This window comes from Ochotona curzoniae, unplaced genomic scaffold (assembly GCF_017591425.1).
Source record: "Ochotona curzoniae isolate NIBS_2020 unplaced genomic scaffold, NIBS_Ocur_1.0 contig_3819, whole genome shotgun sequence".
Classification (NCBI taxonomy): Eukaryota; Metazoa; Chordata; class Mammalia; order Lagomorpha; family Ochotonidae; genus Ochotona; species Ochotona curzoniae.
Genome location: NW_024466004.1, coordinates 44,506,379 through 44,578,467, shown reverse-complemented (window position 1 = coordinate 44,578,467; position 72,089 = coordinate 44,506,379).

Genomic DNA, 72,089 nt, shown 5'->3' with positions numbered 1-72,089 from the left:
ATTAAGTCTGCTCTTTTATGTCTGCATAGTCTCACAAGGGTTTAAATAGGTAGTGAGAACAAAAGGTTAAAATGACTGCATATCCTCACTATATTAATACTGCAAGTACATCTGAGAATAAAGTGGATAAAAGAAGAACTATGTTTAAATCTATAGTTATGTTTTTGAATTACCATTTGAAAATCTTTATTATCCATAATCTAATATCAGCATATTTTTCATATGTATGAGTTTATTTTTTAAACTTTCCATCAATGTATTGATTTTTCACATAACGGAGATAAGTTGCACTAATATATACAGAATTGGGATACATGATGGCATCCAGTATAAATACACAAATGAGACCCAGAAAATTTAACCTTCTAACCTTAACTGCAAAATATGTAATGATTATAAACATGCCTGACACAAAATCACTATTGAATTATCTATTTTCTTGTAAAAGTATTCCAAAGATTACTTTCTGAACACACAGATAAAACAGGAGACTGCTGACTGATGGATTATGAAAAGCGTTCTTTCTGGGGTTGTGATATTATTAGAAATTTATCCTTGCCTGCAACAAGGTTGCCATCAACTAGGTAACAGATTCATATATGGAGAGTATAGAATTGACATAGTCTATATGACAAACAAATGGGTCAGTACAAAGCTGTAATAATTCTGTGTTTGCATAGAAGAATATCTTCAGTTATAGACCCTTTAATGCATATTTTAAAAATAAATGAAGATGTTAAGTTTGAAGTTAGTAAGATGAATTTCATTGAGCTTGAGGAAGCTTAGGGAGTAAATCATCAGATGGAAGATCTTCCTCCTTTTAAGACCTGTTTTATTTTATTTTATTGGAAATAAAACAATATAAAGAGGAGGAGAGACAGAGAGGAAGATCTTCTGTCCCATGATTCACTCTCCAAGCAACCGCAATGACTGGAGCTGAGCCAATCCTAAGCCAGGAGCCAGGAGCTCCTCCAGGTTTCCCACGCCGATGCAGGGTCCCAAGGCTTTGGGCTGTCCTCGACTGCTTTCCCAGGCCAGAAGCAGGGAGATGGATGAATATGGGATCCTGGCGAGTGCAAGGTGAGGACTTTAACCACTACGCTATTGTGCCAGGCCCAATATCTTCCTCTTTGTCTCTTCACCTCTCTGTATATCTTCCTTTCCAGTAAGAATAAGTACATCTTTAAAAAAGATGTATTTTTTAATTTAACACATATTTGTGCTATTTCATGTTCATAAATACAAATGCTCACATTTGGGTCTTTGATAATGTTAATGTTGACATTTTTATTTATCTCCTTCCATTTTGAGAGCTTTATAATCCGTATTTGCTTTGTGCTTTCACCATTACAATATACAAGAAAAGTAGGATGATTTCTGTGATCTTCAATTATTCAGAAAATTTGTTAAAGTTGAAAGATCTTTGAGGATCAGGAATTCTAATGTCAACATGATGTAGTTAACAAAAATGGACTATTCCAGAAGCCAAAATGCATCAAAGCAAATGGTGTACTTTATTTGAAAAAGAAAACTCTAGTATCATTTTGAGTGGCTACTGCTGTGGAGCTGTTGCTGCTTGGCATGCAGGAGCAGCCAGTATGGGAGAAGGTGCCTGCTCCTTCACTTCTGACGCAGCTACCCATCAAAATGCCTGGAAAAGCTCCCGAGGATGGTCTCGCAGCCGTGTGGGAGACCTGGATGAAGCTCCTGACTCCTGAACTGAGATTGAAATGGGTCCATTCCTGCCTGTTTGGGCCAGCTGGGAAGTTATCCAGTAACATTTTTCACTCTTGCTCTCCTTCTCATTCTGTAAATCTTCCTTTAAATAATTAAGGCATATTTTTGTTTACGATTTGTATTGGTTGTGTAGCTCAGCAAAATATACAAAATAAAATGAATGCAGTGCTCTCTTAATCTGTAGTCATATAATCAATAATATGAGAAACAGTGCCAGGGATAAAGAAACAAATTAAGCATCTGTTGTATGTTTCATAGGATTACCTCTGTTATTAAATACAGCCCCCCCAAATATATATATATATGTATATTTTACCTAATGAGAAAATTTGTCCTTGCACAATACTGATAAAAAGATAGAGAATTATAGATGCTGATTATGAAACATTGATAGATTAAGGAATACGTGTAGATCTGAATAAAACACAAATAACGTCCATTTTCAGGAAATGCTTCAGCAGATAACATATTGTCACACTTTGCTAAATTCATTTTGCCTAGCAGTATAGCACAGTAAAGCTAAACAGCACTGTGACAGTGCATCCAAATGTTGTTGAATCAGTTGAAGTCCCAGATGCTGCCTTTTTAATCCATCTTACTACTGATGCACCTGCGACAGCAGCAAATGATGACCCAGACACCTGGGTCAGTACTGACAATGGAGATCCAATGAAACTCCTGAATCCTGGTTTAGGCCGGTAATAATTATAGCTATTGCAGTCATTCTGGGAGTGAACTAAAGAATGAAAGATATGTTTATCTCTGTCTACTTTTCTTACTCGGTCAGTTTGCCTTTTATATAAGTAGATGTATAACTCGTTTTAAAATATTATCATTTTTGCCATAGTAAATCTTAAAAGGATGTCAGATGCATTAAGTTGTATTATTCATTTTATCCCAAACTAAGAGCACAATATCTGAAATACAAAAGTAACACAATAACACCAAGAATAGGAGCAGAACAAAGATTTTAAATGCAGCATGCATGAATAAAAATTGCAAAAATATGTTACAAACAATTGAATAATTTCAGATAGCAGAATAGAGGATTTGATTCTTGTTATTCAAGAGTTGATACAGATAGTATAATATTGTTAAATGTCATGCTTTCTTTTTCATGTATTTAAATTTTTCATTTGATGTAAAGTCTATATCATTAAAAAAACAATAAATATGTCTATAAAAGAGTATTCAAAATAATCATGAAACTATGAAAAGACTGGCAAACGTTTTTAGGTAGAAAGAAAGTTGAATATTTAAGTAATTATTTCAAACCTCACAAAAAATTACATTGCTACCTTCTTTGAAATCCCAGATTCCATACAAAAATATGTTGAGAGCAGGGCATCTGTGTCAGAGTCAAGGCAATTCTGCCCAACAAAATGTTGTTAACTAAATTACATATTAATTACAAGTTATTTGGGATCTTGTTAACTTCAGTAACATTTGTTGTAATTAACTGACTTAATTAGATTTTCCAGATAAGAGTATTTTAATGACCTTGGAATTAAAAATAATAAAATAAGCAAATGATCCCTAATTTTTATTTTATTTTTGACAATAAATTCCCAAGAATATGGCTTAACAAAACTGCACAAATATTCTACAAATGATTTGTAATGACCGAAGGGACAATAGAAATCAAGGAAGATTATGGCTGAGCTGAAAATTAAATAAAATCAGGCTATAACACCATATGTCAGTTGCAGTGAAGTATAAGTGCTTGATATTTTGAAATCTGCCAGTAAAAAGTCTCAAATCCAACAAATGACTGGGTCAAAAACCAGATTCAATAGAATGTACAGACTGGTTGGTAAGCTGCAAAAGGTATTTGACTACGTGGGGAGACAGTGTGAATCTAGAATGTGAAAGAAAATGTAAAATCCAATGAAATAGAATCAGTTTCCACTCTCCTTTAAATCAAAAGGAAGCCTGGCATGATAGAGTTTATTTTACTGCCGGCCAAAGAAATTGTCCCTTTAAGCTATGGGAATGAATTGTCTCTTTTTAACTACACTTTCTCCCTGCAGTACATAATCACTGTCTGTCACACTTTGATGTCACAATCATCCGCTGAAGCTCCACAGCTAAAGCGTAAATCTGCTTAACTCACAAAAAAGGAGGAAAATGGCACGTAGGCTCTTGCTTCTGCTGCTTCAATGGCAGCCCATTTGAATTACAGAAGTGCAGTATTATGTCACTTTGGTATTACGAGTGCCATTTCAAAAGCCACAAGCCTATTTTTTAAACAAAATATGTCTTAATCAGTTCAAATAGAAACAGCAACCATTAACCATTAAATGAGTATGTGTGTGTGTGTGTGTGTGTTCACACACGAGCAGCATGAAAAAGGCATTAAACTTTGAGAAATCCGAGTGTGTCTTCAACCTGCCACTTTCCAAAGCCAATTCACTGCTAAAGTTTGCATCTGCTTTCTGTTTTGAAGAAAATATTTTCTATTAAGTGTTCATTTCTAAAGTAGAGCTGGAGATTTGTCCTCCGTGTGTGATGGAAGAAATTAGTTGATTTTGTGAAATAAAACAAAATCTTTTTATTAGTAATTATCAATTTTATGCTAGCCAATATGAGTTTATATTATTCTAGGGTTTTTAACAATTTTTCACACAGAAATGCATTCCTTCATTCTTAGTATTAGTTTGCCTGATTATTGAAAAATGTATTTTCAGATGATGAATGTCATATTTCTTATAAAAACAGTTTCAGTATCAGTAAAGATAACTTTGTCCTCTGGTGTTCATGTACTCTGCCACTAAACAGTTGGATGAAATGTCAAAAGATTATGAATTTTAGCAATGAAAAGTTGAATCCTCCCACAAATAGCTCTGCATTTTCTTTAAGCTTCTTGTAGTTAAACTCAGGTTTCTTTTGAATGACCGCATATTCTCCAACAATATTAGGAAATCTTGCATAAGATAAGAATCCCACTTTATTAGTTGCATGTCAATAACACTGTGTTCCGTTGTAGTAGGAATCACATACTTATACTGAAGACACCCCACGTATATTGTTTCCATTTAATTTGTGTATAAAATACTTAACACTTGTCCTATTTGGAGTAGGGTATTTGGACCTTTATTTAAGTGCTTCCCTGCCGTGGCTCTCAACAGTAGTAAAGAACTCCTCAGAGAAGAAATGTCCTTTTGGACATTATTTTAAATCAACTTTCGTGATATGGCATTCAATATCACTTTTTACTTTATATTGTAAGATATTTAACATAACAGTAAGGAAATTGCTACTTCGGATACTCAGCTTTTTTTTTTTTCACAAAGTGGATAATCATGATATAGTCTTCAAATTTTTGTTAAGATGATAAAATGCTTTGGATATAATTTTGATTTGATACTGTCTTCTTTGCTTATTGTGATTCTGTCATCACCTGGTATCTGAAGCAGGAAGATATTTTGATCTTCCATTTTTGAGTTTCTTCTGCTACATGGTTTTAAGTTGGCATGTTTGCTCACTATCTTAAGGTTAAAAAAATGCATTTCTGTTCTTATTATGTATTGATATGGTATTCCCATCTTATCTTGACAACCACTCTTAAAATATACATCACGCAGTGTCCATCTTCTCCAGTACAGTCACACGCAACAACTATATTCCATCCTAACCATTCCCATTTTGAAATGACATCTGTGGTCTCAGAGGTATGGATTTTAACTTTCTAAATTACAAATTAAAGTGATTCATCTGGAAACAAGGCTATTGTAAGAAAATACTTTCATAAATTTGATTTCGGGAATCAACTCCCCGAACAACCCCTTCCACTTCTTTGCCTTAATTTACAGAAAATCCTGTTTTTCTTGCATGTGATATCATGGCCAGTTTTCAAATTCGATTGGTGAGTAAATAATTTGAAAGGGAGCTTTAAATCACACAGTTAAAGGGTGCAGTTCCCATCGTAATACAGCCTGCTCTTTTCTCACACCAAAGAGGAGGCTGTTCCCTTACAGGAAGCAACAGTGTGAATTACAGTTCACCCAGGGGGTGTACAGCTGTGTAGGAATAGAACCTCCATAAATCAGGATCTTTGAAAATTTCTTCCTTTCTTCCATCTCCACTGCTCAGGGGATTATGCACTCCAACAAAGAGTCCCAACATCTGTGTTCCTGACATCTCTTTGTCACCTTTTACCTCACTTCAGCTCACAGAGGCTGCATCTTCATAGATCCAGGTGATATGAACTCTGCAAATAAAATTGAAATTAGGCTATCAATAATGTAATCCTATGAAATATATTCTTTGCAATGCTCAGCTATTTATAAGACACTATTCCTAATATTAGATATACTGATTTTTCTTTTTTTTTTTTTTAAAGATTTATTTTTATTATTTTTTCATTGGAAAGGCGGATATACAGAGAGGAGAGACAGAGAGGAAGATCTTCCGTCCGATGATTCACTCCCCAAGTGAGCGCAACGGGCCGATACTATGCCGATCCGAAGCCAGGAGCCTCTTGCGGGTCTCCCACGCCGGTGCAGGGTCCCAAAGCTTTGGGCCGTCCTCGACTGCTTTCCCAGGCCACAGGCAGGGAGCTGGAAGGGAAGCGGGGCTGCCGGGATTAGAACCGGCGCCCATATGGGATCCCGGGCGTGAAAGGCGAGGACCTTTAACCACTTGCGCCACCGCGCCGGGCCCTAGATATACTGATTTTTCAATCAACTGAGACTTTGGATATGTAAACCTTGGTAAATTAAGAATTCAAAGTTCCATTGGCTACAGTGGAAGAAATACAGAGGGGTGAATACGAGACCAATGATAGATAAGTAATGGATGATAGACAAATAAATAGATAGCTTGATAAACACAGGCAGATACACAGGCTTAAAAGAGCAGTAGAGGGGCCCGGCGCGATGGCACAGGGTTTAAGGTCCTCGCCTTGAATGCTCGGGATCCCATATGGGCGCTGGTTCTAATCCCGGCAGCCCCGCTTCCCTTCCAGCTCCCTGCTTGTGGCCCGGGAAAGCAGTCGAGGACGGCCCAGAGCTTTGGGACCCTGCACCCGCGTGGGAGACCCGGAAGAGGCTCCTGGCTCTGGGTCAGTAGAGCATTGGCCATTGCACTCACTTGGGGAGTGAATCGTGGACGGAAGATCTTCCTCTCTGTCTCTCCTCTCTGTATATGTGCCTTTCCAATAAAAATTAAAAAATAAAATCTTTAAAAAAAAAAAGAGCAGTGGAGGAAACCATAAATGCTTTAATATAGTTAACTATTGATGATAAAAAATAAAGTTGCTGATTCAGTTTTCAGGTGGGAGGAGAAAATGGTATTAAATGTTGAATCAGGCAGTTTGGCATGCAGTTTCATGCGAGGTGACATTAGTATTTCTAAACGGTAGATCGTCATCTCCGGAAGCAGGTTGGACAATGTTTGGAAGTATTGATAAATAGAATACAGAGAAAATAGTAAGAAAATCAACACAGGAAGTCGGTGTTTAATTCTGAAAATTTCAGAAAGGGATTCTACAATAAAAATGGAGAGTAATCGAAGAAATCAGAAATGGACCATTTAATCATTGGTTAGCAATGAGTATTTTTTTTATTAATTATATTGCATTATGTGACACAGTTTTATAGGCACTGGGAGTCCCCCATCCCTCCTCAAACCCTCCCATCATGGTGGATTCCATCGTGCATTACCACGGTTCAAGCTCAGTTGAGATTCTTTCATTGCAAACATATACCAAACATAGAGTCCAGCATCTTACTGTTCAGATAAGTTCAACGGCTTCTTGGGGAGACCATCTCTGGTCTGAAGATAGAGCCAGCAAAGTATCACGCCAATCAATTAAAAGCCCCAAAATAATATCAGCAACAATTTATAATGTAATGGAATTAATTGACATAGTATTGAGTAATCAATATGTTAAAAAAAATGCAAGTTCTCAACCACACCCTGTGACTTCTTCATTGACATTTCAATTTTAGTTTATATACAACCGATACTAGTGACAATTGAGCAGGACAGAGAGCTGCCGGGGGTGCGTCTCGGGAAGGGGACAGTCATTCCTCTTGGGAGGGCGGAGATCCCCAGCCTGTGTGTGTTGTGTCCCGTGTCACTCCCCCTTGAGTTGCTATTGAATGCAGATTTGAATCCATGTTAGGTAGCATGGCAGCTTCTGGGCCATGGGCCTGGCTCAGTTCCTTGGCCCTCCGGGACTGTGCTGTCCATGTGAGCAATGATTATTGTAAGAAGAATGCATTTCTTATTGTTATTTATTATTATGGAAAGGAGAGATTTACAGAAAGAAGCAGAGAAAGACTTTACATTCTCTGGTTCACTTCCCATGTGGCCGCAATGGCTTGAATCAAGCGGGTGTGAAAACAAGAGTCAGGAGATTGTTTTGGATCTGAGTTGGGTCAGGGTCTCAAGGCTTTGGAGCATCCTATGCTTCTTTTCCAGGACACAAGCAGGGAGCTTGATGGGAAGCAGAGCAGCTGAGACAAGAACCAGCTTCCTCATGGGATCTCAGAACATGCAAGCAAGATGAGGAATTTAGCCAATGAACCATTGTGCCAGGCCTGAGGATGTTTTTGTTTGTTTGTTTTGCTTGGTTTTGTTTTTCGTTTTTGACCCATTGCCACTGAAGTGAAGAGATTTTGAAACCAGAAGAAAAAATTACATTATATGGTGATTTTATGATTTCTCTCCTGTACAATGAACTAAAACAAACCAAAACAGAAACACATTTTCTGTAAGAATAGTAATGTAAGAGAAGATAAAGAAAGTAGTTTGGGAAACAAGATTTAATAACACATAACGAATAATAAAATATCAGTAAAAATAATTTTAATAATTTACTTCACTCATTACTAGAATTATGTTGCTTCTCAGCAGTGATATTTTATGCCTTGGCTAATGACAATACCTTGCTTTTCGCCTTTTATCTTCAAAAAATTTTCCTAGCAGATCCCAATCTCAGAAGACACTTTCATGCACTATGTGACTATTTGTAGGTTTTGCTATATCTTTCTGCCTAATGAAACTGTATATTCTTTGAACCTCTAATCAAAAAATGCTTTTTTTGAGGTTTTTACTTTTCATTCATTCATTCGTCTTCAAGCTCATATCATTTCATTCTCCTACTGCTCTAACCCTCTCTCCTTGAATTTGTGGAGGTTGTATTTCAGCTCCTCTCTTCCTACCTGCCCATCAGATGAATGACTTGTGTGAAGTTCAACATAGAAGATAAGTCATTTATACTTTAGTTTCTGACGCTCATAAAATCCTGTGAAAGGACCTCAACATTTTACCATTAAATTTATTTGAAGAGATGAATTGGGTTGTCCATTTGGCAAAAAAATTGGGGGACCATACCAATTAATTTTTAAAAAATGAATGTATTCGGGCCCAGCACGGTGGCACAAGTGCTTACACTTCCCCTTGCACGCCCCAGGATCCCATATGCATGCCGGTTCTAATCCCGGCGGCCCTGCTTCTCATCCAGCTCCCTGCCTGTGGCCCGGGAAAGCAGTTGAGGATGGCCCAAAGCTTTGGGACCCTGCTCCCACGAGGGAGACCCAGAAGAGGCTCCTGGCTTCAGATCAGTATAGCATCGGCCGTTGTGCTCACTTGGAGAGTGAATCATCGCACAGAAGATCTTCCTCTCTGTCTCTCCTCTCTGTATTTCCGCCTTTCCAATAAAAATAAAATAAATCAAAAAAAAAAAAAAAAAGGAATGTATTCCAGGTCTTAACAGAAACACTATATGTCATCTGAAATCTCCCAACCCATCTAGATCTGAATATCTACATCAATGAACTTCTTTCTCACATCATTCCAACTGGACATCCAGGCTACTTAATGGCCTTATGCTTAACTTTGATTTTGCATAATTTTATTGTTGGCTTTATTCCAGTCTTAGCATATATTATCATGTTTGTGATGATGGCCTGAGTTTCAAATTGTTTGTGATGCACTCATATAACAGAGCTTTTACTGAATGTAATAATTAAATACGATCCTCCCACCATCAAAAATGTGTGTATAGACACAAATTTTCTTTTTTCCACACGTTTATAAAAATGGGCTTGATCAGAAGCATGTGTGGCTAAGCTATAGCTCTAATTATGCAGATACAAAATCACCTCAAATCTTCATTGAGAATGCTATGCTTCTTCATAACAGATTTTAAAGAATATTTTCTCTAAAATCTCTAAATTATTATTACATTTATTTTAGTTAAACTGTGAATGAAATTATCACCTATTTTAGAATGTTGTAATTATATAATAAAAATGAATTAAGCTTACAATAATTTAGCTTTCAATTAATATTTCTACATTGAAGTGAATTAATTTTGTTATTTATTTTTCCCTTCTATATAGATGGTACTCTACGTTCAAAATTCCAGGGAACAAGTGAAAATGATTAAAAAATCCATTCATCATTAAATGTCTAACTTAGTTTGTATTCCTCCCTTTGACATAACTTCTGCATTTTCAGATATGTTTCCAACGGGATTCAAGAATCTTTGACCTTTGTCTTAACTTTAGCCCACCTTATAATTATCTTTGCTACAAAATTAGAAAAGTGAATACTGTTATCTTAATTTTATAATATGCTCTATTTCTTCCTAATGTTAACTCTTAAGGCTTATTTTTAAAATAATTTTGTATTTTCTCTGCTTTCATAAGTATCTGTGGGAAATTGACTCTTTACATATAAACTGAATTGGTCCAGATCTCATCTCCCAATATAAGCTGTTAAGAAAACATTTACACTGAGAAATCATCAGACTATTTGGAACTCTGCAGTCATCCTAATTCTTCTGTTTTATTCATCTTGCTTTTCTTGCCATTGTTAGATCAATGTCATGTTTTTTCTCCTAAACGTGTGGTTCACAAGTATGCAGCCCCTAATATCACATTCCACGTATTCCTAATCCTGTTTCTTCCTTCACATCTCTAAAAAAACCATCCAAAACAAACAGTCTTTCTTCTTCATCTTTTAAAAAATATGTTTTCTCTTGTCCCTGGGGTAAGATGCTGTCTCTCACATGGTGGGTCTGAAATGTTTTGACAATAGATACTCTAAGATATAATCCTCAGAACACAAAGCTGTAGGGGCAGGGCACAGAATTTATTAGTAAAACACATCTCTGAAACTGCTTGTTCTTCTACCTTTTCATCCCTGACCTGAATGGCAGTGAGCAATGCCTGTGTTTAAGTGAACTAAGAGCTTTTATGATTAACAACAATGCTTCAGTGTCTTTCGGAATCCACATGTGTTTTTGTTAGTAACTCAAAATATTCTTCCTAATAACTAGGACACTGATGGTATTAATAAAGTGTCTACTGGAGGAATATCCAATAAAAATATATAGAAACTCACCACCCATGTCATCAAACTAAAATCTTCTGAGTTGATTCTAGCTTGGCATGAGGAAACTCTGAGGTCTCAATAGAGAAACCCTTGTGTTTTTCAAATGAGAGGCAATAAATAAACAGACTGTGACTTGGTGACTGAAAAAATGCTATACTGGAGGAGTTTAATTAAAAAACACACACACACACAACGAGGCAAAAGCAGGCTGAACAATCATTAGTTCATCTCAATAAGCATTGTGGTGCTTTCCTTAAAGACTCAGGACAGACTATAATTTCTTACAACCTTGCAGTTAGTTCTGGCCAGGGGGTTTGTCTTGGTCAGTGGAAGGAATTTAAGTGGCAAAAGGGTTTTCAAAAGCCATGAACTATTTGCCACTTTTCCTTGTGGAATGGTGATGAACACCATTTGTAAGTTCATTGCTGCCACAGCCTGGGTTTAGCAGGGCCTCCTCCCATGTGAGAATATACGATACACGAGTTGTCACTTTCAGTCCTAGGAATCGGAGAATGTTTCAGAACCATTATCCCAGCCTGTCCATATATTTGGTTTCCCATAATCTTTGCACAAAATACTATTTGTAAAAAAATCTCTCTCTATTTATGGAGATGATTCAAAAGTTATTTTCTGAATCTAAAAGACAAACATTAAAAAAATCACAAAATAATAATTGTATTAATAATTCCATGTTCAGCAACTGACAATGACAGAAGAAATTTTCATTTGGGAAAACCATTTCTTCCTGAAAAAGGTGAAATTTCTCTTCAAAAACTCATGTGGCTCTAGGACAACATTCAGGACGAGTATACAGCAAATACTAACAAAAATTCATGTATACTATAACATGAAAGCGGAAAAAAGGGAAAAGCAATCAATTCCTTGAAAATTATCCAAAAATTCTTCATAAAAAAATATAGTATAGTCAAGAGACCAAAAAAGCACATTCATTTCAAATAAGAATTTAACATATATTTCTTTTAAAATGTTCCTAATGAATTCTGGAAGATTTTGTGGAATAAAATATTTAGATATGAAATTGCAGTTCATGTTATCTATTCTTCTTCTTTATGTTTTTTTTTAAGATTTATTTATTTTTGTTAGAAAGGCAAATGTACAGAGAGGGAGAGATAGAGAGGAAGTTCTTCCATGCGATGATTCACTCCCCAAGTGACCACAATGGCCGGAGCTGCGCTGATCTGTAGCCAGGAGCTAGAACTTTCTTCTAGGTCTCCCACTCATGGGTGCAGGGTCCCAGTGCTCCTGGCCTTCCTGGACTGTTCCCCAAGGCTACAAGCAGGGAGCTGGATGGGAAGTGGAGCTGCTGGGATTTGAACTGGCACCTACATGGGATCCCGGCACTTTCAAGGCGAGGAACTTTATCACTATGCTATCTTGCCAGGCCCCAAAAATGTTTTTATAAAGGAAATAAACTAATGTTTCAGAGAACTGCAGAAATTGTGATAAATAAGGAAGTGGTATGAAACTTGTAAGAACATTTAAAGCATTGGAACAAATTACCTCAAAGTGGTAAGACATGCCTGGAATACAATGCTGATACTTTAATAATTCAAATGTAATGTGACTTCTCAAAAGTAATGACATAAACAGTGGAAAATATTGCAGTTAATACATAAGAAAAATACTAAAACTATTTAGTCATTTCATATTTCAGTGAGTATAACTTTGGATACATAAAACATTTTTCCACAAAGGATATTGTTTTAATTCATACTTCTAGATAAACATCATGTAATAACCTTCTCTTTGTACATGTCCCCTACACCACTCTGGCTGAAGAGCACTCAGGTTAAATAGTAAATGGTTTGTGAGTAAATGGGTGCATCCATAGGCACCAGGATTTCTCTAGCGGAAGTAAATTTACAGAACTAGACTAACTGATCCCATGATATGTACAACCTTATAAGTATATAAAATTTGGAAAAGACAACTAACATGATAGAGTGATTTGATGTGCACTTCAATGTTGGGATCACTGAATATTTGCTTGGATAAATTAAAATAAAACCGATAAAGTCATAATCATGTGTCATGATTTAAAACATAATTATTTTGCTATTGTAAAAGGTCTCCATACTGCCTAAAAATGTCTATTTAACCCAATGGGGGAAAAATGAAAAGAGAAGCATTTTAAAGGACTACAGAGTAATAAATCTCAAGTCATTATATGCATTCTAATTATTCATATGTTCTTTTTAAGCTATTTTTTTTGCATGGCGATTTTGAAGATACTCAAAATCACCGAAAGTTAAGATCTCTCTTAATCCTGGAGTATCTCTTTCATCAATGATCATGCCCGTGAGGGCTGCTCTTGCAAATTAATCTCACGTGCAGACTGAAAAACATTTGACCAACAGATTTTTTTCATCTGAGTAACATGAAAATGTAATGTTACTTCTTGGAGTTTCTTACATGTCTGAAGGGCTACGACTACCCTGATGGGAAAAGTGCCTTTTCTGTGACTGGGATGTCCCCGACCTAACCTGCTGCTCTTGAGCCGAGCTGTCTTGTTGATAAACATTGAAGTGGAAGTGCCAAGGAGCTAGGAAAACTGCTGATGTTCCTGAAGAGATGGTGGGAAAAAATCTTGTCCTCAGTCTGAATTTCCATTTGCTGGAGTTTTAGTATTGCCCTGGCAAACCAGAAATTATCACTTTCTGTCTGTAGGAATACTTCTCAGTAAAACAAAACAAAAAAATTGATTATGTTTTGTTGCAATAGTTTGTTGTGTGCTTTTTTTTTGAGGGGGGGAGGATAATAGGAAGGATGAATTAAGTTGATCACAAAAGATTTTTACTACACTGAATTACCTGTTTCACCTTGAAAATCCACACAAAATGAACCTCCTAAGCCTTTTGAAAATGACCTTTTTTTTTTTTTTTTCTTTTTCCTGAGTAATGATTTATCTTTCCCCTGGAAAATCCTTTTTACAAAAGAGAGTGTGATTAAAGGAAGCCAAGCAGCACAAACACTTGCTGGAAGATCCTGCTTATCTGAAACTCAGTTGACAATGTATGTTTTTAGGGTTGGGAATGCTGCAGGTTCAAGGGATAATTCTGCCTTTCAGGCACTTCCATTTATTTCATGCCTGAGCACTGTCATTGTACACAGACAAGATGAAACGCATCGTTGTGTAAAGAAATTGAAATGGAATCCTACTTGACCCAGCAGGATGGGGCATTATGTTTGACTCACTGGTGATTCCTTGGATAATATCTAATTCCAGGAGGAAAATTTCTTGATATGACCACCTGCTGTGAACGCCTTTGTCCAGGGATCACAAGTTGTTCTGGGTGACTAGGCTCAGGACATGCCTGCAAGAATGCAGCTCGTCTCCTGCTGGCATTTAGATCTCTTCATTTTCTCCATGCTTTCTATTCAACAAGAACAAGTGAATGGGCCGTGGGGGTTGGGAGGCTGTGAAGCGCTCCACACCCCAGCAGCAGAGAGAGTCAAGGCCCGCTTGACCCGAGAGCCTTATTTATTTAATGTTTTTAGCGAGCCATCATTATTTCTTCACAGGGCACTTTTTAATTTTTACACTTCTCAGGCCGCCCCCCTCGCATGTCTTTCTCTGTTCGGTGCGTGTGAAGGATTCACTTTGAAAAGGCTGCACACCAATAGATTAAATAAAATAGGAACACTCAGTGTCTCACAAGAGAAAACCGTGCAGACAGCTTTATTACTTCTATCAGAGAACAAAGATTTCTCCCAGCGTGCGGAGGATTATTAGGCCAGAAGCAAATAAACGGGATGTGCGATGTCAGACCTTCAAATGCGATCAAGAAAAATTGTTTAATTGATTTGCCTGTAATTACGACCTTTGAGAAACACTTCCGTAGATTTGACATCTGAAATGTTCTCACCCATTACAATTTTAAGATTTACTACTCCACAAACTTAAGCAAAAATCTATTCGTTTCATCACTCCCCCCACAAACAGTACCCAGAAAAAATTAATCCATCTTCACAGGATAAAAATGCATAGGCTAACATGGTCATTACAAACGATTGACAGCATTCTCTCGCTTCCCCCCTCACTTTTTCTTTTTTTTAAGAACGCTGATCACAACATCCATATGCTTTATCTTGATAGTTTAAAAGATGAATGAAAAGAATATTGGGAACGTTTCTTCTCAAGGTTTTTTTTTGTGCACTTTCAGCTTCCCCCTCATTTTCTGAAATTCTTTTAGAATATCAACTCAATTTATAATAATTTAGTTTATTCTCAAAGCTTGTTTTCTCTATTTCATTTGAATTGTGTAGGATTCCTGTGAGTACAAAAATAAACACGATTCGTATATCTCTCAAGAAACAAACTTCCAAGCATGAGTGTTTAGGCTACTGAAAGGGAATAATTTGGAAAAGCATATGTGAGTTAATACATGTGCATTGAATAAGTACAAACACACAACACATAAAAATGTCTAAAATGCCTTCACACAAGGCTAAATGCCTGCTGTATGTGTGTATATATGTACTCTCTCCATATTTGTATGAACACTGTAAACTCCCTGTGTGAAGGTATGTGTTACTGTAAATGATGCCATTGCTCTGAATATCCTTCAATGAGAAAACTTTTTAAGATTTATTTTATTGTTATTGTAAAGTAACATATACAGAGAGGAGGAGAGACAGAGAGGAAGTTCTTCCGTCCGATGATTCACTCCCCAAGTGACCGCAATGGCTGGAGCTGAGCTGATCCTGAGCCAGGAGCCCAGAGCCTCTCCCACTCATTGGTGCAGAGTCCCAAAGCTCGGGGCCGTCCTCAACTGCCTTCCCAGGACTCAAGCAGGGATCTGGATGGGAAGTGGGACTGCTGGGATTAGATCCTGCTCCCATATGGGATCCCAACACGTGCAAGGCAAGGACTTTAGCAACGAGGCTACTGCTCTAGGCCTAATGTGAACAAGTTTTAAGCTTGTTAGATCTATTTTATTTATTTATTATTTATTTGATCATATATTTATTTACTTTTGAAAGACAGACATGTCAGACAGGCCTTTCATGTACTAGTTGATGTCTTCAACACCCACAGCAGCTGTGGCTGGGTCAGTCTGAATTCAAGAACCCAGAACTCAGCTGTCAGGAACTTGAGTGTTGGAGCCATCGTTTTCTGCCTCCAATGGCGCACACTAACAAGAAACACAATGAGGACCGAAAGCAGAAGCGAAACTCAAAGCCAGACACTCTGGTTTGGAATGGACAGAAGACCATCGTTTCAAAGGAGAATACGCAAGGGCTAAAAATGACAATCACCACAAAATAACCATTTCATTTCTAAATATTACATAAAAACATCATGTAAAATTTCTACATAACTTTGGCTTTCTCTTCCCTTGATTTTATTGCTAATCAATACACTGTATGTGATGCTATATAGAGTTGTGCTCAGTAATAATCAGTGCAAGGAATGTTTGCTCACGGTGGTGCCTAAGTGTATTTAACTAAAACAAACGTGCTTCCAATAGCGCCTAAATGGTACAAGGATTGTTTGCCTGGCTGGTATAGGGAATGTTTGCCTCCTGAGATGTTTTCATAATATGTTTTTTTGTTTGTTTGCTTGGCTGTTTTTTGTGGTTGTTTTTGTTAAGTTTTTATTTTGAATTTTATGGACAGAATTTTCCCATGTTGCTACAATAGTATACTCATTCATAAGAAGTCATCATTCGGGCCGGCGCCGTGGCGCAAGTGGTTAAGGTCCTTGCCTTGTACGCCCGGGTTCCCTTATGGGCGCCGGTTCTAATCCCGGCAGCCCCGCTTCCAGGACGGCCCAAAGCTGTGGGACCCTGCACCCACGTGGGAGACCCGGAAGAGGCTCCTAGCTTTGGATTGGCAGAGCATCGACTGTTGCACTTACTTGGGGAGTGAATCATCGGATGGAAGATCTTCCTCTCTGTCTCTCTTCTCTGTATTCGCCTTTCCAATAAAAACATAATAAAAATAAATCTAAATAATAATAATAAGTAGGGCCCGGCGCGGTGGCGCAAGTGGTTAAAGGTCCTCGCCTTGCACGCCCGGGATCCCATATGGGCGCCGGTTCTAATCCCCGTGGCCCCGCTTCCCTTCTAGCTCCCTGCCCGTGGCCTGGGAGGGCAGTCGAGGACGGCCCAAAGCTTTGGGAACCTGCACCCGCGTGGGAGACCCGGAAGAGGCTCCTGGCTTCGGATCGGCATAGTATCGGCCCGTTGCGCTCACTTGGGGAGTGAATCATCGGACGGAAGATCTTCCTCTCTGTCTCTCCTCTCTGTATATCCGCCTTTCCAATGAAAAAATAATAAAAATAAATCTTTAAAAAATAATAATAAGTAAAATAAAAAATTGCAAAGATTAAACTGCTAGTTTATTAGCTGATAAATGTAGAAGTGAATGTGATTTCAAGTAGAAATAATTTAAATTGTTAATTATACTGGTTAGATTGTCACTAGTGAAGCAGCTCAAGTGCAGCATAAATAACAAGAAATAAAAAGAGAGGAGAAAAGTTAAGAACCAAGCAATAAGCAAATACAAAGGCGAATATAACTCAAATATTGTTTCCATGGACAAAGCAAAATATTTCAGTTTTAATTGATTCAGATGGAAAGACAGCCACATAGAGAGCTTCATCTTGTAGTTCACCTCCAAATTTCTGGCAATTTTCAGCTGTGTTCATTGTGAAGACATTAGCCAGCAACTGAAGCAAAGAGTCCCATGTTGTTGGTTGTAATAATTCCATAAGTCATCAGGTGTTCCCAACTCTGCATTAGTACAAACTGAAGACAGGAGCTGGAGCCATGTGTCCACACTGCGGATCCCCATGTGGGACGAGACATGGTAACAAGCATCTTAATATTAACCCAAATGCTCATGCCAAGCATCACACCTCACAAAGGTCAACAGATTCTGTGAAAAAAACTGATATCATTAAGTGATGAAACAGAAAATTCAACCATGATAATTTGGGTCAGTAATGAATTAAACAAATAACTAAACAATCTTATTAGGTAAATCATAAAATTCATACAGTCATCTATGATATATTGCACCCAGGAGCAGCAAGGCATAGATAGATAGATAGATAAACAGATAGACAGACAGATAGATAGATGATGCATAGATAGTTTCTTGATATTTTTCTGGAAATTTCAACACAATACATTATTTATATACTCTATATACTCCACAAAAAAGTTTTCAAAATGTAAGATTAGCATAACATAAATTATCTTTTTTCAAAAAAGCTTAGATAAAATCATATATGTTAAAAAAGAGAATTCACAAACATAAGAAAATTAAACAATTCATTCTCAAACAACCAATAATTCAAAAATTAATAACATAAGAAAATAGAAAATGCTTCAGTATTAATGAGCATGAAAACACAATACAACAAATCACGTGCGATTCAGTTGCTTAGAGGAAACTGTATGGTTCTAAGGATTTTATCAAAATGGACATCTCAAAGCAACTGATCCATCACTTTATGAATCTAGGAGCAGAATATAACATGCAAAATCAGAAGCAAGAAATACGAGAAAGAAAATAAACAATATGGTCAATTTTTTAAAAAAAAAATACTCAAAGTTTGGTTCTTTGACACAATCCATAAAATTAACAAAGCTTGATGTAGACAGTGAGGGAGAGACTGCTAAACCTAAATTGTGGAATTAAAGTAGAAAAAGTGTTATTAATCCTCTACATATAAATGATGACATAAAGCGATTTTATTGACTTCATTCCAACACATGTAATCCCAGGTGAACTTGAAAAATACTAGAAAAGAAACTTATATAAAAATAAATAGAAAACTTCAGTAAGCCTATAACATCTAATGTGATTGAATATACGGAGAAACAAACAAAAATATCTCTAAATTTCCTCACAATAAAAACAACAGACCAAATGGATTCCTTAGTGAAATCTCTCACATTTTTAAGAAGAATTAGCATAATTTATTCAAAAACAGCTCCATAAAACAGAAGAGGAAACATTTCTAAGTCATTCTGAAATCACTATCACTCTCACGTTAAAGGCACACAGATGCTTCTTATGTAGAAAAAGAAATAGCGAAAAGAAAAAGAAAAGCCCTCACTCCAATTGGAGAAAGAATATTAAACAGTGTTATCACATCAAATGAGGGTCAAGTAATTTTGTCTCACCAACAAATTGAAAAATAAGTTGCTAAGAATCTGGATGAACAGCACCTACCCAGTTTTCAAATCCAGATGAAATTATCCTAAAATTCCATCAACAAACAGGAAAATTCATGAATTCACAGCTTCCAGTAATAAAGCTTTTGAGGGAAGAGGTAATCTCTGCTTCCAAATTCAAACTCAAGGCAAAAAATAAAATGCTAATATAATAACAAGAATAATAACAATGAAATATTTCTATGTAGATCCCATTCAAAAGAGAGCTGCTAATTTCCATTTATATCTACAGTCTGATGCAGGAGCAATCATTGCATCAACAATCAACTCACAAAGCTATTGTTGATTTTGTGGTAGAGGGAGAAGGGCTTCTTTCTTTGTAGCATCAAAGAATCAAGTGCCGTGCCAGGCATGGGAGCCAAGTGGCTAAGGTCCTTGCCTTGCATTTATCCGGATTCCATGTGGGCATCTGTTCTAATCCCAACACTCCTGCTTCCCAAAAGCCTCGGGAAAGGAACCCAAGGCCGGCCCAAAGCCTTGGAATCCTGCTCTTAACTCCTTGGCTTCAGATTGGCTCAGTTCAGGCTGATGCGGCAACTTGGGGAGTGAATCATCAGAAGGAAGAACTTTCCCCGTGTCTCTCCTCCTCACCGTATATATGACTGTCCAATAAAAATAAATCTTTTTTTAAAAAATCATATACCAGTTGTAATTCTCTTTGTTGTTCCTTCATACATACTACACTTAATGGAAGTTGTATCTGACAAAGTTCATGTGGCTGCTGATATACATGTAAGAGCTGCAAAGCCATCATTTTTAGTAGATATTTAAGCACAACAGTATTTTCACAAAAATTACAAAATTAAAAATAACTTCACATAATGAAAATGGTAACAAATTTACAAGATATAAAGTTTGTGAATGTATGTAATAAACAACATGATCTTCTTACCCTTTCTGGCACAGATTTTAGTCACAGACAATGTAAGTGCAGCAAATAAATGGTGCAGGAAACAAATGCCCTGTGACTGAAATTTTCTTAACCCCCTTTTTTTAAGGACGTATTTTTAATGGTCACTACAAGGAATTAACAAATTATTCCTTCTTTCCTTCAAATAACGTTTAAAAGTAAAATAAACAAAAAAACCCTGAAAAACAAAAAACATGATATCAAAAACAACAACAACAAAAACCTGAAAAGACCTTCGAAGCCAATTAGGTTCTGGTGTATTGACCAGTAAATTGAACTATGTAAGATTTTCCCTCAGGAAATGGTCTAGCACTCTTCATCCCAGCAGTGACATTTAAGGATACAAATTATCACAGCGCAACCCAATGAAATACCGATTTTATATCACCCTATTATTAACTGCTTAATACTTTAAAAATTAGTTTAGCTTTGCATGCTTGTATATCCACAAAGAAATTCTCCTATTTTTAAAAGTGAAAATTTGGGGGTTAGTGCTGTGGTGTAGTATACTGAATCACTGCTGGCCTAACAATATGAGCTCCAGTTTGAGTTCAGGTTGTTCTATTCCCAATCTAGTGCCACGAAGGAGGCCTAGGTGAAGCCCTTGGCTCCTCCAGTGGCCCACTGACTTTAACAGAGACAGGGGATCTGCAGGATCTCTCTAACTCCCTATTTCAAATACATAAATCAATATTTTAAAAACTAAGTTATTAAGCATGCATTAACCTACAAACTAGAATATTCAAACTGCGCCCAGTAAATTGAGTTTCAAGTTTGAGACATTGCCCGATTCATGTTTTTGGATGCTTCTGAAATTGTTCCAAAAATGTATCATATTGGGCCTGGCGCGGTAGTGTGATGGCTAAAGTTCTCACCTTGCACACGCCAGGATCCCATATGGGCGCCAGTTCTAATCCCAGCAGCCCGCATCCCATCCAGCTCCCTGCTTGTGGCCTGGGAAAGCAGTCGAGGAAGGCCCAGAGCCTTGGGACCCTGCACTTGTGTGGCAGATCCGTGAGAGACTCTGGGCTCCTGAGTTTGGATTGACCCAGCTCTGGCTGTTGCAACCACTTGGGGAGTGAATCAGCCGACGGAAGATCTTCCTCTCTGTGTCTAGTCCTCTCTTTGTAGCTGACTTTCCAGTAAAAATAATATTAAAATAAATCTTAAAAATATTTTACCTTCATATATTAAACTGTTAAAACTTTACATAAATAATTTATTGTACTGAACCCTTTACTTAATTAAAATGCATTCTTTCTTTTTTGATATATTTATTATTATTATTATTAGCTTTGGATTTTACGGTAGCATTGCGTAGGTTCTGGGATTTTCCTATTCCCTCCCCACAATCCCACCCCAAACTGACTTTTCCCATATTATTGCAATGGTGTAGCCCTTCATAAGCAGCCAAAGGTACCTCAGTATGTTAATTCAGTGCATCTTCGGATTGCTAATTCAGACAATGTCAGCCAGTGCAGCATCCTATTGTCATGACATATTCAACAGTTTCACTGGGAGTCCGCTTTGATTTGGAAGTAGAGATGCAAACTGCACTGTGTCTTCACATTCTGGATATGATAGTCTTTACTATGCCATCACTATACATTCTGTTGATGAGATGCTATGAAACAAAGTCAGTAACAGGAATGAAGTTAAAACAAAAAAATTTACAGCACCTTGGAGTCAAACAACATGCCACTGAATAACCAATGCACCGATGAAGAAGTGAAACAAAAATACAAAAGCCTCTAGGGTGAAATGATGCCTTTGTGTGATCCATGAGCCAGCCAGCGAAGAATTCAACAAGAAAAAAAGCAAAACTTTTTGGAAGAAATGAAAAAACAAAAATCAAAACCCATGGGTTGCAGCAAAAACAGAACGGAAAGGGTTATTAATCTTACAATTTGCACGAAGAATGCCTTATATCAGAGAGAACATGGGGTATTTGTCGTTTGGGGATTGACTTATTTCACTGAGCATAATGGTCTCTAGTTGGAACCATCTAGTGGTAAATTCTTCCTTTCTTTTAAAACAGTTCTTTCCTTGTTTCTTCGCATTTTATTTCTGTCTTTTTTTTTTTTAATGGTTTTTCAAAGACATGAAATGAATCACCACACAGAACTCTATTTGCTGGTTCATTCCCCAAAGGTCCAAGGTAGCTGGGCCAGGGGACATGTGATAAGCATGTCAACAAAACTTATTTAAATGTATTTTTCTGTATAGCAGAAATATGAAATGTCTGGGATATTAACTGACATAACTGAATGTTTAATCTGTGTGTGAAATATATAAAACATTAGTTAATGGATGTAATACTAAATTGACAGTAACTTCTCAGAGTAAGGGGCAAAATTTAACAGCATTTCAGGACTGGTCTGTGAACTAAGACTGACTCTGCAGTGTGTGTGGCCAAGATGATGCTCACTCCTCTCAGTAGTTTGTAAGAAAGATCTATGCGAGAGCGTGACACTCATCCAATCAGTGATAAGTACTTAGAGAGACAGAATCCAGAGAACATAAAAAGAGGCTCAGTTGGCCAGGCATGTTGCTCTCAACTAGTTTGTTGAAGGATAAGACTCTGTACTCAGTGTAAACCAGAGAGCCAAGCACCACTCATGCCACTCCTGCCTCAGAGACTACTGTCTCTCCCTATCTCCTGTACTGCCTGCAGCAGACATAGATTAACACGGCATATCCTCCATTCTGTGACTAAAAGGCTCATGAGGCCTTCAGGCAGAGGAATAGAGATTTAGGATTGGATATGTGTGAATTAGAAAATTAAATAGGATTAAGTTAGTTTGTTGTGTGCATAAGAATAAAGCATTGAAAGGCATGCTCCTGCAAGTCGCTTCATTGCTGGAAGGCAATAGTGCTGCTTGTGATGTGACAGGAAACAGTCCACAGCCCTGAAATGAATCAAGGTCTCCCACATGTTGGCAAGGGCTTAAGCACATGATTTATCACTTGGTGACTCCTGTGTTGTGCATTACCAGGTAGACAGACTTGAGATACGTCATATTATCAACTTACTCAGTAGACAGAACACTTGTCCCTTGCTCCTTATTTAAGAGACTGCCAACTAAGATATCTTACACCAGTAGTCAATAGTAACTCCTCTGTTTAGCAGATCAAGTTAGCAATTGCTCTTTCAAATGCCTTAATTCTCTGATATGTTGCACCTCACTTCAAAACACTAGTATAGTGGTCTCTTCCAATGTGCTACTTAATATTTCTAATGGAGTGTGTGTGTGTGTGTGTGTGTGTGTGTGTGTGTGTGTGTGTTTCACTTACCTGCTGGAAGGCCAAGGAAGACTTCACATGACAGATTTTGGTATAGTCCCTGATGTGTCTTAGGAAATTAGTGTAATCTTAAAGTCTAGCCTTCCTTACTTTCAATAACCAAATAATGACATTTAATGGGAATCTATTTACTCTGTCTTAATAAAAGATGTATGCTACCACTCACCATGAATAGGGTAAATTCAGATCACCTTGAGGTGTCTGTTTGTTTCATAAAATTCCTATGTTACTTTTCTCTCATTGGGCATTGTATAATGTAATCACGACAGAATACCCCATGGCATCCATGGCATTGATTCCTCTTTAGAAATAAAGCCTGACTCCATAAATTGTTATGTATGACAAGTCAAAGGAAACAATATGGGCAATTACAAAAATGTGATGCCAGAGTAGATAGTGTGAACATTCCTTTCTTTTTTAGCACAGAAGAAAGAGATAGCTAGACTCCAGCCAGGTGCCTGCATCTGAGGGCTGAGGAGTCATGCTAGGGAACTAATAGCAACAGTCACATATGTACATCATTCTGTGATATGATATGAATATACATATGGTGAGTTCAGTAGTTTCAGCAGGATTCCTCTCTTTTAGTATATCCCAAAAGAGACTAAATTTTTATGAGCCAAATTAGGCTGCAGAACACTCTAAACACTGATTCTCCTGAGGTTGTCTTGTTAGAAGGAATGAGAGATGTTCCAACAAAGCTCCAAATGAGAAAATCCTGTGGAAGACCCTTCACAGTCTCCCATCCCCTGTCCTCCAGTACTTCAGCAGTGAAGAAAGTTTTGGAAAGCAGACATACCTTCCAAGATGACTGGAGGTAGACTAGGTTATGCATGATGTAAAACTGGATTTATGAGCTTAGGCCTAGAGGCTCAAACATTTAATGATAACTGTAGTTATCTGAAAAAATTCATTACACAAACTAAAAATGGCATGCCCAAAATAGCAGCTCTTTACAGAACAAATTTGACATCAAGAATTTGGTAAGGTATTAGAGAGGATCTCAACTAGATGTGGACCTCATTGGCCACAATGGTAGTGACAACATCATAGCGTAAATCCATGAAGAGAATCACAATCACAGATATGTAAACGTTTTATTTGAATGAGAGAGAGAGAGCAGGAGAGAGAGGGACTGATTTTTCTGGTTTGTTCCCCAAATGACCACCATAGACAAGGCTCATGCCAAATATCCCAAGTGAGTGCCAGGGAACCAAACACTTGATCTGTTACCTTTTATTTCTTAGAGTTTATACCCCAGGGAGGTGGAGTCAGAAGTATTGCATCCAACACTCATTCAGTTCGAATGTAAATGTCCAACTGGCATCAATCATTTTGCCAAAGTCCAGCAGAATATTGAGGAATTAATGTTCTTCAAAGAAAATGTTTAGTTGTCCCAATAAAGTCTAAACGAAGAATTCCTACAGAATCTGATGAATGTGTCTGAAATCTATATTTTTTTAAGTCTGACTCGACACTAACATTGATTCTGCAGCCCCAAGTGAGAAAAATCCCAATAAGTATCCTCTTTGGAGACACTGTCTTAATGAGGTTTATTTTATCCAGCTTGTGCTGCTTGACGCACTTGTGACTTACAACTTCATGGCTCTTAGGAGTAGATCACGCTTTTTCACTTCTGCTTTTGAGAATTCATTTCAAGTGGATTCATATATTACTAAACGCATTTCATCACTGTTCTCCTTATCTTTGTTGACCCTTTCTTCAGTGGTCAAGTGTCCTTTTCAAGAATGAAACAGATGATGAAGCACAAGGGACAACGCTCAGAATGAAAGTCCACATAATGAGCACCTATCACCACCCTCCTCTCACAGTTTACAGGTAGGCATGTCGAAATGCCATCTCCAACAGTGAACTAAATCAGAGTTTACCAGGCTAGCCCATAAAATCATTCTAGAATATTGCATGAGAAAAATCTAAAATATTTGTATTCCCTTTATTAGTTTTATTCTTTTCTCTAGCATCACTCTCTCTTTCTGCATTTATATTACTTTTCCTGCGAACTGTTTTATTCCCTCAGGACCACTGCTTGTGTTGATCCACACCCTGCCCCCACTCCTCATTGTTTTAGTTTCACTGTGTTATTTCTGGTGACACTGCAGGACATCAAAGTGGCCCTCACTCTGTATCATTTATCAACTTTTCCTATCCATTCAATGTCACTTTGATGTCCCAGTGAGCAGCTGGCAGCAGCTCAGCAGGTATAAAACAAGGCAGAACTGGCAGAACACAGAAGCACATAGCTTAGTTTATACAGCCCAATGTGGTTAACTCAGTAGCAACTTAACAACAATATAAACGTTTATGTGATTCTAGCAAAACTGAAAAAGTATATAGATATGTGTACATCATTTTATCCAGAACATTTATTAAGTATTTTGTATTAAGTTAAAAGACAATCACATTCTAAAGGAAATGGAATAAAAGAGGTGAAACACTTATTCAATGTTAATCATCACACAAGAAACAGAGATGACATAGTTTTATTGTCTGCAGTTATAGACAAGTCCCATTCCTCTCTTTGCTATATTACCAAGATAAATGTATGATTTTAAATCATTGTCTTAAGGGCTTATATGTCAGATGTATTAAAGTTGTTATTTGTCCCTCTTGAATTATGACTGTCCTAATTTTTTATATCAAGAACTAATTTGTTTGGGACACGTATGTTTTTTCTGATGCACTTCCAAAATATTTTTAAAGTGAAAACAAGTGTGAAAATTCAGTCTCCAAATCAGTTATAAAATAGTGTTTCATCTTTTTCACATTTTTACTATTTCAGAATATATACAATTATTTTCTAATCTTTCTTTTCTATGTTACCTAGAAGGCAGAGGGAGCGTGAAAGATTTTCCCTATACTTGTTCATTGCCAGGGCTAAAACAGGCTAAAGTCAGGAGTCATTCTGGTCTCGCATATATGTGCCCAGGTTCCAGGCGCATGGCCCATCTATGCCTTCCAAAGCACATTAGCAGGAAGCCGGGTCAGAAGCACAGCAGCTCGGGTGCGGCACTCTCATGTGGGATACCAACATTCCAAGTAGGACCTTACTTACTGTGCCACGTCAGCAGCGCTGACTAAAGTGGCATTTCTCCTCCTCCTTCTTCATCTTCTCCTCCCGCTCCTTTATTTTTTTGCTACTGTATTTTACTTTTAGAAAATTGGCTAGCAAGTATGAGGTAGAACATGAAAGAGTTGTCATCCTGTGTCACTGGCTTATTTTACTCAGCTTCATGCTCTCCAGTTTCAACCACATTAAGGCAAATGACAGAGTTTCATTTTTGTGGATGAATAATATTCATATACATATATAATGTTTTATGTGTATATACATGTATGTGTGTATTAATCTATATCTGTATCTATATCATCTATAGCTATATCACCTGTATCTATATCTATATATCTATCTCCATCTCTGTCTCTGTCTCTATCTCTATATCACATTTTCTTTACCCATTCATCTGCTGATGCATATGTTGGTTGCTTACATATTTTGGTATTGTGAACACTGCTACAATTAACATGGTTGAGCATATATCTCTTTAATATATATGTTCATGTCTTCCACATGTTCACCCAGCTTAATTTGTTTAGCTCAGGATTGTTTTGGCTATTTTGGGTCTTTTTCAGTTTTAATCTAGTATTTAATAGGTTTCTTTCATGGCAGGATCTATTTCTGGAGAGCTGTGTTATTTTAGAGGTGCCAAGCTGCTTACCCTCTTCATATTTTCTGGCCCAAATGTTGACATCTGAATATCTGGACATCTTTATTTAGTAGATTTTATTATAAATTAATGTATAGATTCGATAAAATGCAGAATATTTCTTGGCTTCTTACTTCTGCTTTCATTCTAGGTAAGCCCAGAAGTATCATCTCTGATTAAAATCTTTTAATCCATTGTAAACTTTGTAACACAGCGGTCTAGCCTAGAGAAACTCATAAGGGTGGAAGTGTGACTATTAGGAGATCAAGCACTTCTTTACACGTGTGTCTTCAATCCCCAAAGAGTTGGGTGTCTGGTAACAATAGGAGTGACGCTCAAGGCTTCATATCCTGTTCCAGTGATACAAAGAGGCTGTCCCACTGTCCAACTGGTAAGCTTGAGTGATGCTAGGGCTTGTGGCATCAAAAGCTGAAGAATTACGACTGTGTGATGTTGGCCACCAGGTCCTACTGAAAGACTATAACCGGTGCTGGGAAGTTTAACATCAACAGTCCTAATCCCAGGAGTAGAGAAACAGTAAATAGAATCCTGCTTCAATCCTGCAGGATGACTAAGTGGCACACAGGACATTTTTAACTGAAAGATAAGGGCCCAGAGAAGAGAATGCAAGCAGGTTCTTTCCTAGTTTCAACCAAGTAGAATCCAGTGTATTTGATTAAATTAGTTCTAATTATTATATTCCTTTTATTGCAAGATGTATAGGTAGGCCATTGCTCAGCAATCCCAGGGTGGAAACCAAGCGTCAGGGATGGTGGAAGTCACTCTAATGAAGCAACATAATGCAATAGAGTGTTCCACATACCACACTTGATTGTGAGTTACTCCATATTGTAACACCGACATTTGCAGTTGTTGTTTACAGTACAAATGGAACTTCTCCAAGTTCTCATGAAGCATGCAGGATACGCTTTGATTTGTACCAGCAGCCCCCAGCACTGTTAGTACAGAGAGAACTTTATCAGATTAGGTCGAGATTGTTATGAGCTGCTTCTGGTGCTAGCCCCAAGAATCTGAGGACATCATGATCAGATAGTGTGAGTGAATGCAGCTCCGAGACTGTAGTCTAGAACTGCCACAGATTGCAGTATACAGGGGTCTCCTCTCCACACTTTAAATTGTTCTTACTCTGGCTATGGGTCATTTCGGGTAGCAGCATGATTAGTGGTATCTGGTGAGTCTTAGCAGACTCTTGAATTTGGAAGCCGTGGCAAGGGAATGAAGTAACATGGCTTCCCTTTGTGAGACAAGTAGCTTCTCAGACTCCAGTCAGCAACAAAGCTGGGTTTGAAGTCAATGGCAATTCTCCCTCTGGTAAACTGCCATGGCAGGGCCCGGCATGATTATATAAGTGTTAAGGTCCTCACCTTGAAAGCACTGAGATCCCATATGGGCGCCAGTTCTAATCCCGGCTGCTCCACTTCACATCCAGTTCCCTGCTTGAAGCCTGGGAAAGCAGTCGACGATGGCCCAGAGCATTGGGACCCTGCACCTGTGTGGAAGGGAGTTCCTGGCTCCTGGCTTTGGATTGCCACAGCACCGGCCATTGTGGCCACATGGGCAGTGAATCATTGGACAGAAGATCTTCCTCTGTTTTACCTCCTCTCTGTACATCTGCCTTTCCAATAAAATAAGTAAATCTTAAAAAAAAAAAAAAAAAACTGCCATGGCAGAGTGACACAGTGTCCTCTTCCAACCTATTCCCAGGCACCAGTCTGCTATATGGATGCAGGTTTGGCTGTCAGCATGGCCAACTGCAAATACCAATGTGTCCTTCCTTATTCCTTGCCATCACTTTGATTCTTTGCTCTGTTTTGTTACTTATCCACTGATAAGTTCTGCCAGTCCCCAAGGAATGGGTTGTTCCCTTGTTTTTATATTGTTTTTCTAAGTATGAGGTCAGAGCAATTCCTAACTGATTATCCATCTTGTGCCCCCTTCGCTTGGTCAGTGGCCCTCAATTATTATTATTGTCTTTACTTTTTAATTTAGAATTGCTTTTGTGATCATTCCAAATGAAAGATTGGCACAACAATCTGGTAGTTTAGTAGCCTGCTCTGTTAGCTACATTCTCAAAGAAATATTAGTTTAAACAGTTCTTCTCACACCAAATCACTTTAACATAAGTACAACAGGCAGATAGGAGAACATACTACCAAATTTTAGTTTAGTAATGCAAAACCACATTGAATAAATCAAGAAAGAAAGACTTGCTCATGCCACCCTCCCATGCAACATCAAGACTGACAGCTCTCTTCCTGCATGTGGAAGGGAAGGAAATAAAGTGCAGACCTTGTAGTGACATCCAGTATCAGGCTCACAACAATAAAATTCAGTCAGACAGTGCCCTGCTGCCCCTTTTCCAGGCATATGTCCTCAGACTGAACATCTAGAACCTTCATATCTGGATGATCTGTCATCCCTCCTATAACATTTAGCCGAAACTAGTTAAGACTTCAGTATCTATGGTGTAGGATGCAAGAGGGAGTTTAGGATTTTGCCCTATAATTCAGAGGCTAGCCCAGCTCAAAGCCTCCCCCCGATCCTAAACCAGTGTTCCCAGAGATCTGCCATTTCAATGCAACAGACTAAGCTCTATGTTTTCACCAGTTACTGGGGACCTCTGTTTATATCCCTGAGTTTCTGTAGTGCTCAGAAAGGACAGGTTAAGCAGTGCACAGAAAGGAGATAATCAAATGGGCTGTGAAGGGCTGTCATGAGGTCTGGGCCAGGCTACTGTACAGGTTTAGCCACACTTATGCCACAGTGGGTCGCATCATGCCTTTCAAAGCATGCATCTTCTCAAACTGCTGATAGCAGACTACACTGTTACTTTGGTAGTTGGAGCTGTCTAGCAGTGGCTCTACCGATGCTGTTGAGTCAGTCCTATGACTGCCTAGCTACTTTTGCACATCAAGAGCATTGTAGTGATGTAAACAGAAACCATAACTCTCAGACAGACTATTCAGACAGCATTTTAAATAGTCTAATCCAAGTATTTTGGGTTTAAGTTCCATAGGTATAAACTTTATATTCCAGCATTATTTTTGTCCAGTACAGAGTCTGAAATCTATTTGATGGTCAATAATTCTCTAACTGGACGAATGAATATATATAGTCTCATTCTATACAGTTTGGACAGGTAAAGTATACATTCCCAATATGTATACTTTTGAACTAGTAGCAGAAAACCAGACACTTTAAACAACAGCTGTATAGTTTACATCATATGACTTTGGTCACTAATCAAGCTTGTATTCTGGTTTTAGCTTTGCAAAATTCAAAAGGTTTGAAAAGAAAATACGAAGGAAAATATAACAAGTAAACTAAAAAGTATGATGAAACAGGTGGAGCTTGGGGGACAATGCCTTCTTCCACAGCTGTCCTTCAAATAATAAACTTAGCTTAATTTTTAAATTTTGTTTTTAATATTGTTTGCATAGTTGAGCAGAGTATACCCATGAGGGTTTCTTTTTTAGGGTGAGGAGGGTCAAAGTATGAGGGAAGGAGAATGGGATAAATGTTTCCATTTTTCTCCCCTCATGTATCTGAGGGGACCAGGAGAGATTTAACATATTTTTAAAATATTTATTTAATTTATTTGAAAAACAGAGTTATAAAGATAGGAGGGTGCACAGAAAGATCTTTCATCAGCTGGCTAACACCAAAAACAACCACAATTTGCTAGGACTGGGTCAGACTGAATCAAGAATCCAGTAGTTTTTCTGGATCTACCAAGTTAGTAATGCAGGGGCCCAAACATTTGGCCCATCTCTGCTGTTTTTGCCAGGCTATTAGCAAGGCGCTGGGTTAGAAGTGAAACAGCTGGAGTGAATATCAAGACTCAAGAAGCTAGTCACCTTCCAGCCCCATCATCCTTCCTGGGCACCTGTTCATGCTCTAATTGCTCTGCTTCCGTACAGCTCCCTACTTATGACTTAGGGATTGGTGCAAGTCTTTGAGAACGAGCGACTACATTGGAAAACCTGGAAGAGGTTCCTGGTTCCTGGCTTCAAATTAGCTCAGCTCTGGGCGTTGTGGGTATTTAGGGAGTGAACCACAGAATAGATATTTTTCTCTCTCTGTCTCTCCTTCTCTGTGTAAATCTGCCTTTCAAATAAAAACATAAATATTTTTTAAAAAGATAGAGAGGTAAAAAACCTGAAGCAGCTGGGCCACAAACCAGCACCTAAATAGCATGTCAGTGTTAGAGAGGGCGGCTTTATCTGCTGTGCTACAAGGTTGGGCACTTAATCTTTTTTAATTAATTTGAATAAAAGCAACAATAAAGATTTTGTGGGTCCAATTCATTACAATATATTCAGTTAAATGCTTTGTTTATGTATTTTAACCATTTTTTGTCTCCTTGCTGCCTCAAATATTGTTTTACTGTCTTGTGCATGGTTAACAAGAAGACATTTGAGGTCTTTGCAAGGTGCTTTTTAAGATTTGGTGAGAGAAATGTGCTTCTCGTTGAGTGTGTTCTCTTGACTAGTTCATATCTAACCGCTAAGGAAGCCTTCTGCGAATGCGTGTGCACGTAAGCTGCAGGCACACGTTTCTACAAAAGCACTCGCTGTGTCCATTCTGTTTGCTGATGTTATAAAAGCAAAGAGCCCTTTTGAGACCACAGGGATTTTTAAATAAGTACATCCTCACCATTGATATTCTCATTTCTTTAGAAAAAAAAAAAAAAGATTGGTTAAGATATAATTTCTTCCTCAGAAAAAAAAATCTATGAAAATGTCTATGTTTTATTACTAAGCACATGTTAAAATCATTTTGTTTTGCTTTCGCTTGAATGCAGCAGAAGCGTCTTAGCTGAAAACTCCGCTATAAGGAGTTTTTAATGCCTATATTTCTTCAGGATGTGATAAGCAGGGTAATTTATAGATGGTCTATAAAAAGCTGTAAATTTTCTGTAGAACCACTCAGATGTATTCAGTCTTAATGACTATTCTATTTATGGAGGGATAAAAGCCAATGAGATTAGTTTTTTTTGTTTTTTGTTTTTTAATTTCTTGTTACGAGTGACTGCGAATTTAGTGGCTTAAACCAAAAAAGATATCTTATTTTGTACTTTGAGATGAAAGTGGAAAACAGGTTCACTCAGTTAAAGAATGGACAAAGTTACATTCTTCAGGAAAATGTAAAGAATCTTACGCAAGTATTCTACCTTTGGGATGTTGCCCTCATTCTTGACTCTTGACCTTGGCATTTTTTTAAAATAAATTTATTTTATTTTTGTTGGAAAGCTAGATATATAGAGAGGAGGAAAGACAGAGAGTAAAGTCTTCCATTCGATGATTCACTCCCCAAGCGACAGCAACGGACAGAGCTGCGCTGATCCGAAGCCAGGATCCCAGAGTTTCTTCCTGGTCTCCCACCTGGGTGCAGGGTCCCAATGCTGTGGGCTGTCCTTGACTTCTTTCACAGGCCACAAGCAGGGAGCGGATGAGAAATGGGGCTGACAGGATTAGAGCCAGCATCCATATGGGACCCTGGTGCACACGAGGCGAAGACTTGAAACTGCTAAGCTAACACGCTGGGCCCGACCTTGCAATACAGACTGATGAGTTCAATAACAATTGTTTGGAGGGTAAACTTCAGTTAAGTTTTTATTTCAAAAAGTTTTCATGTTATCTCCAATTTCTAGTTACTGTTTTAACGTTTATACCTTCTTATTCATTTTGTTAGTCTCCATTCAACTTCATATCCTTGATGAGTATTTAATATTCTCAATTTTTATATCAGAATGTGTTATTCTGATTCTATTCATTGCTCATCCTGCCTACTGCATGCCATGTCAGTAAAATGCCTCATGTGTTTTGATTGTTGGCTGTGATTTGAAATGTTTTTTTAGAATGCTACCAACGCGAACATTTTAAGGGCTGAGCTGAAAATGCATACATTAATTTTGAGATTTTATATTGTTTTTCTGAGTTGCCAGGATGTTATTAATTCAGGATAGTTGTACAGCTAATGCACCAAGAGATTCATGATTTTACGTACTTTACCAAGGTAAAGCACTTGTATAATACGTAGATCTTCATTTGCTAAATGTATATTAAGTGTTGATTTTACTCATTCATCTCATTAAGTGAAATTTTATTTTTCTTTGATTATTGACTCTATTCAAACCCTCACTGCCTGGCAACCATCATTTCATTCTTTAGTTCTATGTCTCGGCCCATTTTTTAAATATTATATAGCTAGAAACATGCAGTGTTTATTTTTCTGTGAGTAACCTACTTCAGTTACTGTAACGTCCTCAAGGTGCATCCATATAGTTTCATAATACAAAATGTCTTTGTATGTGTTTTTCAGGAATCTGCAATACTACTTGCTACAACTGTTAGACCATTTTTTGCATTCATTAGATTCCCACTAACAGTGTGCAACATTTCCTGTTTCTCTGCTCTAGCCCATACTTGTTTTTTTTTTTTTCCTGTTTATTTATGATATGAATCTAGGGTGTGAGAGATGTTATCTCATTATGGTTTGAATTTGCATCATATGTAAGAAACTGAAGTACCTGAGTCATCTTTAGATTCTCAGGTGTACTCGCCGGGAACGAATTGGAATCAGAGTACTCACTCACGGCTTCAATGTAGGATCATGGGTGTCCCAAATGAAAGTGGCCTTTGCAGAACCCTAGTGCTTGCTCCACAAGGAAGCACTCTAAATCAAGTGATAAGAGAAAAGAAAGCCTTCCTTAGAATATTTTTTCTTGTATTTTCTCAAACTGGGCTTGCTGTCTTGTATTTAAGTCATGGGCTAAATGGTAAATGACATTTCTCATTATCAAATATAATCTCTATTTCAATGAACAATTTGGAATGCACATCTGAATAGTCAATGTAGTGTTTCGAAGTACTGAGAAAGCAACTGGCAGATGAATGCGTTATTCTTTTAGTAGACAGATGATAAAATAGGGGAAAAAAATTTCCACATCTTCCAAGCAGCATAGCATCTTTCTTTTAGTAACTTTCAAATGTTAACATTTTCTAGTGGAAAAGTTGCCAAATTATAAGGAAGGGTTACTCTTGAATGAAATTGCCTCTTCTTCCTATGCAGATTATTTATTACTCATCTAAGTGGTTTACATTTTATGTCTCTTTTTCACACAAGTATTAAATTGCCAAGGCCCTGTGGCGCTTCTGCCTTCTCCCTTATGGGAAGTCAACAGCAGGCAATGCCAGAGTGATAGGGAAACAAACTTTTACTTCTATTCTTGATGCATCTCCTTCAATCAAGCCTATCCCAGGGGAAGAAGGAAGGATGTTGTATGTCAAGCCAACCAGCAGGCTGAAAGCAATGTCATTTTAAACTTAAGGAAGAGAAAGAAAATAACAGGGCTAGAAAAGAAAAAAAAATACTATATATTCAGAATCAAACTGTGTAAATAGCATCCTTCTATATTCCCAGGAGCGGAAATTGCATGTTATCTCTGGACTGTAGAAGGTAATTTGATTATTATAGAATGGCATTGTACATCTCTTCTTATGGTTTCTCATGCCCCACTGATAATTCAGGTCGATTTTAAGAAATTCACTCTGTCAGTAAAAATCTTTAAATATGATCCTTTATTATTAAACTGCTATGGGTTGACTCTTGAATTTCATTTTGGGTATAGTGAAAATGAATATTATATTTTAACGGGTATGGTAAATATTATTTTGATAGCTATGTTCTCTGTTTATAACCTATTAATTATTTTCATTTTAAAGCTGTGACAGTTGTACATATTTTACTATACAGCACGTTTTTAAGCATGATCACTTGTTTTCATGCTTGGAAACATACATGCAATGAAACCATAAAATCATTAGAGGCTACTGAATGTGTACAAGGATCTTTCAATTAGTCAAATAGCATCTGCTGTAAAAGTATAAATGCTAAGAAAAAAGAATCAGAAACCTTTCTTTGTACAACTTAGTGAAATGCTTTATTGCTATATTTGTATCAAAATGAACTGTGGCATAATATTCAAATCTAAAATAGATTACATCTAATTTTGAGCAATTTTACTGATTATAATGAAAGGCTGCTGTTCATGGATTTTTTTGTTGTTGTTTCAAGTTTTCAAGTTTCACTTTACTCTTTTTCTGCATTCTTGTAACACTTAATTATTTTCATTCACTTCAATTTGCAAGTAAGGGATTTCTAAATATGAAAGGAAAATTCTGTTTTAGTCATTCAATAAGCCATAACTACACCCAGGGAACCAGGGAGCTTGATACTTAATTCTCATTGTTTCCAAGACTGGGAAACCCAAGATCAAGGCACTGCAGCTGAGGGCCTGCTTTGTGGGTCAGAGATGGACATTGTAGCACTGTCCATACACAGTAGAAGGACAAGACAGATCTTCTGTTATGTTAATAAAGGCACCATTTACACAAAGGAATGCTCTGTCCCTACTATCCCATCTTATCCTAATTACCTTCTAATACTCACCTACTAGTATTGTCACATTAGGGTTTGGGTTGTATTTTCATTTTCTTTAAATTTATTATTATTATTTTAGATGTATTTATATTTTGAATTCTGACTTATGCGGTACATGTTCATATAGGCTGGGATTCCCCCACAAACTCCCACCCCCTGACAGATTTTCCCCATTTTACTACAGTGATGTAGTCCTTCATGAGGAATCATAATTCTATTAGTTTCTTATTTTAGTGTACCCCAACATTGCTAGTACAGACAATGTCAGACAGTCCAGCATCCCATTGTCTACACATGTCCAACAGTTTCATTGGGAATCCATTCTTAGTCTGAAAGCAGGGATGCATGCTCCATTATTCCCCCACATCTGTATATGATAGGCCCCAGTACTCTATCAGAACTGAGAAGCCATGAAACAAGGTCAACAACTGGTATGAGTTAGAACATTTGGGTTTTAACTGTGAACTTTGCAGTGAGGGGTAGGGTAAAGCACTCTAAAAAAATGTCCTCATATATAAAATTTCAATTAATAACAGAATAAGCAATATGTGTTTTCAAAGAACTCTCAATAGTCATGAAAGCTTAGGGAGAGAAAAAAATCTAGGTTCTCAAAAGAAGTAGAACAAAATCACTTAGTTATGATAACAGTCTGGACACTTTAACACAATCATTATTAATTTATATTTAAAATGTACATATTTATGAATCAGTATGTGAGATTTTTGATTCCTGTACACATTGTATAATTTTAAATTAAGACAAATATAACCAAATCCTCAAACAGTTATCTTTTTTTTGTAATAAAAATATCTGAAGTTGGGGCCCGGGGTGATAGCACAGTGGTTAATGTCCTAGCCTTGAACGTGCCAGAATCCCATATGGGTGCTGGTTCTAATCCCAGCCACCCTGCTTCCCATCCAGCTTCCTGCTTGTGGCCTAGGAAAGCAGTTGAGATTGGCCCAAAACTTTGGGACCTGCACTCGTGTGGGAGACCTGGAGAGGCTCCTGGCTTCTGATCAGCGCAGCTGCAGCCGTTGCGGCCGCTTTGGGAGTGAACCATTGGATACAAGATTTTCTTCTCTGTCTCTCCTCCTCTCTGTATATCTGTCTTTCCAATAAAATAAATAAATCTTTAAAAATATATATATCTGAAGCAATTCTTTCAGCATTTAAATATAACATTATTATCTGTAGTCCCTCTTCTGTACAACAGAAAATCAAATCAAGGAATGTTTTAATCAGTAATTTACTTACTATTTTGCTAAATAGAACAATTAAATGGTTGAGAAGATCTCCCATCTGTTGACTTATTCTACAAATGACAGCCTCAACTAAGCCTGGGCTAGGCGAAGCTTATGGATGTGAATGACAGAGACCCAAGTGCTTGAGCCGTCAGCTGCTCTTTCTCAGTGTGTTCAATTGCAAGGCATTAGAATTGGGAGTAGAACAGAGATTGGAGATCAGGCACTGTGCTATGAGACACCACCATCCCTAACAGTACATCAGCATATTAACCATTATGCCCAATTCCCACTCCCTCGATGGTGTTGTTTAAACTGTTCCAGTACCTTTGTCAGTTTGTACACCTTCTCTCTCCCTTTCTTTCTCCACATAGTTAAAATACTTTTTGCTCATCGGATACTTCTATTCTTGTTCATAGAGCTACTGTATAAGTAGAGTTTTAATTTATACTTATTTTGTGTATAATTTGTCTTAACACAATTTCTTTATTGCTAAGGATAATTACTCTAGAAAAATAAATACTAGGCACTAAACAAAACCATTAAATATTTATGCAAAATTTCAACATATAAGAAAGCAACATACAACAATGGTTTGATCAGTTTGGCTATATCAGATATCTGCTCACAAACTAATAAAATTACTCAATGCATCTCTTTCCAAAGGCGGAATAGGTTCAGTATGCACCAAAGAAGGTAGAGATGTCGCTCGTGATGATGGTTTCCAATATGGGTATTGATTGCGCCATTTCTGATCCAGCTTGGTGCTTGTGACCTAAGATACACATGTTTATTCAATCTAATTGGATATTATACATTGGCACATGCAATGAAATATGTACAATTTGTAGATATCTGTTGTTTGGAAAAGCAAAAAAAAATCATGTTATTAAAATTCATGAAAAATAAGAGTACCCAACATGTATTAATTGATTTGCATTTCACTGGCAGCATTGTAACTGCTTGTTGCAGCGTGCACAGCTCCTGGGGAGGCATGCTATCATCCTCAGTTTTCAGGGAATCTAAAGTTTCTCTTTAAGGGCTGAAATATTGACCAATGTGCATACTTCACAGTAATATATATTAATTATCTATAAATCAACAAAAATCTAATTTTAATTTGACAAATCTTAGAACTGTGATTTTTAAAACATTTTCAGAAACAGTTATAGCAGAATAAATATGCTTAGCCCTATCAATAGTGTATCACAGTGTCCACATTCTCTGAAGTTGTTTCACTATTTGAAGAAGATTTTTGAAAGAAAAGTCAAAGAAAAGTGAACTTTATATACATACATATTATATTAATCTCATTTTCTGTTTGCAGCTTTGCAAGCATAGGTCATCCTGTCTGTCCTCTGCTACTCCCTTCTCTCCCAGCCACTGCCCTCTGTGTTTTGTAGTAAAATATCCTACCAGGTTAGTTTTATTATATTTAACAGGAATCAAAGCCAAAAATCCAAAATATCCATGTCTCAAATCTTACTCCTTAATTTATTTTTTTAAACTGAAAAATATATAAATCTGAATTTTATAATCATTTAATTGGCATAATGTATGTAAATAAATTAAAATTTAATCTGATTTTAATTTTTTTAAATTTTCTCTGAGTGTGCTACTGCTATCCTATCTTCAATATACAGGTAGATGTCTCTGTACTTGGTCAGAACTGTTTGAAGTATAAAAAGAAATTTTGATATGGAAACAATTTTTTAACACAGTTTCATTATACATTGTGTATTTTTGGCCACACATTACATTTTTCTCTAATATTAAGTCATATAAAAATTACTAGGCATTTTCAAAACTTTGAGAAGCAAAGAAAGCATATTGTTTTCAAATCTAAAACCCTTTATTCCAATGAATATTCTATAGACTGAGAGGAGGGAGCACCTTTTATTATTATTATTATTTTAATAAAGCAGGTTAAAATGTACTATTCAGCTGGGACCAAAAGTCCACTCCACTGAACAGTCACTTGAAGCATGTTAATGGGAATTCTGAAGCAAAAATAGTATTGAAAGGTTATTGATCTTATATTTGCATGAAGGTTGAAAGAGAACACATGATGTTAGTCCTTTTTGGATTGACTTGTTTCATTAAACATAATGGTCTCAAGTGGGGACCATTTGGTTGCAAATGGTAGAATTTCATTCTTTGTAATGGCTGAGTCATTACATGGGGTCAATGTACCACAGTTTCTTTATCCACTCCTCTTTTGTCAGGTATTTGAATTGTTTCCATGTCTTTGCTATTGTAGATTGTGCTGCTGAAATACAGTCAATAGAAATTATTTCTAAAAATGTGTTCACACACTAAAGCAATTATTTCAACTATAAATGTAGCGTTGGCAAAGCGGAAAGTAACCTACTAACACACACACATGAGACATGGGGTAGAGAGGGCTTCCAATCACTGATTCTCCTGAGTCTGTCATGTCTGGGGCTGGACTGCAGCCAAAGCAAGAAACACTAGCAAAGTCCAGATCTCTTAGGTGGGTGACATGAACCCCTTACTGTGTTTGCTATATCCAGAGTCTCTCTGACACTAATTGAAAATTAGTATCAGGAGCAAGGAATTCAATTCAGGCTCTTTGTTATAGGACATTGGTATTACAAACACTAGGCTACACGTTCACTCTGAATTTCCACATATTTTAGCACCAAACAAGCTTATAGTTTATTTTTACTTTCAATTCATGATTTAATGAGTCAATATGCAGTCTCAATTAAGTCTGTAATCAATCAAAACTTCAAAATCTTAAACTGAGGACCCTAATGCCAGAGACCATAGCTATGAATCAGGCAAAACTTCCACAATTAAAAACAAACAAAAACACCAACAACCAAAATAAGCAAACCAAAAATTGAAAATATTACCTTAATTTTGTTGCCCTCTAAAACAAATTTCTTTTTTCAGCATTATAAATTATAAATTAGGTGTTTATTTGAAAGAGAGAGAAAGAGATCTACCATTTCACTGGATGAACCATCATCAAATGCCCTCAACAACTAGGCCTGTGGAAGCCAGGAGCCATGAACGCAATTCAAGACATCCTACCTGCAGGGTCAGAACCAGCTGAGACATCAGCTGCTGCATCCTAGGCTGCACATTGCTGTGGTGCAGCAATGGAGAACTCAGCCAACACTCCAATTGAGGCCCTTGGAAATGAAATGACAACCTTCAAAGTTGTACCTTTAGCAGTGCTGAAACACCTGTCCCCAAATTGAGTTTGAACATTTACCTAAGACAGTGATAATATCGTTGAACTTGCATCTCATGGGTTCAGCATGATGGCTCAATGGCTAACTCTTTATCTTGCATACACCAGGACCCCATATGGATGCCGATTCATTTCCTGGCTTCTTCACTTCCCATCCAACTCCCTACTTGTGGCTTTAGGAAACAATAGAAATGCCCCAAAGCCTTGGGACCTTGCACCTATGTGGGAGACCCAGGAAAATCCCTAGCTTGTGACTTCTGAGCAGCTCAGCTCTGGCTGGCCAATGCAGCCATTTGGGGAGTGGACTAATGGATAGAAGCTCTTTTTCTCTGTCTCCTCCTGTCTTCCAATCTGATTTTGTAATAATAATAATAGCATTTTGTATATGTAATTGCTGAAACTAAATCTGAATTTTGGTTTTCTAATAGCATTATATAGGTTTGACATTTATTTGGTTGGCTTTCATAGAACTAAATATGAATTACAGAATGTTTGTGGTTTTAATGAATGTTCACTAAGAGATTCTTAGGTAAATAAGATATTTAACAGAAACTTAAAGTGTCATAAAATATACAATTTACAGATTTTGTTTTTCTGAGTGCACAGAGACAACATGGAATGATTTGCTGTCTTTCTTTAAACTTTAAACTAAACACTAAACTTTAAAAATTATACATCCAATCTATATATTAAATATTATATTTTACATATGAGATAATAAAATATAGATAAATACAAGCAGTATATGAATACAAATAGTATGGACCGAGCAAATCAAATTATCATCTATTTATTATTATATTTCATTGTTAAAGTGCAGCAAAAATATTCATAGTCCCTGTCATCATTACTTTTAATTATACTATTTTATTTGTGATTTATGATTGTGGCCAGAATGATTACCTTAGCCATCAGAAATGTCAATCTGCTAATTTCACCTAAATAAATTTCCCCTTTAAAGAATGTACTTCAAATTTGAAATGAAGAGTCTATACATGTATTTTCAGTTTTTAACTACATGAACTCTTCTTTCAATTCTATTTATCTCTGTTTAGAAACCTCTGTGCCCCAATCAACTATGTAAAGATTATCAAAATAAACTTAAAAAAAAAGACATGCGCACATGTGTGTTTTATATGCATATATATGTATATGTATATATTTAATCTGCAATTAAAGTGTTTTCTACATCTGTATACAATTATCATCTCTCAAATCATAATTTTCCTGAGTGGTTTTAAGCTGCATGATAAAATGTGTTTAACTGTTGGTCTTTGATGTAGTCAACTTCCTCTTGTGTTAATATCTAAAGCTGTAGCTGTATGCATTATTGATGAGTTCACTGGAACTTTTGCTGAAGTTCGTGAAATAGTTTTTGGTGTCTGAGTCATGAAAAAAAAAATTCTTGTGAAATGTTCAGTATGCCTTTTCTTACACATGGCATGTGTTTGATTACTTCTGCCACCTTCTTAATGTTGATTGTCACTTTATTTTCCTTTCTCTTTGAAATCACTAGGTATCATTTAATCCAGAGATGTACCCATCTGTAGTGTAAATTATTCATGATTTTATTTTAGCTTGCTTGCTCTCAAATCCAAATTCTTTTTCTGAGCAGTGAAAAGTTAATTTTATATGGTTGCATCTTTCCATGTGCTTTGTGCTTAGTTAGATAAAGTTTGAAAAGCAGCACACACACTTCACATTTTTTTATTAAGGAAAAAATTAAGAAAAACTGAAGTGTTTTCTGCATTTTTGCCGTGGATGCCTATATGGCAAAATTATGATGTGAAATCAAACTATTTATAATAGATGATATTAACTTAAAATAAAATTGCAGTTCAATGGGTGACAATTTTGTATAACTTTGTTTTTATTATAATGATGCACTTTATGTTCTCAAAGGTTTTTCATTTCCCTTCTGTGGAATTTGGTTCAGAAGAGTATTCTCAGGTGTTTGGTGTCTAGGAAGGATGATACACTTAGAGCGAAGTATGTTCTTACAATAGCCAACGTGAGTTTTTATAATATCTGAAGTATAAATCAGTACTGGTTTTCCATCACTCCCCCCAAAAATGAAGTCTAATACCTTTGTTGTTTGTGCCATTGAATATATCCTATCCCCACATAATTAGTATTATAAAAATAGCTTTAATAAATAAGCATATACTAAAGTATATTTTGCATTAGGCTTATTGCCTAAAATGCACAATTTTTTTTTTTTTAATTGAAAAGGCGGATATACAGAGAGGAGAGAGAGGAAGATCTTCCATCTGATGATTCACTCCCCAAATGAGCACAGTGGCCGATGCTATGCCGGTCCGAAGCCAGGAGCCTCTTCCTGGTCTCCTGCGCGGGTGCAGGGTCCCAAAGCTTTCCTGGGCCACAGGCAGGGAGATGGAAGGGAAGCGGGGCTGCGAGGATTAGAACCAGTGCCCTTATGGGAACTCCAGGCATGCAAGGCGAGGACCTTAACCACTGCACAACCACGCTGGGCCCAGTGCACTAATTTTCATACTCACTTAGTATACTGGTGTGATACCACACTGAGTTTAACACTTAAGAAAGAGTTTTGTGTTTTTCTTTTTCTTAGATTCACTTAGTTTGATCAAAAAGATAAGGCATTATAAAAAGTAATAAAAAAGAAGGGAACACTATATAACTCTATGTAAAAGCAGACTAGAAATTATTATTTCTTCCTGTTCCCAGACTACTGGATAGTTTCAATTAATTCATTCAAAAAATGTATGTTGAGTACCTACTATGTCCCAATGCTCTAGGGCATGTGATATGCCAATAACCAAAGCAAAACAAAACAAAACAAAACAAAAAAAAACTGCCCTGTCTTTGTAAACTTTTCACTCAATCAGGGAAACAAGAAAATCAACATATCCAACAGAATTTATTCTTTGTAAGATAAGAAAGAGTTTCCAAATTCTTAATACTTATATTTCCCCATTGAAGTTCAAAAAAGCAACATTTGGGACATATTGAATCATAGTTACTGTTTTTTTATGCATTATATTTTGTTCTATTATCTAGTTTTCCTAAACTAAAAATGTGCTTTAATTAATCATCATCTTTGATCAATGTGCTGAGAAGAATCTGATCAATTTTGACACATATTTTTAAATACCTATAACTGCGTTTGCCTTGACAATGCACACACTATTTCCCATTCATAAACTACCCTTTCATTTAATTTAGCCAGAAAAATATAGCATGATTTTGTTAGCAAATCTACATTTCATAATCTCTCATTATTCCTTCAAAAAAGTACATGTTTTATGCACATTTTATCATGCAAAAATTCAATCCATCACATTAGAAAATGAGTAAATTTTCAATATGGTCTATTCAGAATCTGCATTAACTCTATTAAAAGTGACAGTATTCACTAGGGGAAAAGTAAATTTAAAATATGATTTGCATACTCAGTTTGAGTGGAATATGAAAAATCATGAGTTTACTTATCAGTCATAAATAAAAATGAAAGGAGATAAACATATCCCACACTACTCAACAAAAATGTTTCTAACACCTAATTTGAATCTTATACCATTTTTTTGCATTAAAATCATCTGACCCCAGCTGTAGGCAACTGTGTCTTTTGCCTTGTACTTAGGGAAGTGTTACACTAATGGGAGAAAAGCAGCCAGTAGCTGGCCCACATTCTGGGGGCAGTTAAAGCTAAGTTTGTGTTGACTGTGTAACTGTGTCGACATTTTTTTTTTTTGAGACAAGGGAGAAAGTCAGGGAACCCCAGGCTATGATGTGCCACCCTGGCTCCCATTAGGGGAGCTGAGCTACAGTTTACCTGGTGAAGAGGTCTGGGAAGATACTGGAACGGGAACTGATGAAGGCATGCTTGATACGGAAGAATGAGTTCTGCACTTTTCCATGTTTTTAATGTTTTAGAGGGGAGAGACCAGAGAGTATGTCAGTGTCAGGCCAAAGTCCCTGTCCACATAGGAGACTTGTGCTGGACCAAATAGTATCACTCCTTACCCACTACCACTTGCAAAAGATGAGACTGGGAGGTATACCTTGCTGGAGTAGGTAACAGCACCCATTCACAAGCTTCAGAGCAGGTGGCGAATCACTTCAGGTTGGGTTACAGCACACACCGGAATGTGAAAAACTGGATCTGGGGGCAGATTTTGTAGGGAAATCTGTTAGTGCTATCTCTGTGAGTCTGCTGTGCAAATTAGTTTATATGGAGAGCTGGGGTGGTGATGGGCCAAACCAGGCTGGACCATAGAATTAACTTAAGAGGAACCCACCTGACACTTGCAGGAGCCAGGGCTAAAAGAAGGCTGGGCAGGGCCAGGTTGCAGGACTCACCAGCACAGGCAAAGGACAGGACTGAGGGCAGATCATGCCAACCAGGGTTGTTGCCCCACTGGGATATGTGAGATTCCGGGCTAGGAGCAGGCCTATATGGGGAAAATGGGAGAAAGCTCTATCTATGCCTCAGCTACCACTGGGGAAAACAAGTACCAGAGTTGGAGGAATACCAGGCCAGGCAAGTCTATAGCACTTGTCAGCATTTGAGTAATCTAGGTCCGGGGACAGGCCAGGCTGGGCCAGGCTTCAGCACCTGCTGGCACATGTGAGAGCCAGGACAGGGTGTGAGGTTTGCCTGGCTGGGCTAGGCTTCAACAACACTCACCAGTGAAAACTGAAATTATGATTAGGTGATACCAGGCTAGACTGAAGCATGTATGGGATGTACAAGACTTGGGGCTGAAAATGGGTCTGATAGGGGAAACTGGGGAACCCCCCCACTGGGCTGCAGCTCCCAGTGTTGAATATGAGAGCCAGGGCTGTGAGTGGACCAGGCTGGGCAAGGACACAGTATCTGTCTACATGCATCTCTGTTGGGTCTGGAGTCAAGCCGGACTGGGCTAACATCAGCACCTGTTGTTGATCATGAAAGCCAGAATAGGTGTGGGACAGGCCAGTCTAGGCAATATGCACATTGGGGCACATAATAGCTGGGTCAGGGGGTATACCAAGCTGGGCTAGGCTGAAGTACACATTAGTGCATGTCAAAATTGAGGACCATCCATGACCATATGCTTAGCAACACCCGCTGTCATATTTGAGATCCTTTACTTGTGATGGGCGTGGTAGGGGAATTTGGGGAACGCTTCTGCTAGGCACAGCTCCTGCTGACTAGTGCAAGGGTTAGGAATAGGAGGGGGTTAGACCAACCTAGGTGGTAGGACCCATTAGATAATCAGTAAACCAGTTCAGGGGGCAGAATGTGCAGTCAGTCTGCAGCACACATTAGCATGGGTGAGTGCAAAGACACGGTGTAGGCCAGGCTGAGTTGGACTACAACACCAACCAGTTCACATGATGTCATGGGTGAGCCAGGCTGAGCTAGAATAGCTGAGTCTGTGACAAGCCAGTTTGAGCCAGGTTGCAACACCTGATGCCAAAAGCCAAGACGGGGGATGGTCCATCTCAGTCATGCCTGCAGTGCCTGTTAGCACAAGACTCAGGGTTGGGAGAAGAACTTTGGGGACACTATTGCTGGGTCGCTGCTTCTACTGGTGACAGTAAGAACTAGTACTGGAGTTGAGCAGACTGGGTTAGACTTCTTCACCAACTGGCCTGCAGGAGAGCCAGAATGGGTGCAGGCTAGTTGAGGTAGGCTATGGTACTTTCTGGCAAGTGCCGGGACTGGATATGAATCATGTCAGATTGGACTGAAGTACAGGAGGATATGGTGAGAGAGTTATTTTTTTTTTTACAGGGTCACATCCTAAATGGCTGCAACTACTAGGACTGAGCCTTGTTCATAGAACCAGGAGCTTCTTCCAAGTCTCACACCTGGTTGTGGGATCTAAGCATGCCTTCTGCTGCTTTCTCAGTCTCACCAGCAATGATCGAGATTTGAAACAGGATAGCCAGGACACAAACCACTGTCCATATGGGATGCTGATGCTGCAGGCAGGTCTTATCCTAGTGAAGCGCAGTAGCAGACAAAGCTTATTTGAAACCCTCAGGCTTTAGTAGCTATTAGTGAGTTTAATGAACTTAATCAATAATATACCAACTTGAACACGTATGTGATTTTCTCATTTTAATGGAAGAATACAAGCAACCAACTACAAAGTATATAAATGTAAATATATATTTAAAGTTTGTATTTGTCATGTTGTAGTCCCATAGCTTCAGGGATTTCCCATTCTGTCCTTCCATCCTCACTTCCCTCTATTGTTTTCCACTATATTATCATAATGTCATAATACTTCAACAACAGTCACAAGTCCACTATTTTAATATATGAGTGTTCATGACACTTTAAGCATAGACAGTGGTGGAAAGTCCAGCGTCCTGTCAACATATATTTAAGTTTCACTGGAATTCCTTTTTATTCATAAATAGACATGTATACTGAAATTTTGCATTTGGTGTAGTTATTAAGATGCTGTTGAGATGCACCCATCCCAGATGGGAAGGGCTGGTTCAGATCCTCTCTGATACTACTAAAGCAACCTCTTATTTATAAAATGAAGGCTCAACTCTTTCTTCCATGCCACCCGCAAGGAAGACACAGACTGAGTCCCTAGCTCCTGATTTTTGCCACACCTTCACATTATTGTTGTGGGCATTTGGCTAGTAAACCATCAGAGGAAAGCTATATTTGTCTCAGTTTCTATGCCTTTTTAAATAAAATTACAGTAACTAAATAAAAATCAATTATATTTTTTGGATAACTAAATATTTGTGATTATATAGTAAATATTTCCTAAATTACAATATATCTTAATGAATATCTCACAGATTTATAATGCATATAAGAGCCAATTTTAATATTTAATAAAAATAGCAATGCTGAAATATTATTTCAGAAGGTTCATTTAACTATGCAAGAGAATTTCTCTGCTAACTTTAAGTAATAAAGAGCTTAGCAAACAGTGGACTATGCTGCTTAATAGAGGACGGCAACCATGTTTGGTTTTGTCAGATTCTGATGCTCCTGAGTTGACAAGAGTTACAGTGGACTTTATCACATACATGATGGCCAGCTGTGTCCTTCAGCAAAAGTTTTTTTTTATGGAAAATAGGTTTCATTCTCTAATCATGTGCTACATACAATTTAACAATCATGTGACCACTTTTACTGCGTTGGATTTTAGATAAGATATACTGCTCATCCAGATTAAACTTATATGTATATTATTTCCTTTTGTTGAAATATTTATTTATTTTTATTGGAAAGGCGGATATACAGAGAGGAGCAGAGACAGAGAGGACGATCTTCCATATGATGATTCACTCCCCAAATGACAGCATCGGCTGGTGCTGAGCCAATCTGAAGCCAGGAGCCAGGAACTTCTTTCTGGGTCTTCCACGTGGGTGCAGGGTCCCAAGGCTTTGGACTGTCTTCAACTGCTTTTCCAGGCCACAAGCAGGGAGCTGGATGGGAAGTGGAGCTGCTGGCATTAGAACCGGCACCCATGTGGGATCCCGGGGCATGTTCAAGGTGAAGACCTTAACCGCTACACTATTGCACTGGGCCCTATTATTTCCTAATAAGAATCATACCATGATACTAAAAAGGTACTGAAATTCTTCTACTTACAAGCTTCTATGATGTGTCAAGTAAAATTTAAGCTTCAGAAAAAATGTGGGCTTCATCAGCTTTGCGCTGCACAATTATATTCCTTTATTAAAAAAAAAAAACACACTAACTTTCATAAGGCATCTGCCTTATCCCAAACAATTAAGCTTCTGAGTAAATTTCATTTACTGAAATTTTACCAAATGACAAGTCTTATAGAGGTAAAATAGTTAAGGAAACTGAACGCACATCATCTTCAAACTAAGCTAGGATTATATTGTTAAAAATATAATTCAGACAGGATATTGAAGGACACCACATTATTTGTCACATAAGTCTTGGTTATATAATTGCTGTACTATGACTAAAGAAATTAAAATCTAATCATAGAAAATATATTAATAAAATTATATGCACTGAATTGTATTATCTGCCGTGTGTGTCATATATTCTGTATTGCCATGAGCTGTGCAGGGCTGGGTATCTCTGACATGAGGGCCATGTAACATTTAACTAGCACCAATTTAGGTCAAACTCTCCTTGCCAGTGAAATGGATGTTGTAGAGATTGTTGAGGATGACATTAGTCCTTTAACTGAGTTAACATTACCAAGCCATAATCAGGAGCATATAGATCTTTCAAACACATCAAGTTCATCATGCTTAATCAGTGTCCAGGTTCACAAAACAGTGCTGTTTCTCTCAATGGGTTAATCTTCCCCCTTCAAATGCCCACATCTCATATGGGAACAAGTTCATATTTTGGCTGCTCCAATTTTGACCCAGTGCCCGGCTTGTGACTTGGGAAAGCAGTGGATGATGATGACCCAGTGCTTTGGGATCCTGCACTCCCATGGGAGACACAGAAGAAGCTCCTGGCTCCTGGATTTTGTCAGCTCAGCTCTGGCTGTTGTGGCCATTTCAGGAATGAACCAGCGGATGAAGATCATTCTCTCTGTCTCTTTTCTCTTTAATTCTGCCTTTCAAATAAAAATAAATAAATCTTTGAAAAAGAAAAATAAACTGTGGTATGTATTTTAAAAATTGTTATTTGGTGACTGGAAACTTTAGATCTAAGAGAGAAAGGAGGTATGCATAGTGCAGAGTTCACACCCTGAACTAGAAGTTAGAACAGAGAGCTTTGGTGCAACTCTTCTCCTTTTGTTAATGCCGTCTATGTAAGTTTAGTTACATTGACACTTGATTTATATTTTGTGATTTATTAATCTGGTTTAGTTTTGCATGAAATGTTTCCAGAAGCCATATTAGATGCAAGAAAAATAAATCTTTCCATTTCCTCTAGAAGTAGAAAGATAGGGAGAGGGAATATCAAAGCCAAGATCAGGAGCTCCTAAAGCAGATTAACTTGTGATTGCACCTCTGATAATGTTGTCCACTGTTTTTTACATGGAAGTCACTCAAATTCTGAGACTAAAATCTTTTTTTTTTAATGCATTACAGAATTGAGCAACAGAATAACTTCATCCATGGTTATTTTCCAAATATTCTTTAATGGAATGAGAACTATCACTGGATAAGGCATGGTAAATTGTCAAATAAAAATAAAGGGAGATGCTCGTCACTAAAGACAGTGTATGCTAGGATCATACATACATATTGAAGGCTAGAGTGAAAATTAAAATCTTCCTGTAATTTCAAGACAGATAAAGAGTGAGATCTGGAGTGGTAAAAATGGTAGTCTACGGTAAAAGATATTATTATGTTTTTAGTTATATTTGGACCTCTACCAAATTGGATTTTCCATGGTAGATGGTAATTGAATGTACAGAATTGATTCTATAAATATTGGATTCAAACAAACAAGAAAGAAAGCCCTCCCAAAAGACCCTAAGGAATTCTTGACTTTTCAGTTCAATTCACTCAATATAACTATTTGACAAAATGAAATAAACACATATAATAAAATCTTTTATTTTTTCAGATGCATATGAATGGAAATATGAGAACTGAGGTACACGGGTAGGATTAGACTCTAGCTATATTGAGTATCCTCTCTCCTCCTTGGAGCGAGCGGGCCGAGAGGAAGGGAAACAATGCTGTTTGTTGTTTGAGCAGAGGTTCTGGAAGGAGCTTGGCAAGGTCTGTCATAGTATTGTATAAACAGTTTCAGTGATAACCTGGATTTTAATAATCCTGTCAGTTTTGAGAAAATCTTGTCAGTTATTTATTTAGAAGATACCTCGATTTGTGTCTATCCAGTGTTTTTTTTTTTCTTTGCAATATTTAGATTGAGGTTAATTTTTCAGACTAAAGAAACAAGTGGCATTCTTATCATAGTCCATCAAGGACAGGTACTAGCGACATCAATTTATCATGATTCCATTCCTGATCATCTGGCTATGATAGGATTTGTCACTTTTGCCCACTATAAATATGCCTTCTACTCTTTCCATTCATTTTTATGGGAATCAATCACTTGTAGAAGTCACACATAATGGGCAAGAAGGAATTTTTTTTTTTTATTTGTAAAAGGGACTCATTAAAGATTGCTCAAAATATAACCTAAATTAACAAAAAAATATAAACTTGCTTATTTTAAAAACAAATTGAAAATCCTAGTGCCTCTGAAGATTCACTCTTCTTAGGAAAAAAAAATATGAAGCAATATATAGTTTGTATGTTGCGATATTTTTATTAGTGTATTAATTTAAATTTCAAACTTACGTCATGAATGCAATAAAGGAGATAAATTGAATATCTATTAAAATAAAATTTGTCAGGCCCGGCCCAATAGCATAGTGTTTCAAGTCCTCACCTTGCACGTGCCTGGGATCCCATATTGGCGCAGGTTCCAATCCTGGCGGCCCCACTTCTTATCCAGCTCCCTACTTGTGGCCTGGGAAAGCAGTCAAGGATGGCCCAAAGCCTTAGGATCCTTCACCTGCACGGGAAACCTGCAGGAGATTCCTGGCTCCTGGCTTCGGATTGGCTCAGCTCCAGGCGTTGAGGCCACTTGGGGGGTGAACCTTCAGGTGGAGGATCTTCCTTTCTGTCTCTCCTCTTCTCTGTATATCTGCCTTTCCAATAAAAATAAATCAATCTTCTAAAAAAATTAAAAATAAAATTGATCTTGCATTGTGTTACTCTAAAATGAATCTATATTCCAGAACTGATATCTTTTTTTTTTCCCATTGATTATAGGAGGATGAATCACCTGGAGCATGAGGTCTTATGTATGAAATACATCATTTGTAAGGATAACTGGAAGATTCTGTGGTGCAAGTGCTGGGAAAAGTACAAAGAAAAAACATGAATTGGACTTATAACTAGACATTGATGAAGAATTTGCAAATAAAGTGACCTTTTGTAAATTAAACAGCAATATAAAGACATAATCAACCTGGTCAGGAATAGAGAGCCTGTGTTAGAAAGACAAGAATTCTTTAGAAAGAATAATCTCTGAGTGAATTCTTATTGCATGAATTTCCACTTTCAACAAAATATCAATATGCATAATAATCAGAGTAAGTTACGCAGAAACACATAAGCAGCATTGCAAAGTCAAATAAAATCATTGTCTCTTCAAGGACATGCCGGGGTTGTGAACACTGGATGTCAGTCTTAGCTCAGCTAGGTGTAGCTTTATTTACTTCAATCATTCAAGTGTTATAGGTAACTCATTGCTTTTTTGTAATTCCATGTTAACCAACCAGTCTTGTGACTCATTTATGCTTTTCATTGAAGAACCTGTCAAAGAGAACACCCAATTTATGGACTAAAATACTATGTACACCAACCTCCTCCATTGTGTATCTAGTTGTAAATAAATAACCAATTCATTGAAATCTGAGAATATATACATTTAATCCAATTACAAAAATGCAGTATGCAGAGGATTCATGTATCTATTGCACAACGATTAAAGTTTCTGATACTTTTTTTATCCACAGAATAGCAGGTGTGATTGGTAAGAATTGAGCATTTTATGCCAACCAATCAGTGCATCCTCGTGGGCAACTGCTCCAGGTCTCTGCCCTGCTACCTGGTAGGCATGGTTTAGAGCTTACCTGTCACTGGCCTGAAGCACAGCTTCCAGGACTACACTTGGAATGTGGCCTCCGAAATGGCTAGAAGGTCAACGGTAATATCATGGAACATGACCTCTGACATGACCGGAAGGTCAAGAGAAATAGTTGTGTCATATAGCCAAATTGTGCCTTTTGTGGATGGGGGATTTGCTGGAAGATACCTTCTTGCCCTCTACTTTCTTATACTTTTTTTTTTTTAGATTTGTTTTAGTTTTATTGAAAAGGCGGATATACAGAGAGGAGAGACAGACAGAGAGGAAAATCTTCCATCCGATGATTCACTCCCCAAGTGAGCACAACAGCCGATGCCATGCCGATCCGAAGCCAGGAGCCAGAAACTTCTTCCGGGTATCCCACATGGGCACAGGGTCCCAAGGCTTTGGGCCGTCCTCGAATTTTTTCCCAGGCCAGAGGCAGGGAGCTGGATGGAAAGTGGGGCTTCCGGGATTAGAACCAGCGTCCATATGGGATCCCGGGCACGTGCAAGGCGAGGACCTCCATCGCACCGGGCCCATACTTTCTTATACTTTAAAAGCTGTGCCTAATGAAGCAGACATTCCTCACCAGCTTGTGGTTCATATGGCCAAAGAACACCATTTCCTCACCCTTGGTGACCTTGGGGCGTGCTAGAAGGTTTAAATCCCAAGATATCCTCAGCAGTTTAGCTGACATGTGGTTTTCTCTAGATAATTATATTGTGATAGAAACTATAGATGTAGAAAATCGAACTGCAAATTGTAATTATAGCAGATAGATAGCACTCTGTGGGCAGTGACGTGTTAAAAGTAGTTTGTTTTGTCTATGTACTTCCTCATGCATATTTTTCATGATCTCTCTAACACAATAGCAGAAATAAAGCCACTGGCGACTTAAATATTGTAGTTATGAAAATAAAACTGAAGATGCAACACTTTTTCTCTGATCGTTTATAAAAACAAAAACTGCGAAACAACCATAGAAACTGAAATCATAAAGCTCATCATTGCATAATTAATCAAATAGATACAAATTAAGCAAATTTCCAATAGAGGTGATTTTTTTTGCTAATTATAATCCCAGTGTTTTTAGTGTTTTCTTTTCCAAGCATAGTCATTAATTATACTATTGATGAATATTTCTTTTTAAAATATACAGGATGTTATATCATTAAGTTAACAGCTATTTATTAAATACCTACTGTGTATCATTTACCTACAACTGTGTTCAAGACTTCCACTTCCAAAATGAACATTGCTTGACATATTCTCTTGTTAGGATAGAGCTGGGGGGTATCAACAGGAGTCTCCTGACTAAGCTACTCCTAAACCACCGCTGATTGATGGTTATCTTTTCTATCAATAAAGATCTCCTTGGGTGGAAATGCGATAAAGTCATTAATGAATTCCAGCAACAAGAAGCTTTCCCTAATAACCAATGTCATTATGATGCCAAAATCCATTTTGCCTAATTTTTTTCATTATTAACATTGCAAATAGATATGCTATTATGTATTTCATAGCTAAGATATCTGAACTTAACTGCACTCTTATTTTCTTTATTTAACCTAGCTTGTCTCAAAGAAACCTGTGTCTGGCTATGTGATCTCTATCATTTATCCATTAATTTTCGATTACCACTCTCATCTCAGACTTGGCCTCATTCTTTGGTATTGGTATCCAGAAAGGTGGTCACTTTTCCTCAACGTGCAAGTATGTGAACATTCCTGTAAGATTAAAAATAGAAAAATCAATCCTTTGTCACCCTCTCTCAGATCTTGTTTCTTTTGAAAGATTTGTTTATTGATTTATTTGTTTGTTTATTTAAAAGTCAGACTTATGCAGACATAGAGAAATACAGAGATGTCTTCCTTCTTTTGATTCACTCCCTAACTGGCTGTCATGGTAAGGGTTAAGTCAGAGCATCTTCCACTGCTTTGTCCAGGCCATTAGAGGGAGCTGGATTTGAAGCAGAACAGAGGAGTCATGAATCAGCGTCCACATGGAATCTAATTTTTGCAAGCAGCAGTTTTACCTGTTGCATACAGTGCCAGGTTTTTGTTATTTCTGCCCTAGTCAGCTTACTCTGCCTTAATTTCCAGGGCTGTGATAATGCTTCTCGCCATTCTAAAAAAAAAAAAAAAAAAAAAAAAAAAAAAAAAAACCCCATACTTTTTCATACCTCTGGAATTCCAATGAAAAATCTTCTGTCAATTTTTCTCTACAACTTAATTTTAAAAAGTGGTAAACACTAATAGCCATGCTAGCAAATTAAAAAAAAAAAATAACTGCTATTTAAATCCATTCTATGATGATGTCCTTTTAATAATTTGACACTGTCTTATCTTTTAGGCCAAATTCTCTTTTATAATTCTTTTTTTGCTCTTACTCCTTTCACTATTGTTTCCCACACATGCTTTAGATTTCTTTTTAAAACAAATTAAAAAATTCAGGATCGCTTTACGGTAATTAATAAAGTCTTTGTTGAACACAAAATTTTCACAATTATCCTGGCCTGAAATGTTTGTCCCAACAATCCCCATAAAATGTCAACTGAATTTCCCCATTTGGATCTTGGAATGTGTTTTGTCACCTAAGGAAAATTTTATTTATAGCATTAAAACTTTAAACTCCATCTTATTGAATAAATGCCATTTATATGGCATTTAATTGAGAGAAGTTGTTTGTTTCCCTCCAACAGAATTGATTCATTCAGTGATCATTTAAATTAAATGCTAAGAAAACTTAGCTATCAGTAAATGATGTATACATGTTTTCTAGCTGAACGTGTAAGAAATAGGGAAAGAAACATTTAGAATGACCTCAGTTTAGAGAATGTGGTGCCAACTGGAGTCAAAAGAGTCATATGAGAAAACCTTAGCTACTAAATACCACGGGGAATAGTTGCCCTTTCTATAGAATAGGAAATAGTATCTTTGATTTATGGGATCAAGAATTTTGAGAAAACTACTTTCACATGAAATGAGAAATTAAGCATAAGAGGAATAAACTATGTGCAAAGAATAAAATCAGTTATACATTCACAAAAACGAAGACAAAGTTGATTAGGATTATTGAATCCTGGAAGGCACCCAGATTGTCAGAGATCAACGCACAGGGGAAGAACAGAATGAAGACAAGCCAAAAAGCTAAATAAGGTTGCTCCAAAAGATGACAGTCATGCGAGTGATTCAGAAAAAAGAGACAGAAGTTAGGTTAATTTATTTTTTGGTGGGGAGGGGAGGATAGAGAAAGTCTAGAATATCAGACTTCTTTGAAGAATATTCCTTTTGGCCTTTCAATGGACTATTCCCAAAGAGGCTGTGTAAAATCAGATCACTAAATATTAGTGTTAAAATACTGGGTATTTTAGGATATTTCATTTTGAACACAGTGGAGTGGATGCACTTCACATTATAGGCTGTGGCATTTTAAGGATCTACTTACTTCCGAAGGAACAGAACAGATGGCATTGAGAAATCAAGTGCAAATTTTCTTTTCTCTCTTAGTTCTAAACTTTATATAGAAATATGCCAGTAAAAGTATAGGTATGATGAAAATTAAACACTATAATATGGAGTCAAATGAAGTAACTTAAATAAAAATTAATGAATTTGTAGTTAATAATGTATTTGATAACTTTCCTTGAAACATATTGTAGCTTAATACTACAAAACAAATAAGATAATTTATCCTATATAACAGTAAAAATTATATCTGTGCATTCAATTTTATTTGCACTGTGGCTAGCGTCGTTAATGTTCGTATTTCTACCAGCATTCCATTAATGACAACTGTATTTAATCAAAGTGACAAGGTGGCTTTTTCTTCTGCTGTGCTCCTCATTTCACTGACTTATTCCTAGTGGTGCCATCAATATCATTGGTGCCAAACTTATTTCAAATGAACTAAAGTTTTTTCTGTTTTGTTCATTACATATCTCTCAATTTCCACCTGTGCCCCATTGCAAAAATAATTTAAGTATTCATTAAGCACACCCATTTCAAGATCCCATGTTTATTCTAGTTACCCTGAATCTATTGAAGACACCATAGTCACAACTCCCAGTGCTTACATAGTGAATGTCTTTGTTATGCAATATTTAGCCTGTTGCATCACAACAATGAGACTGACATACAAGTTACCATGGCAATAAGCAATGCTTACTGCCTTAAGCAAAATTAAATTAAAAAAAAAAAAAAATCTTCATTCCAGAGCAGCTAAAGTCCTCACTTTGAACACACCAGGATCCCATTTGGGCACTGGTTCTAATACTGGCAGCTCTACTTTCCATTCAGCTCCCTGCTTGTGGCCTGGGGAAGCAGTAGAAGACTGCCCAAAGTCTGGGGTTCCTGCACCCATGTGGGAGACCTAGAGGAAGTTCCTGCCTCCTGGCTTTGTATTGGCTCAGCACTGGCCATTGAGGTCACTTGGGGAGTGAATCATTTGACGGAAGATCTTCCTTTCTGTCTCGACTCCTCTTTGTATGTCTGATTTTGCAATAAAAATAAAATAAAGATTTTTTAAAAAATCTTACCAAAGTATTGAATGACAGTGATATGTTCAACTTGATAAAAAAAAAAAAAAACCTGTAAAATTCAACTAACTAGTTTTGTCTTATGTAGAGAATAACAGTAAAAATTTATACTGGGAAACAACTATACCATCTATAGTAACTTTGAAATACTTGTTATACCATGGAAATCCTGGTAGAAATCAAAATGAATATGTATAAGTCCATTTACTATTTAGTAAGACTAGAAAATACAAGATCAATATATAAAACTAAATTACAATTCAGCATTCAAAATAGGAGCAACTCAAAAACGAAATTGAAAGTAATTCCATTCATAATAGAACAAAACTGAAATTATTAGGAAGTATTTTAAACATATGCTAAAAAAATCATAAATTTTGACACAGTTAAAGAGAACTCAAATATATAAAGAGTTTTTCTTATATATTATTTTCCTTCACATAAAGATTTCTCATTTCATTGGCTCCAGTAACTATCCCCCCAGTGACTGATGCCCAGGGACAAACACATATAGGCACTCTCTTTTCCCCACTAAACAACAAACAACAACAACAACAACAACAACAACAAAAAAAAAAAAACCCTCCAGCTTCTCTGTCATTCTATCTATTTCAATTAGAAAGCCTACCTTGGGCCCAGCCCGGTGGCCCAGCAGCTAAAGTCCTCACCTTGAATGCGCCAGGATCCCATACGGGTGCTGGTTCTTTTTTTTTTTTTTGAAGATTTATTTTATTTTTATTACAAAGTCAGATGTACAGAGAGGAGGAGAGAGAGAGAGAAAGATCTTCCGCCCGATTATTCACTCCCCAAGTGAGTGCAACGATTGGTACTGCGCTGATCCGAAGTCAGGAGCCAGGAGCTCTTTCTATTCTCCCATGCAGGTGCAGGGTCCCAAAGCTTTGGGCTGTCCTCGACTGCTTTCCCAGGCCACAAGCAAGAAGCTGAATGAGAAGCGGGGTTGCTGGGATTAGAACTGGCGCACATATGGGATCCTGGCACTTGCAAGGCGAAGACTTTAACCACTGTGCTATCATGCCAGGCCCATAAAAAATGAACATTTTTAAAAAGCAACATTGTATTAAAAAACACATACCACATACAAACATTATTAATTGGAGGACTAATTAGATGTAGGTAGTAGATTGATTTAGACTGAAAATGCATTATGTGAAGTTTCAAACATTTAAAAGAATATCACAAGCAAAGGGGCTGATACCCTGGCTTATACATGCTTCAGGAAGAAAATTAGTCTGTAAGGAAGAACCAAAGAATGAAACAGAGTGGGCATGCATGATGGCCTAGAGACTAAATCCTCACTTTGCATGTGCTGGGATCCCACATGGGCACCGGTATGTGTCCCAGCTGCTCCAATTCCCTTCCAGCTTCTTTCCTATGAACTGGGAAAGCAGTAGTAGATTGCCCAAAGTTTTGGGACAAGGCTTCGGTGTGTGGACACCCAGAAGAGTCTCCTGACTCATGGCTTCTGTTCAGCTTGGCTCCACATATGTGGCCTCCTGGGGAGTGAATCCACCAACAGAAGATCTTTCTCTCTGTCTCTCATTCTCTCTGTAAATCTGACTTTCCAATAAAAAAATAATAATAAATCTTAAAAAAATAATAAAATACGAATCACTAAGATTTTCACTCCTGGGATCTTAAATAACAGAGTATGGCTATCTTCCATGTTAAATCTTTTGTTCATTTGTGTTGATCTGCTATAATTTTTCTCAAATATTAACAAAATGAATTTACCATATTAGACCAATCTTGTGATGCATAATATTTCCTTAGTATAAGGTCAAAAACTATGGGTCTATAAATCTTCTTCAGTCTACTAGTGGTTCATGAAGCCAACATTTCTAGAGAGAAATCATGGGTGTGCAATCACAAAAGGACACGAGGCTGTAAGCCAATTTACATAGCACACATGCATGTGTGACCCTTGTTGGATTGGATAGTCTGTTACCTGTTGTAATAAACACTTTCAAGTCAATCCCTTGTCCGTAGAAATAGGAGCAGTGAAAATTTGCTACTGACACATGTTTTCAGCTTCTTGATGAATGGAAACACATGTGCAGCTGACAAAACTTTCAAACATTATGAAATTACCTTTACAAGGTTGCAGCTTCAAAAATATTAAAAAAAAATAAAATTACAGACACCTGTATTTTCATTCATTAACTTACAGGATGAATAAATGGTATAAACACACAGTGTTATGCAGAATAACTAAACTCAATTATGCAAGGCAGTCATAATTGAGAAGTCTACAGAGGCTTACTCATAAATAGGTCCAGTTTTTATATTAAAAAAAAATGAATTCCGGGAGCTGAACCTTTCTTTTACTTCTTAACATAGTTTCAATAAACATAAAATAGCAGCTAAATACACTTCTCTATATAAAAGACTCTTATGTTTTTATCATATGCACTGAGAAACAGGTTTACCACTTTCTTCTGGCAAAGGGTTAGCGCTTGAAATCCTTGAAAGGAAGCAAGCAATATTAAACACACTGTTTGACAATCCACACTAATATTCAAGTCATTATATGAGAATTTTTTTTTGTTAAGGTTCATAATTTAAGTCAGATGACAACCTGATTAGGTAGTATTAAAAATGAGCTTTTAGCTGTTAATAAGCTTCCCCTTGGTTACACAGCCTGTTGTTTTCCTTAGGCAAAGAGAAGGAGCTGCGTGAGCCACTGTTTGCAATGCATGAATAAGATGACAAATGGGAAGAGGGCGTGGATGTTGATGAAGAAGATTTGATTAGCAATTGGCAACATGAAAACTTCTGAATTATTTTGCAAATTTAAAGAAAGGTTACACATGCAGTTGGTGAGCAGAATTATAGACATAAAAATAGAACTATCTGAAGAAGCAGACATTTTGTTTTCATGCATGTGATTTGGGTATTTTTGCATCTCTTTATCTTTAATCAAAACTCAGTCTAGGATCATAAGAGAAAGCCAGTGGAATTTACTAGCACGGTGTTTCAGCCATCAAGCAAATGTCACTAGCATTTCCCCAGGCCACATCAGTCTGGGATTACAGTAGAGGAACAGAAAGTGCCAGAATGCAGATGATAAGTGCAAAGCTTCAGCAGATTGGGAGAGCACATGAGGCCATATTTACATGAATTCCACCCCCCTCGCCCTACATCTCCTCATTGGAACCAGTTTGACTATCCTAAGGAATTCCAGGCTATAACAAGTGTTCTTCCTCCCCAAATATTTGCAGCCCCCAAAATGACATATATCACTTGGTGTGTCTTAGTAACAAATCATAACAAAAGGAAAAATCATCTGGAATTGGGTAAAACAGCAGGAAGAAAAAATATGCTCTAATCATGACAAGAGTAAAAGCAGTATAGTTTCATTTTTGGCTTAAAAACGTAATTAAGGAATCATGTTTTTTCATTGCTTACCCTGCAATAGCTGGAGAACTGCACTTGCATCTTAGTTTTCTTGCAATGCCCTAATGGTGTGTCACGAATAAGATAGCTTTAGAATAAATGAATTCTTTTTCCTTTTACTCTTTACTAAGCTGCCAGTCAAAAACCAGTCACATACAGGACTACGCTCCCAGAAGGAAATCTTTCTCTCTTTGTCTTATTTCCCCACTCTTAACACACACTTCCCATTGAGATCATGCCACCATCAAATGTAATCTGATTTAATATGATTACATTTACCAAAACAATCTTTCTCAAATCATGTGTATGGCTTCTATGTGGATAGGCATCTAACTGGAGCATCATTCGACTGAATAAGATTGATCTCTCATTCGTATTAGCAGAGAGGCTACTGCTGTTGCAAAGATTAGCTTCTCAGCACAGACACAGAGTCATAACAAGGGCTGATTTGTTTTCTCATTTTTCAAAAGGAAGACTATATTCTTATTTGTTCTATCTATTCCTTAACATTTCATTAATTAGAAATGGTCACTTTTAAATAATTACTTCTTATTAGACCATCAGTTAGCCCAGAGGAACACAAAAACACGGTTGGACTCCCTAAGCAAGTGTCCATTTCTAGAAATCTAAGGACTCAGTCTTCAATGAAACATGTGATGGTTCAAATATGATAAAATTAGTGTTCCGTCACAAAGATGTGTGACAAAAGAAACAAAATAAAATATGGGATGGCAATAAAAATGTCTTCAACATTAATCTATTCTTGCATCTGTGAGAGATCTAATGCCAGATATTCTTGTCATACACACACATGCATTACACATGCAGACATACATACATACATGCTAAATTGGCCACGTATTTCAAACTTAGATTCCTTTATGCAAATTCTTTATTAGTCTCAATAAATGGCCAAAACTCCAACAGTCTTCACAATGGTGTGACTTTGTTGTTTTCGGATGAAAAGTTGTGGTGGAAGCTTCTGAACCAATTTTTTTCTACTAGGGCAAATTAAATCAATACAATATTATTAGACTCTGCCTTTATTATAGAAACAATTAACAATTCAAAGTTGATTAGCCCCAGCTATGGATGAATTTCGTCCCACTAAAATGTAAATTTTGATGTCCTGACCCCAATAACTAAGCCTGCAAATACTGTATTCAGAGACATCAATAAAATAAGGCAAATTCAGGCTGATTGGCTCTCACTGGCGAAGATGAAGACACAACTTCGAGAATGCACAAAGGAAAGACCTTGCGAAGACAGAGCGGTGACCATGTGCTGGTCAAAAGGAAAGGCCGCAAGGCATATCAACAAGTGACTTCTACTTCTATTATCTAGCACTATAAGACAATATATTTCTGTATTTTAAGCCACATGTCTGTGGTATTTTGGAGCAGCAGGCATGGGAAATTACTACAAAAAGTTGCAGGAGGTGAAGGGAAAGAACTCAGTTGTGTGTAGCTCTGAGTTAACTCACAAGAATGAAATCGAAGACTTAGAATTAAAAAAAAAATAGTGAATCTGTGTAACACAGAGAGAGAGATGGAGAAAGAGAGAGAGCTACATATGAGAGAGAGAGAGAAAGAAAGCGAGAGAGAGAGCTATTTGTGAGAGTTTCTTGGCACCAGAAGGTATAACCATTGTGTTTTGCAGCCTTCCTTGTTACTTTATCTGTTTCTTACTATGTTATCTAAACCATTTTACCTCGTCAGTATCCTGATTTGCCATTGCTAACTGACCAGTGTGCTAATGACAGACTGCCCAATGATAGGGTACATTTTTGTAATGTGAACCATCTTTCAACTCACATTTCTTGGATGTGAATATCCACTCTTTTATGCATCACCATGAGCAGGTTGCCTAAGGGCTTTTTGTCTCCATTACATCATCTGCAACCTGGAGAAAATAAACTTCCCACATAGGATTCTTAAGGTTAAACAAAGTAATTTACATAATTTCATACAATGTGTTCAGTAAAGAGAGCTAGAAATAACACTAGCAATGACCTTTCTTTATGAAAACTATATTGCCCTGAATGCAGCTGGTGTTTAGTAGGGAAGAATGACCTGACCTTGCTGTCCAATTATCCCTTGTATCCCAACGCCACACTAACCAAGCCATGAGCTTCCAGGATTACAACCTTTTTTATTTTCTTTTATACACGTCTCTTTAATCTCATTCTCCTTTGTACACTCTCCTCATGTCCTCTCTTCAAACACCATTGGCATGTTTGTCTCTATTTCTGTCTCTCAAACCAATCCTTAATATCCAGGAGAGGAAAGCATACGATTATTGCTGTTTATTCGTTTAGATTTGCTTTTGGATCAACAAAGATACGGAGCATCCACTATGTACTGGGAAAGAACTGTGCTTGCCTTGCAACAACACATATTCTCTATCAGCATGGGGTTTACTAACTACATAATAAATAATATGGAGAGGGCCCGGCGCGGTGGCCCAAGTGGTTAAGTCCTCGCCTTGCACGCCCTGGATCCCATATGGGCGCCGGTTCTAATCCCGGCAGCCCCGCTTCCCTTCCAGCTCCCTGCCTGTGGCCCGGGAAAGCAGTCCAGGACGGCCCAAAGCTTTGGGACCCTCCTGGCTTCGGATCGGCATAGTATCGGCCCGTTGTGGCTCACTTGGGGAGTGAATCATTGGACGGAAGATCTTCCTCTCTGTCTCTCCTCTCTGTATATCTGCCTTTCCAATAAAAAATAATAAAAATAAATATTTTAAAAAAATAAATAATATGGAGAACTTTTATTCAAGTGTGGTGAAAGTTGCAAAGAGCACATGTCTGTGGGTTCATAAGAGGAGGAGTAGCCTACACTCTGACCTGAAAATCGTTTGTCTGTTAAAGGAATTATAATGGGAGAGAATAACCTAGGCAGAATCAAAGCATGATCCAAGGTCTTCAGATATTGTAAGAATATACATCTGATAAAATGGTAGACAGTTTGTCAAATGTCAAAAGAAGCACAAAGATGCCTCAGAAATCAGCAATGCTCAGGTCCAGTGAAACCCCATAAGGCATGCTAAACCTATGAAATACACCAATGAAAAAATACATGAGTTTTTAAAAAAAATAGTTAAGCTATAATTTAGGTATCGAATAAAGGGTCTTATAGAAGCAATGAACAACATTGACAGAGTAGTTTAGGTGCAAGGTAATTAGGACACTTTCAGTAGGAAGAATGGATAGATCTCAGAACAGGTAACATCTTGGTAATTGAATGACTGCTAGATTTACAGCTCAGCTGTGCTTAAATAGTGATGCTATTCACTGCTGCAGACAGGATCAACAAACCAGTGAAAAGGTTCAAAGGTTAAAGGACCAGATGTGGTTGGCTCAGTGGTTGATATGCGAATCGATACTTTTCAAAAATTAAGTGTTGTTATGTTAATTTTTGTTTGTGTTCAGGCAATGTAGGTGATTACTGGTGTCAGTACCATTTTACAGACCAGGAAGCATGAACAATTAACTGATTTGACACAAATAACTGACATGATTCGGAGCTACAATTTTCTCTCAAGTGCGTGCCTATCTAAATCCAGAGCCCACACACTCACATTTTTTCATTCTGTTTACCACCAACCACTTAGCTATATTTATTATCAGTGTATTTTTTTTCTACATATCTGTTTATCTTTAAAAAGCATCAAGATAATATACAATCATACAATACTGCTCTTGAAATTTTTACTCAGGTAAAATTTGGCGGGGTCCCCGTCCCTTTTATAATGAATTAAAAATATTACAGTTTTATTACCCTAAAAGCCAGCTATACTGCTTGATATCATCAACTTCAAAAAACATTCCTGATTTAATTTGGAAAAATCACCCTTGAAACACATAGTTACTTGTGTTACATCTTTGGAATAACCATTTTAAAGTTCATCAAGGGAGCTAACAGAGGGCACCCATGTCTCTGGCATTTTCCATCATTCAGAGTGTTGCTCAGTCCTGCATTTTCATTTGTAAGGTGCTTGTTTTGAGTTATCTGGAGCTGAATTATGAGAGCAACTCTATCATTGAAATGTTATTGCTCTTTCTTTCTGGCTCTTCATTCCCCTTTCCAGACTCTGCTAAGTACATCACTGGTTATAATGAAATGAGTCCAATGGTTAGTATGAGACTAGCTGGAAACCTGACATGCACACAAAAGATGCTTTTAACATTTCACTGGACTAATCACCCGAAAGGATTTCCTCTGTCTTTTATAAGCTCTCCTCAGCTTTTATTCTTTTTTCTCACATTTCTTAATATTTAGGTAAAAGATGCTTTAAAATGTCAACTTGAATCTTTCAGTAGATTTATTACAATACTTCCTTTCATTAATGTATTTATTTGATATTAAACTTAAAGAAAATGCAAAATAAAATTAAACAATCATATGTTGAGACATAAAATACAGAATTATCTACATGAATAATCACTCGACACTGACAAATACACAGAACAAAGCAGAACACATTACGTTTCAAGGGTCTCCTCTATGGTTAAATGCATAATATTAATTCATAGAATGCTTTTTGAAAAAATTAGAAGTTTAGGATGTAGTACATTTTTTCAAAGCTTTAAGGATTAAGGAAACACAAACTAAAGAAAGTACTGATGTTTTATGGGTTCACATATAAGAGGCTAATTCAAAATGTTTGCAAAAATCAAATTTAAGTATATATTATAATGAAAGCATGCAATTTAAAACATGTTTACTCATGGTCTATGAGGTGAATATCCTCCTGTGATGAGCATAATAAAGAAATTTACGAGCCCTGCGGCATGGTCTAGCAGCTAAGGTCCTTGCCTAGAACGTGCCAGGAGCACCTCAGGATCCCATATGGGTGCCAGTTCTAAGCCTGGCAGCTCCACTTCCCATCCATCTCCCTGCTTGTGGCCTGGGAAGGCAGTCAAGGATGGCCCAAAGCCTTGGGACCTTGCACCTGTGTTGGATACCTGGAAGAAGCTCCTGGCTCCTGGCTTTGGATAGGCATAGCATCGGCTGTTGTGCTCACTTGGGGAGTGAATCATCAGACAGATCTTCCTCTCTGTCTCTCCTCCTCTCTGTATATCTGATGTTCCAAAAAAATAAATAAATCTTAAAAATATATTTAAGCATTACTATATCTATATCTATGTCTATATCTATATCTATAATCCATAATCTAGTCCCTTAAAGTGTGAAATTATTGTGTATGTTAGATGTATGAAACATTAATTAATGTAATGCATTGTGTGTGATCAATGAGTCAGTGAAGAATTTCAAAGAAAATTATTTTGAGGGTATGAAAACAAACACAATATCAAAACCCATGGATTATAGCAAAAACAATATTGAAAGGATCATTGCTCTGATAATTTGCGTGAAGGTTGCTCATATCAGAGAAAATGTGATTTTTTTTTTCCCTTTGGGGATTGACTTATTTCATTGACTGTAATGGTTTTAGTTGGGACCAATAAAAGACAGATAGAATAATTTCATTTTTTTAATGGCTGAGTAGTATTCCATAGAGTACATGTACCACTGTTTTGTGTTTTTTTTAAAATACTCCTGTTTGGGTGGGCATCTGGATTGTTTCCACGTTTTTGATATTGCAAATTGTGCTGCTGTAAACATAGGATTACAGATTCCTTTCTCACATGCAGATTCAAATGGCTGACAGGCATATGAAAAAGATGCTCAGGCTTCTGAGCTGTCAGTGAGACAAAAATGAAAACTACACTGAGGTTGCACCTAACTCCAGTGAGGTTGTCCTACATTCAGAACTCTACTAACAACACGTGCTGGCATGGATGTGGGGAGAAAGTTACCCTCCTTTACTGCTGGTGGGAATGTAGACAATCACTATAGAAATCAAAATGGAGAGTGCTTAGAGAACTGAAAATAAACCTGCCATATGACCCAGCTATCCTGTTCCTAGGAATATATCCAAAGGAAATAAAACCTGCAAATGTAATGCAGTATTAATTAGTGTGTAACTTCCCCTGTTAGAGTAAGTAGCGATAGCAAGTGTCACGTTTGTGACATGTTTGGATTAGCCCCGGAGTATGTTGTCAAGGTAATGTTCACCGCCTCCCCACCTTATAGTCTGTTCAGAGGAGCTAAGAGAGAGGCTAAAGACCAACCAGTTAGCAACCAGCACTGAGTCAAGAACATGGTTATAAGAAGGGATGCTCTCAGACAGGCAATTGCTCCCTACTAGCTCATGGAGAGATGGAATTCGATCTCTGGCAGTCCACCCTCAAGCCAGAGACAACCCCACTCTACACTCCTTCTGTTCTGTAACCGCTTCTCCTTCTCGCCCATGTCTCCCTTCAGAGAAAAACTCAGACCCGAGACTAAGAAGCTCAGGAGGCCTTCCTGTACAGTAATGAGAAGCTTAGGGCTTGTGTAGATAAAATGACCGACATGAGCTGGAGTCTTTTAGTTGTGTTCCAGGCAACTGAGCCATTGGTGACACCAACCCATGCACAGGCTTCAACATTTTGAAATGGTAAAATAAAATTACTACTTATCAAATTTCAGAAAATGATGTGTATAAAGCCAGATCCATGTGGACCCTCTTTCAAATACTACTCCAAGAGTGATTTTTTAAATTTTGTTATTCCATGATGTGGTTACATTGGCTCTGTTATTATTCTATGATACAGTTACATAGGCTCTTCTACCCTCTCAAATCCTTTTTCCCCACTCTTTTCCCCTATAATATTATAATAATAGAGTCCTTTAAAAAAAACAGTCATAAATCTATCATTCTGCATACAAGTTTATCCTGACATTATAGGCACGGTCAATAGCAGAGAGGCCAGCTTCCTATTGTCAAATTTAACAGTTTCATTGGGAGTCCATTTTTTTAATTAAGATTTATTTATTTTTCTTATCAGATTTAAAAACAAGAGAGACAGAGAGGAAGATCCTTCATCTGCTGATTCAATCCCGAAGCAGCCACAAATGCTGAAGTTGAGCGGATCTGAAGCCCGGAGCTTCTCCTGGTTCTGCCACGCAGGGCTGGTGTCCCAAGGCTTGGGGCCGTCCTTCCCTGCTTTCCCAGGCCACAGGCTGGATGGGAAGCAGGCCTGCCGGGAGTAGAACAGGTGGCCACATTAAGATCCCAGTGCATGCAAGGCTAAAACCTTAGCTGCCACTGTGCAGGGCCCAGGAGTCCATTTTTATTGCTAAGTAGAGATCTGCACTGCGTTGTATCTTCATATCTGGATGTTATAGTCTCTACTTTGCAGTTACTACAGATGTCCTTAAATGAAAAGCCATTAAAAATCAACAACAGGAGGAAAAAAGGAAAATTTACAATGAAGTTAAATAACGTGCTACTGAAAACCAGTGTGGTGAAGAAATGAACAAGAAAATCAAAGATGTTCCTGAAACAAATCATGCTATTGTGTGAAGTATGAATCAGTAAGGAAATTAGGAAAAACAAAAAACCCCACCCAGAGTGACTTTCATAGCAAAATATTCAAATGCAAAAGAAAAAAATCAACAATTTTATTCTCATTTTCAAAGTATTTACATTCTCCTGCAAGCTTTGTACCAGGTAAGAGATGAATGTTTCTGGTATAAGTAACTAGTTCTTTGCAAAAATAACGACACAAGATTAAGCGGTGCATATTTTTTTTGTGTGCCCTGTTATAAAGATTTAATATTAAAAGGGTGTTCTAGAGTTCTAGTAATTTTATATCTTGGTAGGATGATGGTTATTTTTTTGCTGTTAAGTACTCATTGGACTCAGGGATTCAAAGGCAGCAGAAAAAATATTTCCAATTATGAGTATGAAGGTATTTTGAGAGGAATCAGTATTTGAGCCAAGGAATTAGTACAGAAGATGGTATTAACCGTGCAAATGGACACCATTGACTCAGGAACTTGCATATATATTTTTTTAACGCTGCAGTTAGCCCTTAACAGAACAGCATTTCTGTCCTAACGCGCTACCCTCAGAATGACTGAAGATGTTTTACTTCCACAGGAGAGACTTCTTGTGAAATTAACTAGGGGAAACTCCATAATGTTGCAAACTGATTGCAAATGTTGCAAAATGTTACTGATGTTATGTTATGGCTTTTAATTAGGCTGGACGATATTCTGCCTGCTCTGCTTTTAGACCAGAGACGGTATTCCCAAGAAATGGTTGAAGTTATCTGGCCAATAAGATGCTTGACTCTATGCGTGCTACATGCTTGCAATGAAAGAAGCATGACTGGATTTGAATTGTAATACTTCAATAAGGTGGAGTAATCTACCATGGGGGTAGGGAATGGGGAGGGCTGGGGGAACCTCAGAGCCTATGAAATGATGTCATAAAATGAAATGCAATAAAAAGTACATTAAAAAAGAAATTAACTAGGGGAATAATGTTTCTATGGCTAGCGTTATCACAGATCACTGCTTATATATGATGCTCCTGGTTTCCAAGATCGATATCAGCAGGACCTCTTCATTCTTAGAGGTCTTGAATAGAATGGAAAATCATAAAGCTACTTCAAACATAAAGATATAACAGTGACAGAACCAAAATTTGTAACAGTATGCTACATTTTAATGCTTCAGAATTATACACTGCTGTAGATAAATACAATCTCCTTTGCTTCAAAATACAACAGAATTTGAATGATGTTAAATGTCTGTTCTTCACATTCACCTACCTAAGCCCAAGGTGGAGTCTTGGTCCCTACCCTCCTATCCCCCACCACACACATATGAAACAGGAAAGTTGTCTTGTTCTTCAGCCTGACAGAGCCCGGAAGTTCCCAGCTCTCTAAAGGTAACAACGTCCTGGCTCCCGTTGTGTATGTGCTGACCAACTTTGTCTTGTTGCAGGAGATGTAGCAGGTGGTTTCCTTCTTGACCAATAGCAGTCATGCAGACTTAGCCTGAGCAACCCAGATGTTCTAGCACTCATTCTGCTAGAGCTGTAATTCTCAATCAGTCAGTCTCTGCCTTGGGTGGGTCTTCCCTTCTAAATTACAATTTCTGAGGTACTTTCTCTCTACTGTGCTACAAAGTTTCTCTTAAATTTTCACAGCAACTTTGTATCACAAATCTCCAGATCATTCATGGTTTCTGTGATTCCACAGAACTCCCAGTATCCAGTATAAGGTTCTAGCATGGCAAGAAGAAAAAGAAGCAAAAGAAACTCAGCAAGAGAAAAAGATGAATTGAACCAGACCCAGCTTAACCATTCATTTCCAAATGGATTCATAAAGAGCTCAGTTCCTTCCAATCAAAAAGTGTCAACTCTTGGAACGTACTGCCCGTTAGATGAGCTCATCGGAATCACAGCGGCCAGGGTTTCATTGGAGGCTGGTCACGTATGGAGTGTTTCGTATGTTTCAAAACCCAGAGTCCCAACGAGAAAGCATGTGCCAGCAATAAACATATTATTTATAGAAACAGGTTAATCACAGCCATTCTTGCCAGGTAATGATGGAAACCCTTCAGAAATTCAAATTCTCATTTACCAGTCAAGGTATATGTTAGAAACAGGTTTGTCAGAGAACAGCTATCACAAATGTATTGTATTAACTCATTTTTGTGCTCCTAGGATAGGCTAATAATTCATTCTTTTCAACTTTCTCTGTTGAAATCACTGTGTGATTTCTTTCTCTTAATTGGATTTAGACCAATTTTTCAATGCAAGTTATTTCTTGGGATATATTAAACTTTTCAGTGTGGCATGGACTTTTAATCTTTTCAGAAAATATTATAAAATTATTTTTGTAGAACACTAAATATTATCAGCAGTTAAGCTCATGACACCAAACAACAATTCAATTTAGACAATTTAGAAAATGAAATCTGGACAGCTGGTAGCTAGGTTTATGTCTATGCCCAAAAGTCATTTTAGACTACAGCAAGTAAAAAAAGGAACAAGTGTGAAGTCTGTAAAACATGTTCTTGTTTTTATGTAAAAACTTTTCTTTCAACTATTTTACTATATTTTGAATATTCAAATTATTTAAAATATTCATTAAAGAGAAAATTGGCTACTTTAAAATTCTATGAGCTTAAAATTGGGAAATGAGAAAAAAGTTAAAACTGGAGATAGCAGAAGCAAAATACATTTTATACATGTCCTAAGAAGCAGGTGGGGAATTGAAAAAGCAAAGTGATCATGCAGGAAGCTCATTCTGGATGCTTTCTGATAAGATAAAACAGCCATGAAGCCAGGGTAGGACCTATGCTGCTGGGTTGGCATTTTAATTGTTTTGTTTTTTGGTTTTTGGTTTTTGGGTTTTTTTTTTTTTTTTTTTTGGCTCCAGTAAGAGGGAAAAAAAAATGAGTGAAAAATTATTATAATTATTATTATTTTTTTTTTTGCTGATGATTTAAGATTCCTTGAATTCTTGGAAAGCAAAACAGAAGAATCCCTGACTAGAGGCTCTCTGGTAAGTACCTACAAAAGGATGTGATTCCTAAACATGACGGAGTGGAGAGAGATTAGTACATAGCTGTCTAGTGTTGGGAGGAGATGAAAGGTTAGAGCCATCTGCTGTCAAAAAATCCTTTGAGCATGTAGCATCTATTTGGAATTTGCTGGCAAAAATATCAAATACTATCAAAAGAGAAATAATTCATCCAGTCTGGGAGATATGGTGCTCTTCCCTGTATAACACCTTCCTCCCTTCTCCTCCTCCTTTCCTGCATTTCTTCTAATATCATTACAATAGTATATATAGTCCCTTCAGCAAGTCACAAGTTCAATGCTCTATTTAAGTGTGGTGCGGCATGGCATTGTGGCTATAGACGATGTTATAAAATCTAGTACCATGATTTTAAGGCATATTTAACTTTTATTTGGAAGTAGAGATGCCTATTGTGACATATTTTAACTTCCTGGTATTTCCCCTTATGTCATCACATTATGATTTTCACAGTCTGTCTGTGTAATTACCAATCTTGCTAACTCAAAGAAATAATTTAATTATAAGTTAAAATTTAATTCTAATGCCAACTTAAGGACTATTCACAAGGTCTTGAGGTACTCCATTTTTATTTTCTGAGGTATTCTGTAAACTCATTTCATATATAGGGACACATTTTATACAAGGAAAATCATGTCCCCTTAGATTCTCATTTACTGTGAATATGTTCATAACTAGAGAATGAAATGTTATCTTTATTAGTGGCCAGTTTTGAGACCATGTATATTTTCATGTAGCATTGTAACATTTTTAACCCTTTCTGTAAAATAAAAGCACAGATATGGAGCCAGATTCATCTCATCAATAAGAATCATATAGTATACTTCTTGGTTTTATGGAATAAACACTGGGCATAAATTAATAAGTAATTCTGATGTGTTAAACAATGTTTCCACAGTTTCTGAATCTCCTGAGGTATATTATATCTCTCATAAAGAATTATAGAATCAGTCCTTATCTTATTATTTCTGCATTATTGATTTTATGAAAATGAGTGCTTGTCTTAACTTCTTTTGTGATAGACTGCATTTATTAGATTTTAATATGTTTTAGATCCAAATTATCACTAATTAGATATTCTCATTTCATATTCTTGTATTTGATAAGAGTGATTTGTGTTCATTCAAAAACCCTAAATGAAAATCATCATCATCATAATAAAAAACTCATCTAGCTGATACCATGTCAATTTATGTGATGGATAGGGAAGTATAAAAAAAAAATAAAACTTCTCAAAGGTATAATCTGTTATGCATAAAATGTATTTTACTGGGTCTTCTAATTTTTACTCATTTGGCATTTACTTAATGCCAAAATAAAGTCTTCATAAAATTCAGCTTCTATTTCTATTTATTTTAAGCAAAGTTATGAAAAACTTTGAAAATGACCATTATGAATAAATGAATATCTAGGAAATTATATCTTCATATATAATTCATTCAAAATAGAAACAAGGATGATGTAAAATGACTTTTTTTTTGGTAAAAATCTCTTATTGCCCTTTGTTATGATCATTTCAAAACTGTATGTTAGAGAAAACCTATGACCGGAAAGCCTATCACTTGAAGTCGATAAAAATAAACGTTGCAGAATTTCATGAGGAAGATAGAGTCTATTTGAGCTCCACAATTTGAAATCTACTATTGATATAAAAATAATTCAAGAAAGTAAAAATCATTCAGCTAACAATGAGATTTGGACATTATTCCAGGAATACTGAGACAAGCAGATACTAGTTTCTTGCTTAAAGCTCTACAGATAGACAGAATAAAAAGTTCAAAAGGCAGAGAAATGTGCCAATTCAATAATAGAAAGATAAAATATGTTAAGAGAGATAGATTAAGGAAGAAGGAAGGACTCCCTTATTAAGGCAGAATGACTCAGATCTGGTAGAAGAACCATCCAATCCCAGCAGCATCGAAATAACCAGAA